General features: G+C 34.7%; 1 protein-coding gene, 2 long non-coding RNA genes and 1 pseudogene across 6 annotated transcripts; 1 reads left to right on the top strand and 3 right to left on the bottom strand.

The window, feature by feature from the left end:
- Positions 1-17,973: 17,973 nt before the first annotated feature.
- On the bottom strand, positions 17,974-24,858 carry LOC114316648 (disease resistance protein RUN1). Of its 4 annotated transcripts, none has more exons than XR_014338934.1 (6): positions 23,998-24,858; positions 22,509-23,601; positions 22,084-22,389; positions 20,130-21,984; positions 19,267-19,400; positions 17,974-18,600 (listed from the first exon to the last, which is right to left on the bottom strand). XR_014338934.1 is itself a non-coding variant. In XM_082884493.1 (5 exons), exons 1-4 carry the CDS (start codon positions 24,486-24,488, stop codon positions 20,149-20,151), a joined length of 3,726 nt encoding a protein of 1,241 aa, XP_082740619.1. In that variant the 5' UTR covers positions 24,489-24,858; the 3' UTR covers positions 17,974-18,600; positions 20,130-20,148. The 4 variants fall into 4 exon arrangements, 1 of the variants encoding a protein (XP_082740619.1); XR_014338933.1 differs by having other exon boundaries at positions 19,311-19,400; XR_014338935.1 differs by having other exon boundaries at positions 19,319-19,400.
- A 13,694-nt stretch (positions 24,859-38,552) lies between these two features.
- Positions 38,553-39,130, top strand: LOC145797411 (uncharacterized). The gene is made up of 2 exons (XR_014338941.1): positions 38,553-38,755; positions 38,863-39,130. It is a non-coding gene; the product is annotated as an uncharacterized LOC145797411 (long non-coding RNA).
- Positions 39,131-46,875: 7,745 nt separating this feature from the next.
- Positions 46,876-49,183, bottom strand: LOC145797410 (uncharacterized). Its single transcript, XR_014338940.1, has 2 exons — positions 48,700-49,183; positions 46,876-47,081 (listed from the first exon to the last, which is right to left on the bottom strand). It is a non-coding gene; the product is annotated as an uncharacterized LOC145797410 (long non-coding RNA).
- Positions 49,184-55,538: 6,355 nt separating this feature from the next.
- Positions 55,539-57,258, bottom strand: LOC114316654 (pectinesterase QRT1-like; annotated as a pseudogene).
- Between the last annotated feature and the right edge of the window lie 14,831 nt (positions 57,259-72,089).

The raw sequence follows: 72,089 nt of genomic DNA, 5'->3' as shown, positions 1-72,089 counted from the left end.
ATGAAAAATGAAAAAACCAACAAATGAAAAATGAAAAAACCAGATCATCTCAAGTATTTATAAGATACTCATAAAGCCTAATACACATGATTTTAATTCTGAACTTGTTTTCATTGTGACATGCATTGTGACCAGTCTTAGCAATTTTGACTATGACAAAGATTTCTGAAATTCTTGAGGATGGATACTTCTCGCACGATTATGAGGCGGATCTTGAGCAAAGTGCCGAGCGTGAGGAAGCATGTTAAGGCAAAGCGCTTGGACAATGTGTTCTATGAATCAGTAGAGCAAGCACTATAGAAATATAAGAATTTCAAGAGAAAGGTAACTGTCATTCAGGACTTGCGTGAAATGACAAGTAAGGTTCTCCATTTCTACAAAGGAGATTTTCTTGATGAATTGCCTATGCTTGTTGACTTTACTGTATTTCTTCACCTCAACCCTAGATAGAAGCGTGAAGTTGAAGAACTAAAGAACTTAGTTAGGAAGTTCAAAATCAGCTCGGATTGGATTGTGTGTTGGAAGTTTTGTTTTTCTTGTGAGCCTTGAGTGTTTTTTGAGCAAAATGGATAGGAAATAGTTCCCACATGAAGATAGATTTCTCCTTGAAGCATATTGTCTTCTCTTTCATTTTTAAATCTTATTATGTGAATGGTGAACCTTATAAATTTGAAACTAAGGTTTTTGCTCCTCTGAAATTAAGGCATCAAGAGGTTAAGTATTTGTAACATCCTAATAGAGGTTTATAGGAAGAAAAAAATTTCAGCATTTCAAGTATTTTGTTCTCAACAAAAACCAGAACAACACACACAGGAGTTACAGCGTGAGCTGATCAACAAATCAGGAAAAATACACTGGTTCATAAAATTAAAAAAATAAAAAATAAAAACAGCTGAAATTAAGGCATCAAGAGGTTAAGTATTTGTAACATCGGAATAGAGGTTTACAGGAAGAAAAAAATTTCAACATTTCAAGTATTTTGTTCTCAACAAAAACCACAACAACCCACACACAGGAGTTACAACGTGAGTTGATCAACAAATCAGGAAAAAGCCACAGAATCGAAGAGGGAAATGTAGACTCACTCAGGTTCTTATCGAATCCAAAGTCTGTTAAAAATCAGGTTCAGCTCAATCCATAATCATTCTTTGGTTTTGTTTTTTAGTCCCCCCCCTCCCCCCAAGAGGGTTGTGACCCAAGAACAGTAACTAAGGTATGTGCGCAAAGAAGAAAAAGAGAAGAAGAAGAAGAAGTAGAAGTAGAAGAAGAAGAGAGAGAAAGAGGTGCTTCATCCTCACAAGGGTTTAGGCAACACAATCTCAAATTCTCGTAATATCAACTATTTATTGAGTCATTGAGATTACACATTTGAAGGCTAAAGACTCTTCTATTTCTATAACGACTATGAGTCAAATTTAGAAACTAGAATATTTAGTAACTGCAAATATTATAGACTAATTATGATTATGACTTCCAATTCTATTTCAACTATGATAGAAAACTTTGATGACTTCTAATTCTACTTCAAGCATGACACAAAATCAAAATAGAAAACTTCGACATTTTTTTACCACCAAGACTATTTTAGACATAATAAAACCTATATATAACAACTCATTTAATAACTTACCACAAAATAAAAACCCATAGGCGAACCCTACAACTCATGTCCAACAAATATTGAAATTACCATAATATTATTAATACCCTTACTACTAAAACCTACTATAATTAGAACGAATTCAAATAAAGACTCAAAATTATTCCAAACTTCAATCCATAATCTCTTAAACGTGCTTCATGTGAAATTTCAGATTTGCCCTTTTTCTTCTTTCCATACTCGCCATCACATATTGACACTTATTTAGGAGGGCATATTAATCTAATGAAAACACAACTAAGTTGAAATGGCTGAAAATGAAGTTTAGTTATTTCACACATACTACAAAATTACTTGTTTTAGGTATGGCTACATTATCTCCACATCTTTACCAACTATGATAACTCATCTCCACATCTAATAGAACAAAGAATGTTATCAATATTTCAATAAACCAATAAAATAAAACATGTTATCAACATTACCAGAGCAGTTTCTTCTTCATCCACCCAAGAATCATTCACATCATTTTCATCTTCGTCATCCCATCTATTTTTCGGTTGCTCCTTTTTTAAAAGAGGTAGAATCGGCTTGTCCTCTATAACAATCACAAATAATTCCCAAAATCATCAGTTTTCTCATTCTTCCACAAGAACAATTAAGTAAGATAAAATAATAATAATAATAATAAAGGTCATAACATTTTTTTAGAACAATTAAAATCTTGAAGACAAGATGGCAAAAATCATGTTCCTGCATCAAGGTACCACAAAAAATCATCAACATCAACTAAATTTTTAAACCTTGCTTCTTTGTGAATGTTTAGGCTCTAAGTGCCCTATACGTGTAGGTTTATATCTAGTATCAACTAACATCCAATGCATAGCACATCAGCCATTTACATCACTGGCTGATTGTAAAACTGGGATAAACATATTTCAGAGGGCTCAAAACCATTTTTTTGCAAACCCAAAGGTCTGTTCACGCTTTCTACAAAAATAATTAAAACAAAGACTGCAACATATTTAAATTCATTTTACAAATTACAAAATCACTACCACCTATTCATTTCCCTCCATCTAAATCCTAAGGATCAGGTCTCTTCATTCACCCAGGAATCCACAAATGGAATTGTCAGTTCTTCTATTATATAGTAAGGTAAGTACATAAACTAGCTAAAGTTTTACTTTATTTAAAATTTTTAATTTTCTGTGGATATGAGGTGTTGTCCCATTTTTAATTTTGATGACTATGTAAGAAGAGTTACCTGAAATGTAAGAGACACTTATCAGTGTTTTAATAGATTAATGATTAAGGCTACCTAAAATGTAAGAGACACTTATCAGTGCTTTAATAGATTAATGTTATTTTTAGTCATCAAAATTTTACTCCCTCCATCCAATATTGATAGTCCCTTTTTGAAAATTCAAATTTTAAATAGTTAATTCCAAAAGTACCCTTCTATTTCCATTTGTATATATATTTATAATTACTTTACAAGGGATGATTTTGAAAATTTTTAAATTTAAAATTTTGACTTTTCAAAGTAGACATACATTTTGGGACAACAAAAAATATAATAATGGACCAATAAAATAAGACGGAGAGAGTATTATCGGAAGACTCAAAATTTGAATAAAAAAATTTCACCATATATACAAGTACACACATATACAATAAGATATGTAAGTTATATATACACGTACAAAAAAAAAATTAGCGTTAATTACAAAAAAAAACTTCAAAATTTCACGCTTTTTTCACTTTAAACCCCAAACCGATTCCGTTACCTTACACAGACGGAAATGGATACAAGGGACACATTGAAACACAAATGAAACTCTAATATTTAATTTGTCTAAATTGAAATACTAAAATTGAAAATAAAAAATACGTAAAATCTTGAATTTTTTTTTTTTTTGGTGTAATTAATCCATTTTTTTAAGGTGTTCAAGATTTAGGCCTAGTTTGGGTAAAACCTAACAAGTTTGGGCCAGACTGGGTTTCAAAGACAAAAAATTGTATGCCATTCTCTTTCTTCTTTCTCATAATTTTTAAAATTGAGCCTTTGATATTTATTTAATCCTCTTAAAAATAAAATTTATTTGAAAGAAGTGATTTCATGAAAGAGGATTGATTATATATATATATATATATCTTTTTGAATTTTTTTGAGAAAAATATTTGTATATGATTTTTTTTAGGTTAATCATATTGTTTTGGAAAATATATTTTGGCCTACTACTCATTTATTTGTATTAAAAAATAATTTCAAGTAAGAATATCAAATTTTGTTATAGCTACAATTGGGAGGAGGAAACTTGAATCTCTACATTATCAATGGGCATCTTTAACTAATTGATGTGTCATCAATGTATTGATTTAATAAATCTCTCGTTTCATGTCTTATAACAAATACATTAGTGACACATAAATAATCTAAAATTTAATCACCGCAACATAACTGAAATTGAAATTATCCAAACAAGCAATTATTAATACAGTTGACAAACAAAAAGGAATCCAAACGTGCAACAAGTGCCCGCTGATGAACATCTAATGCAATTAGCCAATCCATGAATCTACACATTTTCTCACAAAACCAGTTTCTCCATATGTAGCATCATATCATTTTGACCATTTGCATTATACAGCATGATCAAAACTAACAGCTAAGAAAGTACTCTAAGATTATGGAATGCAATGTGATTAATGAGACAAGAAAGTCCTTTTAGACAGTTTTACGAGGGCCTACCAAAATTTATCAAATTGGAATACAATTGACGAAAGAAAAAGAATAGTCGCCCCTTTTACGTAGAGGGCATTATCAGAACAAAAATGTCCATGTGACTGATCAACAAATGTGTCTGCTACTACCACTAATTCAGCTATATTTCTGTACAATTTATACCAAACGGTTCAAGTAAACCGCTGTACAGTTCTTTGTGATCTGTTTTTTAATATTATTATGTCAATTCTTATCTTTGGGTGATGGGTTATATTACCAGTGTTCCTTCAGTGATTTGATTATCATCTGAAGAATCAGAGGGTTGAGATTTGGGTTTACTCATGAACCGAGAGTATCCATAACCAAGAGAGCTTCCACTTGCTTCAGAGAGCTGCATGCTGTTAGGTTTTATTATTGGCAATCCCGTTTGACAAGGATTTCTTTAAGAAGTTGATTTTCTTCCAAAACTAGGATATCCAAAAGTGATTGGATTTCTTCCAAAACTAGGATTACTTTTGAATTTCTTATAAATAGTTGGTTTTCTCCCAAAACTATTTAATTCCTCCAGATCTTCTTTTTGGTTCTTAAGGTTTATATCTGGGGATATTTTGTTAGTTTTCTTTGATGTTTTATTGAGTATTCAACTCATGGTTTAAAGAGAGTACATCAAAGGTTTTGTTTGTTATACACAAGAGAGAGAGAGTTGTTATTCGGTGGATTCTGAAGAATTCGAGCCTAAAGCTTCGGTGGATTCTGGAGTGGCTCATCGTAAAGACAATTTTGAGGTGAAGACAGGGTTGGAAGAGGCACATAGAGGTTGGTTCAATTCGGCATAGATTCGTTAGGTAATTGAGAGTATACCTGTGTAATTCTTTTAAATCTTCTTAGTGGATTGTTTTGTGGCTGTTGCCCGTGGTTTTTTAATCACAGTTGGAGGTGTCCAATTGTGGTTTTTTCACGTTAAAATCGTTGTGTTGTTTTGTCTTGATTGTTTGATTGGGATTGTTGTTTACTACTTAAAATTGATACATAATCACAAATCAACATTTAGGAGATTTCTAGATTTTTCAATTGGTATCAGAGCAGGTTGCTCGTTTGTTTTTTTTTAAAAAAAAACTTTTGAGCGAGATCTTGTTTGATTTGTGATAATGGATTCAATTCGTAAGGGAAATTCTATGGTTCGACCACCCCTACTTGACGGATCCAATTATTCTTTTTGGAAAGCTCGGATGAGATCGTTTTTGAAATCTATAGATGAAAAAGTTTGGCAATCTGTCATGAATGGGTGGACCAAACCAACAATTACCGTTGATGGAGTAACTTTCCCCAAACCAATTGAAAAGTGGGACACAATTGATTACCAAAATAGTAGCTGGAATAGTAAAGCTATCAATTCTCTCTTTTGCGCTGTCATACCTGAAGAGTTTAGTCGTATTTGCAATTGTGAAGTTGCAAAAGAGGCTTGGGATATCTTACAAACTGTTCATGAGGGCACTCCTTCTGTGAAACGCTCAAAACTTCAAAGGCTCACATCTAGTTTCGAAAACCTTTCAATGAAAGATAGTGAGACCTTTGATGAATTTTATGCGAAGTTGAGTGACATTGTAAATTCCAGCTTCAATTTAGGTGAAAAAATACCAGAATCCAAAGTTGTGGGAAAAATTTTGAGATCCTTGCCCGATCGGTTCCAACCAAAAGTTACGGCTATTGAGGAGGCTCAAGACGTTGACAACCTCAAGCTAGATCAGTTGGTTGGAAATCTCCAAACTTATGAGGCAAATAGGAATTTCAAAAAGAAACAAAAAGATATTGCTTTTAGTAGTGCTCATAGAGTGGGAGAGGATTCTGATGAGGATTGTGAGATAGATTCCAAGATTACAGATGCTTTTGTTAAACAATTTAAAAAATCTTTTTTGAAAAAGAATCCTAATCTTTTGGAATCTACTCATACTCATAAATCTAAAGGCAAAGATAAACTCAAAATTAATTCTATAGTCAAGAAGGAGAAAGGAAAGATACAAGGGAACTCTGAAAGAGTCCAATGCTATGAATGCCAAGGATATGGCCACTTTGCTTCAGAATATCCCACTCATTTGAAAAAGAAGAAAGCCCTCGCTATCACTTGGGATGATGAATCAGAATCTTATGAAAGTGACAACGAAGATCAAGACGAAGAGGGACATAAACAATTCCTTGCTTTCATGGTGGTTTCCGAAACTGAAGGACGAGCAGAGTATCTGAAGAGGTCGGTTGAGAATGCCGCTGATGATGAATCCTCGGAGAGTGATGATGAAGAGCAAGCATATGAAAAGTTGTATAAGGAGTCTCTCAAGTTATCCAAATTGAATGACAAACTCACTATGAAACTCACAGCATGTGAAAGTGAGAATGTCAAACTAAAGGAGGAGATTTCCGAGGCTAGGATTGATGCCATCAAGATTTCTAATGATCGACAAGCTCTTTGTGCAAAACTCTTGACTTGTAAGACAGAGAGGAATGAGCTTCAGCAAATCTACGCAACATATGAAGAAAAAATTGAAACTCTCGAAATGTCTCAAGTTGCTTTGGAAGAACTAATGATCAAGAAAGAGGAAGAACTCAAGTGTGCTATGGCTACCATTGGTCTTTGGAACAGAGGATCAAAGACTTTGGACAATATCATTGGGTCTCAACAAATTTGTTCTGACAAGAGTGGCATTGGCTATGGTGATAACAAAGAGCAAAAACAGAGTGCATCTACATCTCATGATACAAGAACTCAAGGAAAGGGAGAACAAAAATTTCAACATAAGGATGGACTTCTCAAACTTCCTAGAGTTGGTAAGGTAAAAGAAAAGAAGGTACACCCTGTTTTTATTTGTCATCATTGTAGTATGCATGGTCATATTCCCTCTTATTGTTATAAGTTGCATGGGACAGTGTATTTGCCTAGACCTAGAAATAAGAAGTTGGAAACCATGTCTAGACGGGTTTCCATTGAAAGAAAAGGGAACCACAATGTCAAGACACCACCCAAGAACCGCAATTCTCATAACTTTGTTCGTACTAAAGCAGTTTGGGTGAGAAAACTTGACTTGTGTTAATTTGTTTTGTCGTTTTAGTTTTTGAGTTTTTTGTGTGTTTTTTTTTTTTTTTTTTTTTTGTCATTACATTGTGCTTGTTCATTTTTTTGTCTTGCTTTATTTTTGAAAAATAAAATAAAATGAAAAAAAAAATCCCAAAAAGATTTTTGTAGTATGGTTTTGCAAGCTTGAAATTTTTGAGTAGTCCTTGGTGCATATTGGAATTGATGAGAATATCCATTACATGTTAATATATGTGTGCTTTCTATGGTCATTACTCGTTTTGAAGTGTGTGTTTTTTGATTAGTATGTCTCATTTTGTACACACTCTTGGATTAGCAAATTTTGGAGTCTTCCGCCTTAGTGATTATTTTTTTATGGACTTCTGTCATTGATCTTTTGCGTTTCTAGAGAAATTGACCTATACTAGCATATCATGGGTGATGTTCAGTCTCTTAACCACCTACCATCTTTTTGCATCTCCATGGCTTTCCCCTCAATTCTTTGTAATCTAGCCATGAGGAAAAGGCTACCTCAGAGTCACCAACTAGGCCATCTTTATTATATCCATGCTTCTCTGGTTCGGTTTCCATACTCTTGAGCGTGTCAGCCGCCTATGATTGTGCAAAAGAAAAAAAAAAGAAAAAGAAACAGAAAAAATATGCAAAAGAAAGAAAAAATGTGCAAAAGAAAGAAAGAAAAAAAAAAGATTCATTGATTGAGGGGAAGCCTCCGCTTTTACTCACCAAATACCCCTTGATTCCTAGTAGTTTGGCTTTCCTGTGTTGTGCTTAGATTCTCTTGTCGGAGGTCCAACTTTCAGATCACTACTAGGATTGAATCTAGTGTTTTTCGAACTCCAAGAGTCACACACACACTTTTCTCATGGGATCTATACTTTTCACATAATGCATCACTTTCTTTCATGAGGAATCTTCTACAGACTGTGCACATTATGTTTACTAATAATTGTGCTTCTTGGATAGTCTTGTGTGTTTTAAGGTACTAATCTGAAATTCCTTGCTTGCTCCACCATATTATTTTTGTTGTTTTTTTTTTTCTTCTTGTTCACTGTTTTCAGTGTTTGTGGTTACTTTTAGTGAGGGGAGTTTGGTTCATCTTGACTTAGGTTGGTTTATGATCTTGCTTTTGTTGTTTGAGAGTTATTTTTCATAAGTCTTAGTTTTCATCTATTCATGTTTTCCATCTCATGTTTCAAGATAATCTAGCCATATATTTATTTCCTTTTCATATACTCTTGTGAGACTAATAGTTGTTTTGGAGATTGTGGCAATAATAGCTGTTTTACAGATCTTAATCTTGAGAAAGAAGTTTGTGTTTGTTGGTTGCAATGGATTGGGGTGATTAGGATTTTATTTGTTAAGTGTGTTTTGTCACGGCATTGCCAAAGGGGGAGATTGTTAGGTTTTATTATTAGCAATCCCGTTTGACAAGGATTTCTTTAAGAAGTTGATTTTCTTCCAAAACTAGGATAACCAAAAGTAATTGGATTTCTTCCAAAACTAGGACGAAAAAGTTGGTTTTCTCCCAAAACTATTTAATTCCTCCAGATCTTCTTTTTGGTTCTTAAGGTTTATATCTGGGGATATTTTATTAGTTTTCTTTGATGTTTTATTGAGTATTCAACTCATGGTTTAAAGAGAGTACATCGAAGGTTTTGTTTGTTATACACAAGAGAGAGAGAGAGAGAGAGAGAGAGAGAGAGAGAGAGAGAGTTATTATTCGGTGGATTCTGAAGAATTCGAGCCTGAAGCTTCGGTGGATTCTGGAGTGGCTCATCGTAAAGACAATTTTGAGGTGAAGACGGGGTTGGAAGAGGCACATAGAGGTTGGTTCAATTAGGCGTGGATTCGCTAGGTAATTGAGAGTATACCTGTGTAATTCTTTTAAATCTTCTTAGTGGATTGTTTTGTGGCTGTTGCCCGTGGTTTTTTAATCACAGTTGGAGGTGTCCAATTGTGGTTTTTTCACGTTAAAATCGTTGTGTTGTTTTGTCTTGATTGTTTGATTGGGATTGTTGTTTACTACTTAAAATTGATACATAATCACAAATCAACATTTAGGGGATTTCTAGATTTTTCACATGCAATATTTGATAGTGGTAACTCAGTCAAAATCCAAATGAAAAATATATATATATATATATATCTTTGGGCCTATACTAACGAGACTAACCGAATTGTGGTAAGCTCAGAAAGATGGCGAGACCTAAACTCGTTGATAGTAGCTGCTATTTCTGACATGGGCAGTTTAGCCTAACAAAGAAAAACAAGATAAAGAACATTCGAAAGATGCCAAACCAAAATAACCAAAGCTTCTATAATGTTTTTGACTTTCCATAACACATGCTAACGATTTCACAAGAAAGCATCAACCAAAAGCAGTAACAAGAGTTTGAGTTGCTGCATTGCATCTGGTGGATCCACAAGATCAGATCGAAATGCCTTCAGTTTTCAATGTGTTAACCGAGTCAAATGCGTTTGTGTGTGTGTGTGTGTGTCACGTGAAAGTGAAATTATATCGTATAAATCACAAAACACTTCGGAGAAGCAACAGCCACTTCTGCTTTTCAATAAGAGAACCAGCATGGACATAAAACAGGAGCTCAACAATGAAGACGGTGTACACAAATAGTTGAATTGAGACTTAAGGTAAGCATGTAGCAAGTCACTAATTCAAATTAAAATATCTAATAAGATACACTGTAATCATTAAGATTGTAGCAAAAAGAGATTAATCTTACAGTGATTTTATGGAATGTTAATCCAAAAATTGATCAATTACATTGCATACTAGCATAGCATGGTGAGTGACAAATTCAATGGAAATAATATTCAGCTTCCTTATGATTTGTTACAATCGGACTCCAGCCTACATGCATGCAACCAATTTCCGATGCTCAGCAGAAAAAAGAAAATAGTATTTGTCAATATAACTTATGCAGTATGTAAATACAAACAACATACAAAGCTCATGTAGTGAAAAATCTTATACAATTCAGTGTCATCGATACTATTTTTTACCTGTGCAAAAATAGTAGCAGCTAGTTGGAGACTAGGTTCGAAGGTCTCGGGGACAACCTGTAAGAGTTTCAACTAAAACTCAAGATATGATGTAATTTGAACAAATATTTGATCTTTATATAGATAATACAAGATATATTAGTGCTGATTAAAGATTTATACACAAGTCAAACAAGAATATTGAGCTCCTAAAACATAATCCTAAAATAAAATTATAAGATTAACCTATATAGGCAATTAGGAAGAGTGAAATAACTAATGAAAACAGCAACAGAAATGTACCACTGTTGCTCCCACCTTTTCCAAATTGAGGCCATGATCAACGTCATGAGCACAGACAAATGTCTTGACATTACGGAAATACTTGCTCAAAGCCTACACTATTCTATAGTTTGCACTGGGGGTATCTAAAGTTATTGTTGCTGCACATGCTCTTTCAGCACCAACTTTATGGAACACCTGGTGGCCACAAATACAAGCAACATGTCAGACAATGAACCTGCACAAAGCATATTTAAGTTTGAGCAGGATCATCTATACCTCTCGACTACCAGCATCACCAAAGTACACGGGAAAATCAAATGCACGACCAACTGCTACTCGGTCACTAAAATGATGGAAAATCTAAAATCGATTATCTGGATGTTGTTGTAAAATATTCTCATAACCATTTAACACATTCTCAGTAAGTCAAGTAATTAACAAATCTAATTCCCATATTAACATGTCAAACAAAAAAATGAGACGATCAATGAATGAAAATGATCACAGAAATGATTAATATAGCTAAATCTAAGCTCAATCTGTGTTAAAACAACAAAATTGAGATCCAAAAACCCGAGAATGAATCAAACCCAGATCTGAAACAATCGATCAATCACCACAATTCAGAATTGAAGCAAACCCAGATGGAGCCAAGAAGTTACCCTAGTCCAGATCTGTTGATGCTTTGGGTAGAAAGAGAGGAACGAAAATTGCGAAGAGCTCCTAAAATCGAATCAAACTGTATTTGTGTTGTTCAAATAATGGCGATGTGTGAGAGAAGAGGCATTTGGGAGGGCTTGGTGTTTTTCTCTCTAGAATTCCAGAGAGAGAAGAAGCGTTTGGAAGGGCTTAGAATAACCAGTTCAAGTCCAAATCCAACCAAGTAACTCAATGTAAAAGAGAATCTATTTTTAACACAAAGGAATGGAGAGAGAGAGAGAGAGAGAGGGAGAGAGAGAGATCGAGACCCAGATCGAGATCGACAGAGACAGAGAGACCGAGATAGACAGGGATCGATAGAAAGAGATCGGTAGAAAGAGAGAGACCGAGATCGACGGAGATCGACAGAGAGAGACAGAGATCGACAGAGAGAGAGAGAGAGAGACTGAGATCAATAGAGAAGAGACAGAGATCGACAGAGAGAGACCAAGATTGATAGAGAGAGAGAGAGAGAAAAAAAAAAAAACCTGCAGCAGTGGCGGTGGTGATTTGCGGCTGTGACAATGGCAATGTGCGACGGCGGTGAGCAACGGTGGCCAGCAACGGTTGGGTGGTGAGCAGGGGTGAGGTTTGGCGTAACTGTTTTGTGTGTGTGTGTGTGTGTGTGTGTGTGTGAGAGAGAGAGAGAGAGAGAGAGAGAGAGCAGAGCAGAGAAAGTGTTGGTGTGAAACAGAGAAGAGGGGCACCGGTGGTAATAAAATTTTTAACCTTTAGCGACTAAACTATTATTTGTCGATAAATATTAATCAATAATAACTAATCTTTTGTAGTTAAAAGTATAATTTGGCTATTAGTTTTTTTTGTTGTCGCAAAAATTGAACATACAACGACTAAATTTTTTTAGTCACCAAAAATTTATATTTGCCGAAAAAATTATTTGGCCAGCAAAGAGTAATTGAAAAATAAGCTTGTTATTTGGAAACTTAACTTCCTTTTGTTGACAAATAATTATATACGATGACTAAAATAAGAATTAGTAGCCTCAAATTTAGACTTAAGCTAACTATTTTTTTTTTAATCGCCTATTTACGTCATATGTAGCAACAAAATTCATTTTTTAGTCGCCAATAAATAATATATATCGAAAAAAATAATATAGTAGCAAAACATTGAACCAACGCCGACTAATAAAATTTTTAGTCCCCAAAAATATAACTTTTGGCGACTAAATTCCTTTTGGTCGCCAAAAGTGTAATTTGTGAAATTACTTACACCTTTTGTGAAATAATTTTTTTCATAAAATTTATACCTTTTGTTGAAACTTACACCTTTTGTGAAAACTTACATTTTTTCGTGGAAATACTTACAATTTTTGTGAAATAATTTATTTCATAAAATTTACACATTTTGTTGGAACTTACACCTTTTGTGAAAACAAAACTTACACCTTTTGTGAAAAAACTTACACATTTTCTGAAACGTTACACCATTTGTGAAAAAATTTCTTTCATAAAATTTACACCTTTTTGTGAGCATACTTACACCTTTTCTCAAAAGTTACTCCTTTTGTGAAATAATTTTTTTCATAAAGTTTATACATTTTACACCTTTTGTGAAAACAAGACTTACACCTTTTGTGAAAATACACATTTTCCGAAAAGTTACACATTTTGTGAAATAATTTCTTTCATAAAATTTACACATTTTATTGGAACTTACACCTTTTATGAAAACGAAACTTACACCTTTTGTGAAGCTACTTACACCTTTTGTGAAATAACTTACACTATTTCTGAAAAGTTACAACTTTTGTGAAATAATTTCTTTCATAAAATTTACACATTTTGCTAAAACTTACACTTTTTCTGAAAATTTACACATTTTCGTGGAAATACTCACACATTTTCTGAAAAGTTACTTCTTTTGTGAAATAATTGTTTTCATAAAATTTACACATTTTATTGGAACTTACACTTTTTGTGGAAACGAAACTTATACATTTTGTGAAGCTACTTATATCTTTTGTGAAATAACTTACACTATTTCTGAAAAGTTACACATTTTGTGAAATAATTTCTTTCCTAAAATTTACACCTTTTGCTAAGACTTACACATTTTCTGAAAATTTACACCTTTTCGTGGAAATACTTATACCTTTTCTGAAAAGTTACTCTTTTGTGAAATAATTTTTTTCATAAAATTTACACATTTTATTAGAACTTACACCTTTTGTAAAAACCAAACTTAAACCTCTTATGAAGTCACTTATATTTTTTGTGAAATAACTTACACTAATTCTGAAAAGTTACGCCTTTTGTGAAATAATTTCTTCATAAAATTTACACCTTTTGCCAAAACTTACACCTTTTCTTGGAAAAAAAAAAAAAAAAAAAAAAAGAGTAACTTTTCAAAAAAGGTGTGAGTTTTCAGAAAATGTGTAAGTTTTAGCAAAATATGTAAATTTTATGAAAGAAATTATTTCACAAAAGGCGTAACTTTTCAGAATTAGTGTAAGTTATTTCACAATAGATGTAAGTGACTTCACAAAAGGTTTAAGTTTTGTTTTCACAAAAGGTGTAAGTTCCAATAAAATGTGTTAATTTTATGAAAAAAATTATTTCACAAAAGGAGTAACATTTCAGAAAATGTGTAATTGTTTCCACAAAAAGGTATAAGTTTTAGCAAAATGTGCAAATTTTATGAAAGAAATTATTTCACAAAAGGTGTAACTTTTCAGAAATAGTGTAAGTTTTTTAACAAAAGATGTAAGTGACTTCACAAAAAGTGTAAGTTTCGTTTTCACAAAAGGTGTAAGTTCCAAGAAAATGTGTAAATTTTATGAAAAAAATTATTTCACAAAAAGAGTAACTTTTCAGAAAATGTGTAAGTATTTCCATGAAAAGGTGTAAGTTTTCAGAAAAAGGTATATGTTTTAACAAAAGGTGTAAATTTTATGAAAGAAATTAGTTCACAAAAGGTGTAAGTTTTGTTTTCACAAAAGGTGCAAGTTCCAAGAAAATGTGTAAATTTTATAAAAAAAATTATTTCACAAAAGGAGTAACTTTTCAGAAAATGTGTAAGTATTTCACGAAAAGGTGTAAGTTTTTAGAAAATGTGTAAGTTTTAACAAAAGGTAAAAAGTTTATGAAAGAGAATTTTTCACATATGATGTAACTTTTCAAAAAAAGTGCAACTTGTTTCATAAAAGATGTAAGTATTATATGTAAGTTGTCAAAAGTTACACATTTGGTAAGTAATTTTACAAAATGAGTAAGCGTTCACAAAAGGTGTAAGTAATTTCACAAAAGGCGTAAGCTCTCAGAAAATGAGTAAATAATTTCACAAAAAAGTGTAAGTTCTCAGAAAAGGTGTAAGTAATTTCACAAAAAAGTGTAAGTTTTTATAAAAAGTATAAGTTTTCACAAAAGGCGTAACTTTTCATAAAAAGCGTAAGTTTTCCCAAAGGGTGTAAGTTTTCAAAAATCACTTACGCTTTTTTCTGAAATTACATACGCCTTTTGTGAAAATTTACGCTTTTTGTGAAAACTTACGCCCTCTTGTGAAATTATTTACACCTTTTTGTGACAATTTACACTTTTAGTCATATAATATATTATTTAATTAATTTACCTAGAAAGTGACCTACTTAACAGGTCACCAATATGTAAATTTTCAAATATTTTGACATAACCCAATACATAAAAATGTATAAATACAAAATAAAAAGGGTGTAAGTGCCTTGCATACCATATGCAAGACACACCTAACAAAGGTCCTAAAAATATATACAAATAAGATCCTTTTTGTTAAGTCTGCATCTTCTTAGGCATCTTTTCGGAACATAGTTTTTAGACACTTTTTTTGGTTTGTAGCAAAAGCTAAAAGTTGGCTTTTTTATATTTTTATTCCTTTGGGAAGTTGATTTTTAGCCAGTGGTGAAATTATAATTCTACCCCTCATGAGTCAAAATGTGCTATATGGGTGAAGTTGTAAATATTTTAAATTAAATGGGAGTAGTTTGGTTATTTATTATGATTTAACATCATAAATAAATATTAAACAAAAAAGCCAAAAGCTTGGTTAAAAGTCAAAAAATCACTTTTGACCATCTTTCCAAAATAAGCCTTAATTACAAGTTTGATGAGTCTTAACCCCTATAAATATGTAGCTCAGCCTACACCGGTACCAGAGTCGATGAGCAGTCGATGTGACATATAGGGTGCGATAAGAATGGAACCAACATGGAGGTTGGTTGTTTTGACCATAGATTATATGCAGGGACGAAACCAGAATTTCATCACCGGAGGGGTCAAAAGATAAATAAAAAATTTTCACAATATACATATACACACATGTATGTATAATATGATATATAAATTATGTATATACACACAAAAATTCAAACACCATAAAAGTAATTTCTAATAGGATAAAGTTTTTTTGGTGCAAAATAAAAAGAGAGCGCAAGATAGGAGAAAAATGATATATATATTTTTTTATACCAGGGGCCATTTTATGTACAAAATGAGATATATTTTTAAAATGCTAGGACCAACCATATTTTTCACAGAAGCAGGGGGGCCATGGCCCCTTATAGTCTTCTCTTAGTTCCGTCCCTGATTATATGTAAACATAAAAAGAAAGGATATTTTTTTCAGTTGTGCTACATAGCTCGAATTTTTTGAGCTCGAATTTGGCCCGAAATCAAAACGGCGTCGTTTCGTCGTTTTGATTATTTTTTTTTTTTTTTGGCAGAAGAAGAAAAATCAAAAAAGAAGAAGAAGAAAGAAGAGAAAAGGAGGGTAGCACAGAGAGAGAGAAAATCATCATCATCAACCACCCAACACATCTTCATCAACACAGTAGAGAGAGGGACAAAAAAAATTCATCAACCACCCAACACATCTTCATCAACACAGCAGAGAGAAAAAAAAATGTAAAAATCTGAAAAAATAAACAAATCAAACCCAAATACATGAAACAAATCAAACCCAAGCCAAATCCATGAAACAAATCAAACCCACAATCAGAGACGGAGGTCAAAGATCAGGCAGAGACGGCGGGCTGCGACGATCGGAAGCGGAGGTGGAGGCGGCGGGCTGCAACGATCGGAAGCGGAGGCGGAGGCGGCAACGATTGAACCCTCTCTCTCTCCATTCCCTCTTCCCCTCTCTTCTCTTTCTCTCATTCTGTTTCTCTTTCTCTTCCTCTTCCTCTCTCCTCTTTGCTCTCTCTGTTTCAGACATAACGAGGAGAAAAAAAAAAAGAAATTGCCCAAAACGACATCGTTTTGGACAGTCGGGGGATTCGGGGGAAAAGGTTTTGAGCTACAAAACATTTTCCTATTTTTTTTATAATTTAAGAAAGCATAATCCATTTATATATACTAATGGTCGGGCACACACGATGTGCGTGTAAATTTAAAAAATATTATTTAAAAAAAAATAAATATACATCACAAATTTATTAAAAAAATAAATATAAACAAAATAAAATAATAATTCTTAAAAAAATAGTACTCTTTTTAAAAATTATAAATAGAAGATTCTTAGAATATTTATAGTCAAATAAATTTGATATACACAAAAAAATATATATAAACGATTACGTTGAATTTTTTTTTTTTTTTATATAAACGAAGTAAAATAATAATCAAATTTTTTCTCTTAGAACTTGATAATATAATAAAACTTTTCATCCTCTTTTATTTTTTTAATGAAGAAAATAAGAAGTATAATTAAATTAGTACACACAAAATACAAAAATACAAACCCATTAAAACACTTACAATCAAAGAGATTTAAAATAATAATAATTATTATTATTAAAATAACTTAGCCAAAACCCCCCCAAAAAAAAGTATTTAAAAAAAAATACCTTAAAACCAATGGACACCAAAGACAATAAATGGAATCAACACTATGAATTTGAATTCATACAGAATTTCAGAATGAAATGGCCATCTCTCAAAACCTATGTCACTATGAAAACCTCTAATAAATTGTTTGGTCGCTGAAAACTTGGGGTACGCACCTATAATCAATGGAGGTTGAGCCTTCGTGTTGGAGATTCAGAGGGCAAGAGCATAAGCTTCTAGAATGGGGTGAGAGAGGAGGACTGCAAGCACTGTTCGAAGCTTCCGAAAGGTCCGTAGAAGAATAGACATATGATCTTTGAATTGAGGAAGAAGGTACATGAGGTTTGAGAGCTCTCGAAAGCCTTCTCAATTGAAGCAACTTGTTCATCGTAGAAGAATAGACAGCTTCTGCTTCGGTCGCGGCAAGAGGGGGAGAGAGATCTCAGATCAATCGAGAAGGGTTTGCGGGCAGCGAGAAAAGAGGGTTGTTGTGGTGATTCTAGCAACGGCAGCAATAGCGGTAGTTTTTGACAATGCGGCAGCGAAGAGAGGAAGAGGACTCTGGAAGTGAGCTTTGGGGATGCGGTGGCCATGGGGGTGGTAGAGAGAAAACTCTGAGCCAAGAAATTTGAGGAGAGAGAGAGAGAAAGAGGAAATTGAGTATTGAATAGTTGATTGAGGGAGAAAGTAGAAAACGTGGGATGTGATTTTTTTTTTGTTTGTCAAATCACCTAAATTACACGTGGCAGTACATGATAGAGGCTTCAAGAGACTAAATTCTGAAGTATAGATAAAGCTGCAAGTACAACACAAAATTTACTGCATCGTCTAAGAGCAGCTTTTGCCTTTCTATGGGCTACACCAACAACGTTCCTAGGAATTGTAACACAAATATACTCAAACGTATTACGGGATCTTTTGGGAAGTGGATTTTCCCAGATTATAACCCATTTCATTCTCTCACAAAAAGTTGATTATAATCGGCTTTCAACCAAAAACTGATTATAACTATCTTCCCAAAATGACCCTACATAGCATCTTAATATCTTTTTTACCCAAAAAAGAAAAAAGAAAACAGAAGAGCATCTCAATATCCTTAACAATAGACAGCCGATCCAAAGCTTTAGCTGATCCACAAGATAATTCATTAATTAACACATGAGAGTCTTTGTATATGTTAACAGTCTTGACACTAGGAGCTACACACCATCAAACTGCATCAAGACACGCCTTGGCTTCTGCCATAGATGCCGATAAAGGGAAGAAGGCTGCAGTGTGTGCCCCAATCTGATTATCAAATTCATCCAAAGCTACCCAAGCTCCTCCCACGAGCAAAGTATCCTTCATCCATGAGCCATCAATTATGATCCTGTGTATGAGGCGATCTGCAATCCAAAGAGAATTGTTAATAACAGAAAAGGATTTAGGGCAATTAGCATTGTCTCCATAATGATCCAAATTGGGTAATTTTAGGTGTACAGCAATGAGGTTTGAAATCTTTGACGAGTTCAATTATTAACTGTTTTAGAAATAGACGACGAAGATCCATTCAATTAGAAGCTCACTAATGAGTTGGATCTTGTCCAGTTCTCAACTCTTTGTAACTAACTTTCTAGTGTCTATGCTTGTACCTTGTACCTGTACTGATAATATTAAATTTACTCATAATGCTAGAATTATTCCGTCAATCTTTGTTTTCTCTATTTTTCTGCTTAGCTTTATATTGTCCAGAAACTCTGAAATTATTAAATGGTGAAAATTATCTCATCACACCGCCAGACCACTTGGGCTCTATGATTAAGTTATTACATTATACTGTTCTGCACATTGGTACAAAAAATGTAAAGAATTAATATTTACCTTTGTTGTTCATTTTGAGGCCAATGACATTCACTCTTTCAATTGTCTATTTCTACACTCATTTATACTTCAAAAAGAAGAAAGTAGATAAATGCTTAAAATTTTAGTACCAGAAATGGACTATTTTTTGCTGTTAAAAAGCAATTCCCATATCATCCAAAAGAAATGAAACAAATGAAAATAGTCTCAACTATTGTTATCCTGCTAGGAATGTCACATTCAGAAAAGGTCTTACTCCCTCACAACTGAAAGATCTTGACCATGGCACTCTGTTCTTTCTGTCTGCTCGTTGGCCTCTGCACCAGTATTCCCAAATATTGCAGTCCTGTAAATGCAAACTTGGTTATCTGTTTTATTTTTTTTATTTTTTTGGAAACTAGAGACGAAAACTTGTTTGGTATATTGTTTGTGTTTTCATGAAAGTAGGATTGATTCCAAACCAAACACTTGAATAACATTGACATGTGATTTTTATTCATTGTAATGTGTTTTCTAGTAATGAGATTTCTATTCCTTTTTTCTTTGATTAAAGTCATCCAAACATAGTCTAAAGTCAAGCATTGAGGAAAAATTGTTGATTGAGACATCAGAAATTCTCAACAACATTGAGATAAATAAATAGGATAAAGATACATCTGTAGTCCTCAAAATATGTGCACTATACTACTTTTTAGTCCTTCAAATTCAAAATTTATCAATTTCATCTCTGAAGTTTTCAATTTAAGTCAAATTATTTTAATTTCAAGTGGCCATCTAAATCATTAACCTAATAATCATAAAATATAAGAAAAAAGTAGTACGAAATGCATACTTTAGGAACCATAACTATATTTTATTATCTTTCTTTAAAAGATTTGGATGGTACATTTTAAATTAGATCAATTTGACTCATTTGAAATTTATCCTAATAAATATAATAGTTATGTTTATTTTCTGGTGTCCCTTTTCATTGTTTTTATTATTATTTTCCTTGCTTGTAATTGGAGACATTTATAGTGGAGTGTGTGAGTTGAAGACACTTTTAGTTGGTGTTAACTGAGTTCAAGGTACATACCTGGTCAAAGCTGCCAATTTCACTCGCTCCTAAGCCTTTTGCTATTGAGGTGGTCCTCCTCCTCCTGATCATCAAATCCGCCACTTCCACTGGGTCCTGCTACTGCTGCATCGCAGTCATTGTTGTTATTGAGGTCATCGCATTTTCTCTTTGATGTAGTAGCACTAGCATTCACAACTTCTACTAATCTATCCAAGTCTCCATGGAACACACCCACACCCATGTTTTCTTCAGGTCTGTATGTAATCAATGCTTCTTCATCAGCTTTCTCGTATAATAAATGGACACCGAGCTTTTCCACTGCAACAACATGCCCGCATTCAAGTTCACATTCCATATATTTTGCTTTCCTTTTACTATAATATGCAAAATGCCTTGCAATGCCACAGAGATGATGGAGTTCAACAAAACAAACTTGAAATTCAATTCCACCCTCATTTAATTGCTCCATATAATCTTCCATTAGTCCCAGAAAATCAAAGTGTGGTAAATAAATAACTTGTACATTTCCAGAATTCGCAAATTGAAAATGTAGATTCACTGTACAGCAATTTCCGATGACCGTCTGAGTACTAAGGCGCTTAAACGTCATCTTAAAAGAATAGCACCCCTGGAACTTGGATTTATCCTTGATTACAATAGCAGCTAAAACAATTCCCAAGAACCTGCTATTATACCAATGTGGAGGCAACTCAAAAGATATTGAAGAACCCCTACTCTGATGACTGAACCACTTTGGAATCTCACTCCCGGGGAAAACAATAAAAGAAACAGATTGAATTAAATTTGAAATAAATCTTTCTGTCAAGATGTTGTTCTGCTTGCTCTCAACCAGTTTGAAGCAATTCATGAAGGAAAAGAAGTCAACATTGTTGAATGTGGATGGACTCAATATTGTTCTTAATGATGTGCAATCATCAGCTAGTATTTTATGTACTGATGATGAAAGCTCTGGCAGTTCTTTAAGCCTCTTGCAACCTTCCAAAAGCAATATTGACAGCTTCGAGAGTTGATTCATGCTTGCAGGTAAACTTTCAATGCTGTTTCCACTGAGATTTAATTGGTGCAACGAGTAGATGTGGCAAATGGATGTAGGGATAGATTTTAAATTACAGTAACTGAGATCTAGTTTTTGTAAAGACACTAACCTTGACAAAGCTGCTAGTTCCAAAGTCATGGAATTCTCTCTCCATCTAAGTAAAGTTGAAGGCAAGAAAAAACAACTCCATGAATTAGATGTTAGTACTTTACACCCCCGTAAGGATAATATTTCTAGTTTCTTCAGAAGTCCAATAGAGGAGGGGACTTGTCTAATTGCAGTGCAATCTGCGCGAAGCTCCTTTAAACAGTCTAGGAAACCCACGTCTTGCGGAAGTTTGTCAACTTTGGAGCACCCAGAGAGGTTTAGACTTGTAAGAGCTTTCAACTGGCAAATGCTGTCTGGAATACTTTTCAAATTTTTACAATTGCTTAGATTCAGTGAACCAAGACTGGTAAGATGTCCAACTGAAGGTGGAAGTTCACTTACACCAATCCCATCTAAATAAAGCTGTGATAAACATTTCATATATCCAAAGTTAACTGAAATGTTTTCAAGTTTTGAACACCCAGAGACATTAAGAACTTCAAGAGATTCCAATTGAATGTCACTTGGAAGACTCTTGAGATTTTTGCAGTCCTTCAAGTTGAGGCAAATAAGCCTTCTAAGAATTCCAATGGATGGATGAAGATTAACCATACTTGTACAGCCTTCAAGAATCAATATTTCAAGATTTGGGACCTTCGTGAAGTCTGGGCTCTTGGTTAGACATGTTGAGTGACTAAGATTCATGATCCTCAAAATGCCTAGATGTGGCTGAAGAAAAACAAAAAATAAAAAGACATTACGAAAAATATACTGTGTCAAGGACTTTGCATCTTATTTAGAATAATAAAACATAATGCACATTCATACCATTGTTCCCTCCCAAAGTTGTTCAATGCTGCTATAGGTTAAGCGAAGTTCAACAAGACGCCCCGGTTGAAATGTTGAAGGCATGCATTTCATAGGGTATCCGCACCAATCAAGATATCTTAACTTGTTAGAAAGATATTTGAGGTCTTCTGTGAGGTGAATACAACACATTTTGAGAATTCTCAAGTTTGACATCTTTGCAAAAGCTTTAGGCCTCAACTTCAATTCTTTCAGGCCAATGTCCTTGGGATCTTGATGTCCGAGGTCAAGATAATCCACAGCTATGCCTTCCACTTTTTTTGTTCCCTAATAAGCACAAGCAAATAACAGCAACACAATGTCAAAAGGCTGACAAAATTATGCAGAATTAGCTTTGTTAAATAAATAAGTTTAGAGTGGTCATGCTTTTCTATAAGATCTCTTACCGTATTCTCCATCAGCACACGTGTCAAATCTTCTTGAAGCCACAACCTACTACACTCCCCAGGCTCTTTAGGTGATTTCTGGCGAACAATATACCACCCTAGTTCTTGTATCAAATCATGCATCATCACCTTATTATCCGAGATAGTTACAAGAGACTTCTTAACAAGAACATCTATTCCAATAATTGGGTGGAAGCCACAACTATCTAGAATTTTTGTTACATCATTTTTGTTTTTCCCTCTGAAAAAAAAAGCAATATCTAAGAATATTTCCTTCTCTACCAATTGTAATGCATCGTAACTTATTTGGAGTACTTGTTGAACTTCATTCAAAGGGCTTTCTTTCAACCTGTTTAATGAACTTTCCCACTCATATTTGTTTCGACCACAAAGAAAAGAACCCAAAACTTTGAGAGCTAAAGGAACTCCTTTAGCATACTTTACTGCACGAGGTACAAGTTCTCCATAGTCTTCCACTTGCTGGTATTTCCCGAAGGCTTTCGATTTAAAGAGTTCTGTAGCTTCATATTCTCTTAATTCCTCAACCTCATAAATATGTGTTATGCCATATCTAGTTAATGCATGTTGATTTCGAGTTGTTATAATGATTCTACTTCCAAAACCGAACCAATGCTGTTCTCCTATCAATTTTTCAAGTTCTGTTGATTCATCCACATCATCGAGAACAATAAGAATCTTTTTACGGTATACCATGTTCCTTATCATACTTACTCCCATACCAACACTTCCTATTTTCAAATCTTTTTCCAACAAGATTTCGGAAATGAGTTGTTCTTGCAGAGTTTTCGGACCACTTTTTGCTGAAACTTCTCTAACATTTTCAATGAAGCTGCAACCTTCAAATTGGGAAGAGATACGGTCATAAATAGCTCTTGCAATAGTTGTCTTACCCATTCCACCCATTCCCCATATCCCCACAGCACGAGCATCATCCATCCCTAATCCTAACAATTCAATCACTTTCTCCATAGGAGAATCCATCCCAACTAAGTCTTCAGAGACGCTTGAATATGTATGGTTTAATTTTCTAAAAAGTATCCCAACAAGTTCTTGGATGAACATTGATTCAGACCTGTGGATTTAGGGGAATAGTAAAACAAATAAAAAGAGACAAACATAAATAATTCAACTAAAATTTTAAGAAACATGATTTCAAAACATAACTCTGTCTGTTTTTTTAGATTATCTTAATCAGGATACATTTAAAAGTACAAAAAATTGTCAATTTTTTATTATTTTTTTAAATTTACTAAATACAAAAAATATATAAAAATTAAATACATCTTCGCAACTTTTTTTGTATCTTACTTTTTAAATATATTTATATTATAAATTAAATGCATCTAAAAAAAAATTAACTAAAATATGAAGAAAAAAAAAACTGTTTTTGAAACCAAACAGGATTGAATCTTCAATCTAAATTATAGAAATAAAAAGAGAGCAAAAGGAGAATATTTTAGTTAAATACCTAACAATTGTATCGCTAGGGTAAGGCCATCCTGATAAATTGGCAACTTGCTCCAAAGCATTCCTCCACCTTTGGACCTTCTCCATCCCCAATACTTCCTGTTTGGACACCAATTCCTCAAATCCACCCCCAAAACTCCCTCTTTGGCGTCGCACATCCGATGGATTCACGTGATAGAAAATCGGATAAACAGTTGTGTTGCTGCATTCAAGTATCTCCACAAGCTCATCCAAACACCATCTGGAAGAAGCATAGTTCTTGGACAAAACCACAATTGAAAACCTTGATTCTTGAATCGCTTTCTGGAGTTCCGGAGAAATAGATTTTCCTCTTTCGAGCTTTTCATCGTCTTTGAAGGTGTGAATTCCCTTCTGAGCCAACGCTGCGTATAGATGGCTGACGAAGTTATCGCGAGTGTCTTTGCCTCTAAAGCTCAAGAACACATCGTATGTGCATCGAGATCGAGATAAAGATGGAACAGATGAAGCCATTGTAACTGTTTGGTTGGTGTATTACCAAATCTCTTACTCAAAAGATTGGGGATTTTGATTGATGAGAAAACAGAAATTACAAGTATCTCTCGTTTCTATACTCTGCACATTTGCGTTACTTGCACGCTACTTGGTCTTTGTACACTGAGTCAACGTCTTAGTCAAAGTCTGAAAGTTAATTTCCAAGAAATTTCTTCCTCCGAAGAAAGGAAGAATTGAAATAATAATAATTACATCAACCTTCTCTTCCTAGAAATTACAGTTGTGGTGGGTCTTGGCTTTGCTGGGTGCTTGACGAGCTCCATTCGTGTTTTAGTGTTGGATTTCTTTTTATGAATTGGATTAATTCATGCTGGTAATTGGCTATTTCGGAATTTAGACTCACGAATGCCATGATTATATATTAGAACATCTTTTTTTTCTTGTTAAAAAAAAAAAAAAAATTGTTTGTCCTATGGTATATATTAAAAAATATATACTTATCAATTGTTAAAAACATTGAGAAATTACACTTCAATTGATGGTTGAAAAATTATTTTTATATTTGTTAGAATAAATGTATAAAAATAAATAGAGAATTGTATTATTGAATAATGTATGCTTGTTGTATATCTGTTTTTACAAGAGAATTAGGTCTCTCTATTTATAGAGAGGAGAAAGATACAATGGAGTACGAAGGCATAAGGTAAGATATTACAATAATATAAAAGTGTAATCTAAAGCTTTGCTGGTAGTGGGTGTTGGCCTCCTTTACACCTTTGCTGGTTCCTAATGCACATGTACAGCTCCTAATGCACATGTACATTACAGCTCCTAATGCACATGTACAGCTATGAAAGTATAAGGTATATGTTAACAATATTAATGATAAATATTAAACACATGGCGAGTGTCTTTGCCTCTAAAGCTCAAGAACACATCGTATGTCCATCGAGATTGAACAGAAGAGGAGGAGGACTTGGCTCTTTGGACAACCATTGAAGCTAACGTAAAAACTGTTTGTTACTCAAAGAGAGATCAAATTGAGACTTTTTGTTTATTTTTTATTTTTTATTTTGAATTAGATCAAATTGAGACTTTGATAACATAAACAAAAACATTCGGAGATCGCTGTTTCTTATAATCTGGACAATTTGCAAACGAAGATTAATACAAGGTTCATTGTTTTGTTCCTATCGGAAAAATATTTGGACATTTATTTTGCTTCTCGAAATTTAGGCCTTGTTTGGCAACTTAGGATTGGTTTGGGAAGTGGGTTGGCTTTTTGGTTATTTTGGCTATTTTAGTCTGAGCTAAAAAACTTAGTTTGGGAAGAACTTTTTGACTTTTTTTGTGAGAGAAGAGTGTAATGATTATGGGTTGGATGTGATATTTTGTTTTTTGTGGCTAAAATAGCCTATTTTATTTTTTGTGGCTAAAATAGCCTATTTTATTTTTTGTGGCTAAAATAGACAAAAAAAAGCCAACTTTAGCTCTTCCCAAACGGTGCTTAAGTTAATATTTTAGTTTAAAAGTCAAAAAGTTATTAAAAAAACTAAAAAGTCAACAATCTATACCAAAAAATCAATGATTCCCTTTTTTTCTCTACTTTTTGCATATTTTTTTGTAAAAAATCAAAAAATCATTCCAAATATACAATTTTTTTTACCTCATATTTTAGTCAAAAAACCAAAATGCTACTAAAATAATCTGTTCACAAACGAGGCCTAAGGCTTTTTGGTTTTTTTAATAACTTTTTGATTTTTAGACTAAAACAAACATATGCCAAACGAAGCCTTAGTCTACCAAAAAACCAAAGGGTAAAGTACACTGACACCTGAGGTATCTGTTTAATATAGATTCCCTTACATTTAAAAAATTATATTTTCCTCCTTAAGGTTTGTAATCTTATTATAAATTGTCCTTGAATTGTTAATGTTATACCTTAAAATTTTTCTAAATGGCCATCTTGCCCTTTTTTCCTATCATTTCTTCTCACTATCATCATGACTACATTTTACAGCTTTCTACCAATAAATTTTATCTAAACATATTCTTATTGAGTCCTGATATATAAACATAAATTTTATATAAAATTTTTAAACACAATAATATAACTTGATGGTGACCTTTCACTTTAAAATAAAATATTCATAAACATGATTTATATTTACAACAATATAACTATCCCGATAATTTTATGATATTTTTTGTATAAATTTTGTATATGAATATAATTTTTCATTTTTATTATTGTCATTATATTTAGATTAAATTAATTTAATCTAGATATATTTAAAAAATATAAAATTTATACAAAAAAGCTTTAAAAAATTATTGAATACAACAAAATAAAATAATGTGTTTAATATATATATATATATATACATATTTTGTATTTGAGGAATTTAAAAAAATTCACAAAATATTATACTTCTTCAGTATATCTAGATTAAGTGTATCAAAAAAATAAAAAAAAAATTACTTAAAATATTAAAAAAAATTATTAAAAATAAAAAAATACGAAAAATAAAAAAATTTAATTTTTTGTGTGAGTTAAATTAAAGAAGACGATTCTTATTTTTTTTAAAATGACATTAACAAAATATATATATTATTTTATTATTTTATATACATGAAAACTAACGGATAAATATAATCATTTTACTATCTCTCGTTTCTATGCTCTGCACATATGCATTACTTGCAAGCTACTTGGTCTTTGTACACTGAGTCAGCGTCTAAGTCAAAGTCTGAAAGTTAATTGCCACGAAATTTCTTCCTTCGAAGAAAGGAAGTATTGAAATAATAATAATTATTACATCAACCTTCTCTTCCTAGAATTACAGTTGTTGTGGGTCTTGCCTTCGCTGGGTGCTTGATGAGCTCCATTCCTGTTTTAGTTGTTGATTTCTTTTTATGAATTGGATTAATTCATGCTAGTAACTGGCTAGTTTGGAACCTGGCCTTAGGAATGTCATGATGTTGTCTTAGAGCATATTTTTTTTCTTGTTAAAAAAAAAAAAAAAAAGGTTGTCCTGAGGTATATATTTTTTATATTAAAAAATATATACTTATTAATTGTTAAAAAAATTGGGAAATTATACTTCAATTGATGATTGAAAAATTATTTTTAAATTAATGATAAATATTACAAATATTAAACACATGGCGAGTGCCTTTGCCTCTAAAGCTCAAGAACATATCATATGTCCATGAGATCGAATAAAGGATGAATTGGCTCTTTAGACAACCATTGAAGCCATATTTGTTACTCAAAGAGAGATCGAGATGAAGATGGAACAGATGAAGCCATTGATAACTGTTTGGTTGGGGTACTACCAAATCCCTTACTCAAAAGATTGGGGGTTTTGATTGATGAGAGAACAGAATTACTAGTATCTCTTGTTTCTGTGATGTTTTAAAAAGTTAGTAAAAAATTAATTTTTTGACTTTTTTGAATTTTTTGGTAAAAACTAGATTGTTTTGAACAAAAAAACTGATTTTTTTGACTAAAAAATCTAAAAAGTCAAAAAACTGAGTTTTTACCAATCTTCCCAAAGTGGTTATACTCAGTACATTTGCGTTACTTGCAAGCTACTTGGTCTTTGTACACAAACGTCTGAGGGCTGGTTTGGCATAGACTATATAATCCATCTTTTTATTTTTTTTCTATCATATCCTCTCTCTACTTTTCTGCACATCTTTTCATAAAAAAATAAAAAATACACTTTTCTAAGATATTCCAAACCAACCCTAAGTCAGAAAGCTAATTTCCACTAAATTTCTTCCTTCGAAGAAAGGAAGTATTGAAATAATAATAATAATACTCCCTCCGTCCCAAAATATTAGTCCATTATTCCATTTTTCATTGTCCCAAAATATTAGTCCCTCTTCAAAAATCAAGTACAAAAATAATATAAATTTCCTATTTTGCCCTTCTTTTAAATTAATAAACAATATAAAAAGTACAATTTTGACATTGATATTCCCAAAAAATGTACTATCAAAAGGATAATTTTGGAAAATTAACTTTTTTCAAATGTAATAATTGTACTACCAAAAAAAATTAGATTCCCCAAAAGGGACCATTATTTTGGGACGGAGGGAGTAATAAATACATCAACCTTCTCTTCCTAGAAATTACAGTTGTGGTGGGTCTTGACTTGACTTTGCTGGGTGATTGATTAGCTTCATTGGTGTTTAGAATTGAAAAATGCTTGGGAGCATTAGTTAGTGTTCCCACTAATTAGGTGGTGGTGGGTTCCGTCATTAATGATGTGATGTTTTAATCTTGGAGTTGTATTTTTTTTTTTTTTTTTTACTTTTTTAATGCATTAGTGCTATTAGTGGTGATGTTTTTAATGGGATGAATCATTGCTGTTTAGAATTTATATGGAATGCGGGTTTGTTGTTTTGACTTTTTAATGTTTAGTTATTTTAGTTTAAGGTTAAGAAGTCTTATTTAGAATAGATTTTTTTAGTTTTTTTAATTTTTATGAGAGAAAAAATGAAATGATTATAATTTGTATATGATATTTTATCTTATTATTTTTTTGTCTATTTTATTTTTTTGTGATTAAAATAATCAAAAAATTGGACTTTTTGACGTGCCAAACGAAGGCTTAGTAGTGGATTTCTTTTTATGAATTGGATTAATTCATGCGGGTAACTGGCTACTTGAGAATCTGGGTTCACGAATGCCATGATGATATGTTAGAATATCTTTTTTTTCTTGTTAAAAAAATTAAAAATAAAAATAAAAAAAACTGTTTGTCCTATGGTATATATTAAAAAATATATACTTATCAATCGTTAAAAAAATTGGGAAATTACACTTCAATTGATGGTTGAAAAATTATTTTTAAATTAATGATAAATATTAAACACATGGCGAGTGTCTTTGCCTCTAAAGCTCAAGAACACATCGTATGTCCATCAAGATCGAATAAAGGAGGAGGAATTGGCTCTTTGGACAACCATTGCAGCCATGGTAAAAACTCTATTTGTTACTCAAAGAGAGATCAAATTGAGATTTATTATTTATTTATTATTTATTATTTTGAATTAGATCAAATTGAGACTTTGATAACATAAACAAAAACACTCGGAGATCTCTGTTTTTTACAATCTGGACAATTTGCGAACGAAGATTAATACAAGGTTCATTGTTCCTATTGGAAAAATATTTGGACATGTATTTTGCTTCTCGAATTTAAGCCTCATTTGGCAATTTAATATTTTAGTTTAAAAGTCAAAAAATTATTAAAAAAATTAAAAAGTCAACACAAAAAAGTTAATGATTCCATTTTCTCTCTATTTTTTGCACATCTTTTCGTAAAAAATTAAAAAATTATTTTAAATATACTAATTTTTTTACCTCATATTTTAGTCAAAAAATTTAAAAGTTACTAAAATAATATATTCATAAACGAGGCCTTAGGTTAAAAAAAAAAAAAAAAACTAGTATGTTTAGAATGACTTTTTAGTTTTTTAGGAAAATATGTACAAAAAATAGAAAGAAAATAGAATCTTTGACTTTTTAGTATAGGTTATAGGCATTTTGATTTTTTAATAACTTTTTTACTTTTAAACTAAAACAAACACATGCCAAACGAGGCCTTAGTCTGCAAAAAAACCAAAGGGTAAATTACAGTGACACTTGAGGTATCTATTTAATACAGATTCCCTCACATTTAAAAAATTATATTTTTCTCCTTAAGAATCTTATTATAAATTGTCCTCCTGAATTATTAATGTTATACCTTAAAATTTTTTAAATGGCCATCTTACCCTTTTTCCTATCATTTCTTTTCACTATCATCATGACTAAATTTTATAACTTTCTATTATTAAATTTTATCTGAACATATTCTTATTGAGTCATGATATGCAAATATAAATTTTATATAAAATTTTTGAACACAATGATATAACTTAATTGTGACCTTTTACTTTAAAACAAAACACTCATAAACATGATTTATATTTACAACAATATCACTATCACAACATTTTTGTATAAATTTTTATATATGGATATAATTTTTCATTTTTATTATTGCCATTATATTTAGATTAGATCAATTTAATCTAGATATATTTAAAAAATATAAAATTTATACAAAAAAAAATTTTAAAAAAAAATCATTGAACACAACAAAATAAAATTATGTATTAAATTTTTATATATATATATATTTTTTTTGTATTTGGTGAATTTAATAAAATTCACAAAATATTATACTTCTTAAGTATATCTAGATTAGGTGTATTTAAAAAATAAAAAAATTACTTAAAATATTAAAAAAAATTATTAAAAATAAAAAATATGAAAAATAAAAAAACTTAATTTTTTGTGTGAGTTAAACCAAAGAAGATGATTGTTATTTTTCTTGAAATGACATTAACAAAAAATTTGTATTATTTTATTATTTTATTATTTTATATGCATAAAGGCTAAAAGAGAAATATGTCATTTTAATCTGACAAGAAGTAAGTGTAATTTTTCAAATGTATAAAGAGATCTATATTAAATAAAAACTTTAGGGGTGTCAGTGTAATTTATCCAAAACCAAAATAGCAGTAAGGAGATGGATCGATAAAACCTCCCGTTAATTCTGTTAGCCCTTATATATAATTTTTTTTAAAAAAATTATATTTATCTTTAATATATATATATATATGTATGTATTTATCATTTATTTATTTTTTTTAAAAAAAATATTATGAAATTACATGATTTGAATTATTGTATCAATTCAATTTTTTGTAATTGATTTATAATTAAAAAAAATTCATAATAGACCTATCATATATCGGTAGAAGGACTTATCTTTAATACATCCTCGTTTGAGAACAGACTTTTTTTAGTAACTTTTTGAATTTTTAGCTAAAATATGATGTAAAAAAACTAGTATATTTGGGATGACTTTTTAGATAAAAAGTAGAGAGAAAATAGAATTTTTGACTTTTTGGTATAAGTTGTTAATTTTTTGACTTTTTAAATAATTTTTTGACTTTTTAACTAAAAAAGTCACTTGTCAAACGAGGCCTGTCTAAATGAATTTGGCTGAGAGGTTGGGGTTCGATGAAAACTATTTATTATTATAATTTGAAATATCTTTTTTTCAATAAATTTTTTGTTTTTTTGCCAAAATTGTGAATGCCAAGGGATTCTGCTCTAATGTGAGTTAAGTGCAAACTTTGACATATGTGTTGTCTTTTGATCTTTGCGTCAAATTACTTATGGGGTGTTTTGGGAAGTTGACTTTTAATCAAATTTTTGGTTTTTTCAAAAACTCATTTGGAAAGTTGGTAAAAAATTATTTTTTGACTTTTTGTTTAATATTTATTTATACTGTCACATTATAATCAAATGGCCAAAATATCTCTATCTAATTTAAAAATTTTATATTTTGACCTGTGGAGGGTAGCTTTTAGCTACCTTCCCAACTAGTTTTGATACCAAAATAACCAGCTTTTGATTTTTTACCCAAGCTGCAAAACGCAGCTTTTTTGCTTGTTCCCAAATGACACCTTAGGCACTTAGTTAAGTCTTTTGAAAAATCTAAACTACAATATCTATAATCTATTTTACATCAATTATGCAAGATAAATTAGCTATTCTTGTGAGACTTGATAACTAGCCAACATTTCCATCAATTCAATTTTGTTATATGTTATTTATATTTTTGTCTTGTAGCAAAAGTCATTTTATCATATAAAATATATTAAAAATATAAATAAATAAGATCCTTTTTACAAGTCTGATGAGTCTCAACCCCCAAGTATCCAACTCACCCCACACCTGTACCAGAGTGTCGTTGTTACATAGATGTGACATAGGGTGCAATAAGAATGGAACCAACATGGAGGTTGTTTTCTTTTCTTTTTTTTGATTCAAATGAAAAGAGAACAGAGTTGAGAGTTTAGTACAAACAAATAAACAAAAAGGGGGTAATCAGACCCTCCTTGAACTAGCAGAAGCCATGTCTGCAACTGAAGAGGAAACGATAGAACTAGATGGGTCATTTAAGAAAACAAGGTGCTCTGTTTAGTTGACTCCAATGTTGGCAAGTGCTGTTGGATTTATTTTCTAGTGTGGCACAATAGTCTACATATTTTTACATGTTTTATTTTATGTGGACTCCACAATTAGATAAAGCCAATATTTGAGATCAAGTTCAGTAAATAGAATTTTAATATAATCACTCTTCTAAGATAAGAAGGAAACCTTGATGGATTAGGAATTCTTCTGATAGAGTTTATCTGACCCTCTTCTCTCCTCTATATATGGATGGGTGACTCCCCTTTCATATCATGAGTATTTTTCCATCACTTTAAGTTTTATAATCATCCTAATTAAGAGAGACAGAGAGAAGAAGGTGAGCCAAAATTAAAGGTTCAACTCTAAGGGATATTTTCTCAACTTCTCTAATTCAATGGCTGACAAAGGTATGTTCGTTTTATTCTTGAGTTGTATTGAATTCAAGATCCTGTAAAGTTTAATTCCGCATTATTATTATGGTTACATGTATTATTAATACTTACATGTGGTATCAGAGCTTTAGTTTGTGAATTAATACACATTGGAATAATAATATATTTATGAATATTGTTATTATAGTTATAATTATTCATAACAACATATTTTTTGTTCATAAGGTTTGAACTCTCGGCATGTGTTGGTTATCTTGAATATACGCTGTATGTTCAACCTTGTAAGCTGCATGCCATATTTATTAGGCAGTGTCTGAATGGTACTGTAGACCCGCCCCGCGAGGGGGCCCTCGCTACAGTTAGGACTCGATTTTGTGTCACGGTTCTTAATCTTGAACCAAAGAGTCCAAATCCGGCAAATCGTTTTGAGAAACAGATTTTGAAAAGAAGTGCCAAACATGGACTGCTTTGCCAGATACAGAGTCGTCACCTAAATATTTTTTAATGGGGAAATTTAGGAAACCCTGACTCGGTGCCGAAGGCCACATGTCCGTCATCACCGGAGTTGTCTCGGCTCGGGAGCTTGGGTACGATCGGGGAAGGTCAGCTATGAGCACCCCCTTTCGCCCGGTCCGAAGACCGGCCTCTACTAACCATGATATCCGATTTTGAAAACGTTATGTGTTCTCATTCCATTTATTAGCCTAGAATTACTATGTTATGCGCGCAGCAAACAAGTATAGACTAGATTGCCTAATTTGGAAATAAGCATTGCATATCCGTTTGTTTTAGAAAACACTTTGGAATTTGCTACTCGCAAATAGGCTAAAATACGGATTTCAACGAGTTTCTCCAACTCAAACAATCTAACCTTCACCCACAGGCATTCAAACAATTTATCACATAAGCATTTAGCCGCATGGCAAGCATACTGTCATGGCAACACTCACACGCATGCGGGATGCTAAAACATAAATACTTACATCGTACTCCGTGCCAAAATAATAAACTAGTTAGCAAACATGCATGTCCTAATTCATGTTAAAAATGGCTAATGCATCGCATGCAAAAATGCAATCTAGACAGGCTCGGCTAACCTAAACATGGCATGTGAAAATGCACAACCAACATGTATTCAGTTTGGAATTTGAAACACAGATGCAGTTAGCATGATGCGCCAAGCCCGGTGCATGTAAAACAAATGGATGAATGCACGCATGCATTACATGAGGTATGCTAATTTAAACGTGCCCTAATCTACCATCATAAGCAGGTAAATAAAAGGGAAGAAAGACGTGAGGTTGGAAGACATACACACACTCACGCACACTTATTACAGATTTGCCCTCGCTCGGAGGGACCAAATAAATAATACAAATTAATTAACTACGCAAGCTAATTAAATATTACAAATTTCTTAATCAGCTAACAAACTAATTAAGCTAGGAAAACAGATAAACCGCCCCGGAGGAAGAGCTCGATGCAATGCATGCTCGATCCTGCTCGGAAATACACCGCCATGCATAGGCTGCCTCTGTTTTCCTTCCTTTACTCCTCTGGAGGCTGTCAAAACCTCAGGACTGCTTCCTTGGACATTGGGGAACACCACCGGCTGAATGGGATTGCCACCGGCAGTAGCCTGTGGCCACCGGCACAAAATGAATCCATCGGCAGGGAAATGATTGTCGGTCGGCACTAGAAATTGCTGGTCGGCAGAGTGTTCCTGCAGAATCTGCAATTGACAGCAACAGTGGGCAAGGCAAAGCATGGCAGCACAATTCAAGGCATATATGCACCAATCATGTCCCCTATCATGTTTGTGACTCAAAAGGACATGTATCTCGATTCTCGGACCACCAATCACGCATTTCCATGCATGATGGCCCAAGGAGTCAAATGTGCAACTTTCATGTCAAATGAAATGCAAACCATACAAACAAACCAAGGCCCAATTCCCATCACCAATTCAAGGAACAAGGCATGTATGCAAGATGCAATGCAACCTAGACATACAAGCTAAGGATGCAACATGGCATGGCAAGACACTTATGCAAGCATACAAGCAAACATGAGGCAATGCCAACCAATGAAAAAGTGGACTTAAACATGATTTAGGCAACTCTAAATAGGCCTAAAACAGTGGCCAAATTGCTATAATAAGGGACCAAATACACATGCACACATACACATGATTAAAGGCCAACACTTAGGCACAAGTTGGACAACTCTCAAGCACACTTGAAAATGGATATCATGGGCGATTAGCATGCAACATAAGCTCTGAAAATCATGTTAAAACATGGTGTCAAACCAAACAAGTCAAGCTAAACATGCAACAAATGGCCTAAGTGCTCAAAGTAAACCAATGAAGTATTGAACTACACTTAGCAAGACCAAACATGGCATGAACTAAATGACTAAAAATAGAATTTTAGCACATAAAATAAAGCCCAAAAGACCACTTAGATGGCATCTAAATGGCTCAAATTCAAAGCAAGTGCAATGGCCAAAACATGGAGCATACTACACAAGCTTCCAAAGCATTAAAGATGCGTCCAAGGTAAACATATAGGCATGCAAATGGGACTGAAATGACATGGTAGATGGTTCCAAATCACCAAATCAATACAAAAATGTCATGCTATACATTCACAAGCTTAAGGCCAACAAGCCGGAAGCAAAAGGGCTATACTAAGCATGCCAAATCCGACCCAAACAACTATGGACAGACCTAAAACATGGCAAAATATGCACAAAAGCTTCACAAGACTAAGCCTAAAACATGCTAGAACTAAGGCTAACAACCTAAGGCATATTAAGGCAACAACAAGGCATTACATGGTAGGTATGCTAAGCATGCATGGTGTACCAAAACCAAGTTAAAACAGAGGTATAATATGACATAATAAGCACAAAAAACAACTAAGGCATGGTCAACATGAAGCTTAGCTAGGTGCTCCCTCAAGAGGCCAAAAATGGTCCTTTTCAAGGACAACAAGGAGAGGGGGTGGCCCTCTCCTTTTGGAGACTTCAAGGCACCATCTCCACCACTGAAATCCCTCAAGATTTCAGTGGTGAAGAGGCCCAAACACCAAAGTCTCGAAACATGCTCAAAATGGCTCAAAATGGGTCCTTTCAAGGCCTAAGAGGGGTCAAACACCCTCAAACCAAAAAACACTCTTAATAAACAATCAAGAGGACTAAAAAACAGAACTTTTTTATGTTATACACTAAGCACAAAAACAGTTCAAAGATAGGTCAAAATACAATGCAAAAATGGGGTAAAAAGGGGTAAGATTCTTACCCTTGAAGACCTCTTCAACAATGGTGCTCCAATAGCCCTCCTTGGCTTGAATCCAGCTCCAAAACACTAAAACCAGTCCCTTAGAACCTCAGTAACCAAAGGAAGGTGAAACACTAGGTGTTTGTGTGCAATAGTATGGACTAAAACACCTAGAACACTAAAGAGAAGAAAAGAGAGATAGGATATGTATCAAACCCTAACCCTAAAACCAGAGCTCTCCTCTGTATTTTTATCTCTAAAAATGTCTAAAGTCTCTCCCCCTCAAGCCAAGAGACAAGGCTCTCTCTTATAGAGCTTATTGTCTTGTAAAGCTTACAAGACAAGCTTCTAAAGAGGGAGATCCCTCCATACACGTGTATGGAGGGGAGGCAAAAGCAAGACAACTGTCTTAAAATATCTGCAAAAGCAGATGCACAGTAGTCGGCCGGCCAAAAATGTCATTTTGACAAAATTTAGTGCCGGCCGGCAACAAATAGTGCCGACTGGCAAAATACATTGCCGATGGCAGCAAAAACCAGCCAGTGGCCTCTAGCCACTGCCGATGGTGTGTGGGGATGCCTCACAAAGCATTCCCTGCCCCTCCAAGGCAAAACACAAGTGTTTGGTGCAAAACTAGACACTAAACAGTCGAGTTCGGAGATCCTGAGGCAGGGCGCGTGTCCGAGACCTCCGGAAACTCCAAACGAACACAAACATGGATAATCACCGAGTGTTCCAAGCGGTGACGCCCAAGTCTTGAGGACAGTCAAAAATGGGGTGTCTACAGGTACATCTAATCTCTTTCATATTCATTATGCATCAAAGAAACTCTTTTTGTGTTGTTAAAAGTCAAAGGTTGTGTGAAAGAATATTTCATTCCTGATTTCTAAATCGTAACTAAGTATGCACATCATGGACTCCCTCACTCACTTTGTTTTGTGATATGTTAGGTGCAAACTTTTATGTAATTCTATATGCTGTTCATATGCATGTTTTGATTTATTATCAATTTTAGTGATAATAATTTTTATAATCATCATAATATGTTATTGAATTGAGTGTATTGCTTGCCGTTATGATAAAGTGCATAGATTAAAAGCAATTTTAGAATTTTGCTGAATCGTTCGGACTATTAAATAAATATATTTATTTGATTGTATCACATTAGAGGATTATGTTTTTGCTTTGTTTAATTATGCACACTTATTGTCTATTATTGTTAAATATTTATATATTTTCATGATTTAAAATTGATATCGTGATATAATTTTATGACATTGAATATTAAATATTAAAGTGGTTAATTCATATTAGGTGTAATTCTTATTAACCATTATTTGAGATATTCATGATTGTTATATTACATGATTTTGATATATAATATTCATGTTTGTCAAGAGTTATTATTATTATTATATTGGTAATTGCAATCACATAAAAGAAATTTTAGAAATCATAAAATAGTGATTTCATTAAAATTGTGATTGAATTAATGATAATTAAATAATTCAAAATTAATGAATAGAGAATATTGTTGGTTAGTTCCGTATTCATAGGGTTTACTAATTTAGTAGCTGCCAAAGTGGCCTAGATTTGTAAAACTTATGAATATAGAACTACATAAAAGAATTGTTAAAAAGGGTAACATTAAGGTCGATAATATTTTCAATTGCAGTTATAATTAGGAGATTGAGACTAGCCCAAAGGAGAGTCACTTTCAAATAATTATAAACTAGGTAGGATAATATAACTTATGTAATTTGACAGATTAGAATTGAATACCCAAAGGTAACATGACTAGCTAAAAAATTGCATAAATTACTTTAAACCTACATAAGTGATTCTTGACGAGTGGACAATAGATATACCTAAGTTTTGCCTTTCATGTTACTTATGAGATCTTGTGTTAATACCTTTTAAGATCTGTCAAAAAGATAGCTTGCTATCGAAGGTGGTTGGACTTAGAAGGGAGGCTATATTGACTCCTCCGACCTTACTGGGATCTTACTTGGTTATTGACCAAAGGACTCTTTAGTGACGTTACCCTAACACTTAAAGTAAAATTTGGTTAAAGGCTGTTGAAGATCAACAAACCACTTGCTGGCACTATTATGGCTGAATTAACAACAATGAAATATAATGGCCACCGAGGAGTTTAGGATCACATCCTCAATATGGCGACAAAGTTACAAAACTTAAAACTTTAGGGATGCAGGTTGATAAAAATTTCCTCGTGTAGTTTATTCTCAACTCACTTCCATCACAGTTCGGTACACCAATAAAGATAAGTGGAGTTTAAATGTGCTGACTAATATGTGTGTTTAGGAGGAAGTGAGGTTGAGGGAGGAAGGATGTCAAACTGCATTGGTTGTAACTCATGGAGCTATAAAGAAAAAGATGGGTAAGTTTGTAAAATCAAAGAAAAATCCACCAAAGAAAAAGAATGAACCTGGGGAAGAAAATCAGGCTTAGAATGGTTTCATAGTCAAGTGCTACTTTTGTGGCAAGAAGGGACATGTGAAGAAAAACTGCAGCAAGCGAAAGGCTTGGTTCGAAAAGAAAGGTAAGAAATTTTCTTTTGTTTGTTATGAATCAAATCTTGCTGAAGTACCTTCTAATACGTGGTGGATTGACTCTAGGGCCACGACCCACATTACAAATGACATGCAGGGATACCTCTCAACCAGGAAACCGAAGGAAAGTGAAAGATTTGTCTATATGGGGAACCGTCTCAAAGCTGAAGTCGTAGCTGTAGGAACCTATCGACTGATCTTAGAGACGGGTCATCAGATGGATCTAGAAGACACTTTTTATGTTCCTTCAATTTCTAGGAATTTAGTTTCGTTATCCAAATTGGATCGTGTTGGATATTCAGTTTTATTTAATTGTGGAAAACTCAATTTAATGTTTAATTCAAAAGTGATTGGTTCTGGTAATTTATGTGATGGTTTATATAAAATTACCTTAAATCATGAGTTTGCACAATCATTAGTAACTCTGCATTCGAATATTGGTTTAAAATGTGGTCTAATTAATGAAAAATCATCGATCTTGTGGCATAGACGGTTGGGGCATATCTCGAAAAATAGAATTGAAAAATTGGTGAAGAATGGGATTTTGGAAAACCTAGACTTCACTGATTTTCAGATATGTGTGGATTGCATTAAAGGAAAGCAAACCAAACACACCAAGAAAGGTGCCACAAGAAGTAACGAGCTTCTTGAGATAATTCATACAGATATTTGCGGGCCACTCAACATCCCATGTCTTAGTGGTGAAAAATATTTTATCACATTTATAGATGACTTCTCACGTTATGGATATGTGTATCTAATTCATGAAAAGTCTCAGGCTGTTGACATCCTTGAGGTGTACATAACTGAAGTCGAGAGACAATTAGATAGAAAGGTTAAAATAGTGAGATCAGATAGGGGTGGTGAATATTATGGTAAATATGATGAGTCAGGCCAAAATCCTGGCCCATTTGCCAAATTCTTAGAAAAGAAAGGCATTTGTGCTCAATATACAATGCCTGATACGCCACAGCAAAATGGAGTTGCTGAAAGGCGTAATCGTACACTTAAAGATATGGTTAGGAGTATGTTAAGTTACTCAATTGTACCTATTTCGCTATGGGGTGAAGCTTTAAAGACTGCAATGTATATCTTAAATAGGGTTTCTAGTAAGGCGGTCCCAACAACTCCTTTTGAGTTGTGGACTTGTAGGAAACCTAATTTGAGACACTTACATATTTGGGGTTGTCCAGCAGAGGCAAGAATCTTCAACCCACAAGAGAAAAAGTTGGACTCAAGAACAATATCTGGATATTTCATTGGTTATCCAGACAAGTCAAAAAGGGTACAAATTTTATTGTCCTAATCACAGTACGAGGATAGTGGAGACTGGTAATGCTAGATTCCTAGAAAATGGTGAAATCAGTGGGAGTGAGAAAACACGAGTGGTGAATTTCGAGGAAATTAGGGTAGATGTGCCAACATTTGACCCTTATCGAAAAGTTGTTGTTCCTCAGACTATTCCACAGGCTGAGGAAAACGAACAACATGATGAAAATCCTTCACCACCTCATGTTTCACCACTTCATGAAGATACCACCATTGAAAATATTGTAGAACCACCACAACCGGCAGTTCTGAGAAGATCTTAGAGGGAAAGAAAGCCTGCCATTCCAGATGATTACACGGTGTATCTACAGGAATCTGATTTTGATATTGGGATTAACAAAGATCCAGTCTCATTTTCACAAGCCATGAATAGTGATGATTCTTCTAAATGGGTCAATGCTATAAATGAAGAGTTAAAATCTATGGAACATAATAGTGTTTGGGATCTCATCGAATTGCCTAATAAGTGCAAAAAGGTCGAGTGCAAACGGGTCTTCAAGACCAAGCATGACGCAAAAGGCAATATCGAACGATTTAAAGCCAAACTTGTTGCCAAAGGTTTTACTCAAAAAGAAGGCATAGACTATACAGAGACCTTCTCTCCAGTATCTAAGAAGGACTCGCTTAGAATCATCCTAGCATTGGTAGCTCATTATGACTTAGAGTTGCATCAAATGGATGTGAAAACTGTTTTTTTAAATGAGAATTTGGATGAATAAATTTATATGTAACAGCCAGAAGAATTTGCAAAGAAAGGTAAAGAACATTTAGCTTGCAAATTAAAAAAATCCATATATGACCTTAAACAAGCTTCTAGGCAATGGTATTTAAGGTTTAATGATACCATTACCTCTTTCGGATTTAAGGAAAATGCAGTTGATCAGTGCATATATCTAAAGGATAGTGGGAGCAAGTTCAGTATGTTGGTGCTATATGTGGATGACATTTTGTTAGCTAGTAATGACCTTGGCTTATTGCATGAAACCAAGGAATATCTCTCCAAGAACTTTAAAATGGTCGATATAGGTGAGGCAAACTATGTTATTGGCATAGATCTTTAGGGATGAATCTCGAGGATTGCTAGGACTATCTCAAAAAGGATATATTGATTGTGTTTTGGAGAGATTCAATATGCAGTTTTGTTCAGTCGGTGATGCACCCATCATGAAGGGTGATAAATTAAGTGAAAAACAGTGTCCAAGGAATGACTTGAAAAGAAAACAAATGAAGGACATTCCATATGCTTTGAGGCTACAAATCATACTTTATGGTTGCGAAATTTCATCTCAGGACTTGGTGTTGTTGACTCAATTGCCAGGCCGCTGAAGATATATTGTGACAATACCGCAACAGTTTTCTTCTCTAAGAATGGAAAGTACTCCAGTGGTTCCAAACACATGGAAGTAAAGTACTTGGTTGTTAGAGAAAGAGTCCAGAAACAACAAGTGTTAATTGAAAACTTAAGCACTTCTCTTATGATTGTTGATCCATTCACAAAGGGATTGCCACCAAAGACATACAAAGAGCATGTTATCAGGATGGGTCTTTTAAGCAACCCTTGATGTGTATGGTTAATCATGAGTGCTTGTTTTTTGACACTATTTGCGCAATAATAATTTTGTTTCTGTTTTTCCTGTTTCTAAAAGTGTGTGTACACATTAATTTGAATATTGATAAACAGGGAATGTCTTAACAAGACAAATTACAGGGGCCTTTCAGAAAAATAATTATATATCCCAATAAAGGACTGGGTTGGTAAAGGTTATCAATGGTGTAGTGCATAGAAGGAAATATGACATAAATGTTATATAACCGCTATGACTCAAATTGGTGATCTGAAGTAATCACAGTATTATAGTTTCTAATATATCTGAACTTATTGGCTATTTTTTAAAATTCGTGATCACATGTCAAAGTTTTTAGTGTGGAATCCAATGAGTCAAAATTTTTGAAGTTGCATATTTTTGAAAAAACTCATAATTGCATCATAATCGGCTTAATGGGCCAAGTGGGAGAATGTTGGATTTATTTTCTAGTGTGGCCCAATAGCCTACATATTTTTACATGTTTTATTTTATTTGGATTCCACAATTAGATAAAGCCAATATTTGAGATCAAGTTCAGTAAATAGAATTTTAATATAATCACTCTTCTAAGATAAGAAGGAAACCTTGATGGATTAGGAATTCTTCTGATAGAGTTTATCTGGCCCTCTTCTCTCCTCTATATAAGGATGGGTGACTCCCCTTTCATATCATGAGTATTTTTCCATCACTTTAAGTTTTATAGTCATCCTAATTAAGAGAGACAGAGAGAAGAAGGTGAGCCAAAATTAAAGGTTCAACTCTAAGGGGTATTTTCTCAACTTCTCTAATTCAATGGCTGACAAAGGTATGTTCGTTTTATTCTTGAGTTGTATTGAATTCAAGATCCTGTAAAGTTTAATTCCGCATTATTATTATGGTTACATGTATTATTAATACTTACAAGTGCATCTACACATTGGTTAGCTTCTCGTGGAATATATTGAATGCTGTAGTTGCATCTTCTCAGCATGAAGTTTGCATCTTCAATCAGTGTTCTATATGGGGAAGAGCTTTCAGCTCCATCCTTGATAAGCTTCATTGTTAGCTGGGAATTTGTCTCAATTTCTATGTTGGCCATTCCTTTCTGTATGATGATTATTAGACCTCTATATAGCCCCCAAAGTTCAGTTTCCAAGCTCGTACAGTTACCTAGATAGCCATGGTATCCCCACAGCCAGGTGTCTACTTCATCTCTCAGTAGACCACTATACCTAGATTGGCATGGATCTCCTTTAGAACTCCCATCAGTGTGCAGTTTCAATTTCCTTGCAATAGGAGCAAATCAGTTAGTTAGTCTTGGTGCTAAATAATTTGGGTGAAGGGGGTTTAGAGAAGCTTCCTGGATTTCTTGAGCTTGCTGGAGTATTCTGGCTATGCTGATGTATACAGGCTGAGTTTGATTTTTAAACACTTCTTTATTCCTATCTTTCCATATATTCCAGATGCAATCAAAAAGATTGTTGCCCATTGGATTTCAGCCATCATGCTTTTATTTTTCATGTTGGATTTCAACCATTCAGGTAATGGTTTCTTATCTTCTTCTTGCCACCAATTGAGATATTTCAGTTTGAGCCTAATGTTTTTAGCTTTGGGGCAACTTCTTACTAGATGACTTATGTCTTCTTTTTCAGTTTGGCATTTGTGACAAATGTCTGAATCTGCAAGATTCCTTGTGAGTCTCATCTGGTTTGTAAGGAGTCTTCCATGCATGGTCAACTAGATGAAACTTTTTAGTTTTAGCTTCTATGGGGCTTTGACTTTCCATACCCATTGCCTATCCAATCTATTCTTTTCCTGTTTGGTGATGGTATTGTAAGCTGCTAAAGTAGAAAAGTTCCCATTGGTAGTCCCTTTCCAGGTAGGAGTGTCCATGAAAGTCACAAACCTAGTTTTGTAGATGCTGAGAATGTTTTCTTTGTCCTGTTGGGAGATCAGATGCTGAATTGGGGTCAAGTCCCATTTGCCTTCACCATCCAATGGGGTGTTTGGGAACCCACTTTTGAGGTTAAAATAACGTCAAACACATTTTAAGCCAAAAAGCCTCAAAAATTCTCATCCAATGATTTATATTTAAAAAAAAAAAAAAAGCAAAGCCAGAGCAGTGGTAGTGGCAGCCCTACACTGTCATGACAGTGTGTAGGCTGAAAATTGTGGCAGCCTAGTCTTTTAGGCTAAAATGACTATTTTGCCCTTTTAAATTAATTTTGAAAAATGTGAGATTGGGGACAAAGTTGTCATCTAAACTTTAAACTTTAAACATCATTTCAACACATTTTTCAATACAACAACTCAAATAAAAATCCAACCCAACTTCCCAAACACAAAAACTAAAATAGCCTATTAAAATAGCTAAAAAGCCAAAAAGCTTCTAAAATAGTCACTTCCCAAACACCCACAATATAGAACTAAGGGGTCATTTGGCATTGGCTAATATAATCAATTTTTTTAGCCTCAGACTTTTTTAGCCTCGTTTAGTTTTGTTTTGGGACTTTTTTGACTTTTGTGACAAAAAAAGTATAATGATTATGGGTAAAAAAGTAATATTTTATCTTATTGACTTATATAACATATTTTGTCTTTTTGTATTTTTTTAATCTCAAAATCTTAGCCAAACGAGCACCACCTGCTGTTGTACAATCAATGTGAGAACCCTTATTGTTGTTGTATAATGATTCTATGCCACACCACCAATCATTCTAGAGTGATATGGAGGTTGTTTTCACCATAGGATATATGTAAATACAAAAAGCAATCCGCTTGTTTGGTTTGAATTTTTAGAATTCATATTTTAAAAATTAATTTTTTTTATTTTTGTGTATTTTTATTTTTATTTTTATTTTTATTGAATTTTTTTAATATTCTAAGTAATTTTTTTAATTTTTAGATACACCTAATATAAATATACTTAAAATGTATAATATTTGTGAATTTTTTTAAAAAAAATTCACTAAATACCAAAAATATAAAATAAAAAAAAGAGAGAGAAGAGAATTCAAAATATTTTTCGTATTCTTATGTATTTATTAATTTTTTAAAATATTTTTTTACAAATATTTTACTTTTTAGATACAGCTAAGTAAGGTGTATCTAAAAAAGTTAAAAAAAAAATTGCCTAAAATTTAAAAAATATTCATTAAAAACAAAAAAATATGAAAAAATAAAAAACTCAATTTCTAAAAAATTGAATCAAGAAAATTGAAATCAAACATACTGAATGGAGTTTTGAAAATAGGGCAAGATTTGGTATATGCACCGTATAACTAAAGAAGAAAATAGTATAATTTCATACTTTTTGAGTCATAATTTAAATAAAAAAAAAAATCATAACGAGGTATAACTAAAGATCTCATGAGTTATAACTAAAATAATGTTATAACTAAAGAACAAAATTGATCATAAGTAATAAAGAAAATGACATAATTAGATATGTATATAGTATACCGGCGTATATAGTAAAATTTCCCATGAAAATAAATAAAAGGCATAATCCATTCATATATATATATACACACACAGGAACAAAAAACTTGATGTATCATCTAAGAGCAGCTTTTGCCTTTCTATGGGCATTGGGCTCACACCAACATTCCTAGGGACTTCCATGTAATACAAATAAACTCAACTGTATTGCAGAACATCTTAATATCCTCAACAATAGATCGCCGATACAAGCCTCAGCTGATGTGTATATGTTAACAGTCTTGACATTGTGATCTACAGACCATCAAGCTGCATCAAGACACGCCTTGGCTTCTGCCGTAGATGCCGATAATGCAAAGAAGGCTGCAGTGTGCGCCGTAGTCTGTCTATCAAATTCATCCAAAGCTGCCCAAGCTCCTCTTGCAAGCAAAGTATCCTTATTCCACGAGCCATTAATAATGATCCTGTGTATGAGGCTATCTGCAATCCAAAGAGAAATGTTAATAACAGAAAAGGATTTACGGCAACTAGCATTGTCTCCATAATGATCCAAATTGGGTAGTTTTAGGTGTACAGTAATGAGGTTAGAAATCTTTGACGAGTTCAATTCTTGACTTAGGACTCTATCCTTGACAAAGCTGCTAGTTCCAAAGTCATGGAGTTCTCTCTATGTCTAAGTAAAGTTGAAGGCAAGAAAAAAGAACTCCATTTCTTCAGAAGTCCAATGGAGGATGGGACTTTTCTAATTGCAGTCCAATCTTCATGAAGCTCCTTCAAACAGTCCAGGAAACCCACGTCTTGCAGCAGTTCGTCAAGTTTGGAGCAGCCAGTGAGGTTTAGACTTGTAAGAGCTTTCAACTGACAAATGTTGTCTGGAATACTTTTATGCTGTGTTTGGTTGATAGATTTGAGGAAGGATTTGGAAAGGGAAATGAAAAAGATAGGTGAAATGTAAATAAAATATACCTACATTTCACCTAATTTCACATACCTTTTCTCTTGCCCTTTCCAAATTCCTTTCCAAATCTTCCAACCAAATACAACATTAAAGTTTTTACAATTGCTTAGATTCATTGAACCAAGATTGGTAAGATGTCCAACCAAAATTTTGAATAGTTTAAATGTTTTCCTTTTTCCTTCTCTCTTTAATAAGAAAAGATTCATACTTTTCCTTGGATGGTTGATTCCAGTGGCTCCACCCACTACAAGAAATTTCACTTTTGGTGACTAAATTTTTAGTCGCCAAAAATTTTGCCAACTAAATATTTTGGTCGCCGAATGGGTCGCAGAAAGCTTGTCGGTAAAGGTATTGGTGACTAAATATTTTTTAGTCGCCAAAAGTTTTATAAATGGCGACTAATATTTTTAGTCGCCAAAAATCTTAGTTTCCACTATTAAAACTTTGGTCGCCAAAACTTAAAGTATCTATGGCGAGACCAAAGTTTTAGTTGCCAAAGAGTTTTTTTATCATTTAGTTTATTTATTTTAGCTACTAAATTCTTAGTCGCCTAAAGTCTGCTTTTATTTTAGTTACTAAATATTTAGTAGCCAAAAGTTTTTCTTCATTTTATTTTTATTTTTAGCTACTAAATATTTAATAGCCAAAAGTTTTTTTCCCATTTTATAAATAAAATTATCCATATACTGATAAAATTAGCAACTATTCCACAACATGCACACATTTCACTTTCAACCATTAAAAAAAAAAAAAAAAAAAAAAATCATATTTAACATCAAATTAATATTTCCAAAAAAAATTCCATACAAATCAGGTATAATCCAATCTCAAAAATATAATTCCGTACATAACGGAGGATTAAACAAAATTAATATCCAATTGTTAATTTGGCAACAAACCAACTAACAAAAACACAAAAAACATAAAAACGTAAAGGCCATAAAATAAAATAAAATTAAAAAACTAGTGATGAAGCCAGTTGCAGTCCAACCCTCAAAGCAATTACTGAAGCAAAGCTGAAAGCTGCATACATAAATTAATATAGATCAGTAACACATATCACAAACAATTGCTAACGAAAGATAGCACAAACAGATACATAGTTTTTGGACAACATCAGTTGCTAAGTAACAAGTGTTACATCCAAGCACTTCTCAATGTCCGGGGTTTTTGGACAACATCAGTTGCTAAGTAACAAGTGTTACATCCAAGCACTTCTCAATGTCCGGGATCTTCCCCTGATAACCACAACAAACAAGAAGCAGGAGCCAGCAAGATTCAAATTTCTTATGAACATGACAGAAAAGCAAGCAATTCCTAGTTTACGTGAATCAAATTTGACATATATAGAGTACCTACAGTTTGGTAATGACTTTAAGACAGAAAAATGCAAACATATGTTTAGGCTACAACCTCATCGTAAGATTTTCAAAAACTCGTAATTTTAAAATATTTAGCCAGAGACCGGATCAAAATAACCATGTCAAGTTAATTTCTACAACTTCACAAAAGCATAATTTAACTCCACTTAACAAAGCATAGTTTCAACATTTAGAAATTGACTGTATCTGTATGTATCCGATAGCCCAAACTTGCATTGAGACTAACATGCCGCAATGCAAATATGCAACCAATCATTTGTGTAAATTGGCCCACCAATTTATTCCAGCACAAGAACCAGCACCAAGCACCCCACCACCACAGCCAGAGACAGAAAAAGATTCCACACCACATTAATAAGTTATTTGAGTAAAAGAAACTGCTGTCCTTGCAAACAGCTTTTACAAAACAACTTTTTTATCCATATATTAGACAGAGAAGCTACTGTATTTAAAAGAAAAGAAAGCTGAGTGCAGACAAAAAATAAATTCATTGCACAATATTATTTAAACATTAAAAAGCACGATTTGCTGTCAATTTACTCTATTCTAATGTGATACTAATTTGTTTAGGTAGGTTCAAACTACTTTATTGTGGAATAATCAGTGTCTCATGGGTGTCTCCTTTAAACATGGGGTGGCCCGTAGTTTCCTTGGAGAACACAAGAAAACAAATATCTCTTTAACATGCTACTTTAATCAACTATTGAGTTAATTTCAGCATAAACTGACCAAAATTGAATTATTTTTTGCATTGTTATATTAACTTCTATATACAGATGTAAAGCAACCCAAGAATGAAGTGAATTCCAACATCAGTCACTATGTTTGGTTTCACTTTTCAAAAAACACTTTTTAGAAAATTCTACTTTCTTATTTTCCGTATTTTTTTGTTTTTACTGATTTTTTTTAATATTTTAAGCATTTTTTTAAATTTTTAGACATATCTAACTTAGATGTATCTAAAAAATAAAAAATTTGTGAAGCAAACCTTTTAAAAATTCACTAAATACCCAAAATATAAAAAAAAAATATGAGAATTCAGTACATTTTTTGTATTTTTATGTATTTATTAATTTTTTAAAAATATTTTTTCAAAATTTTCTACCTTTTAGATATATCTAAGTAAGGTGCATCTAAAAAGTTAAAAAAAATGTTTAAAATTTAAAAAATATTCACTAAAAACAAAAAAACACGAAAACCAAAAAACTTAATTTTCAAAAAACTTAACTCAAAAAACTCAAACCAAACACACTGAGTACCTTTTGGAATAAGTCATGGGTTTGGAGCCCAATATGTGAACACAAAGCCCTTTTAGAACGCTTAACACAAAGGAGCTGCAATCCATTTTGGGCCCTCCATGAAATCCACCAAGGGGGTGCCTTCATCCAACTCTGCAAAACACAAGTGAAGAAGATTTTCCCTGAATTGTCCAACTATGTTATTAGAATGACCTTTCCCTTTATTAAGTTTATACATCATACCCTGAAAAAGAAAAAATAGGAAAAAAAGAAAAAGAAAAAGAAAAAAAGAGTAGAAGAAGGAAAGTGATGTAGTGCTAATCGAAACAATAATAACAATCTTAAAATCCGTTGATTCACACAAAAATACCGGAAATAAGACTCCTCTTTAGACCCGTTGATTCCCCAAGAATACTGAGTTTAAAGGCTCAACCAAAGTTGGAACAAAGAGTAATAAAACTCAAAATATATTAATCAAAAAAACTTTAGAGCCCTAAGGCTTTACACCCACTATTTATAAGAAAAACAGAGGCTAACTCCACGAAGCAACACACAGGTTTGGAAATAGACTAAGGCAACGAATAAAATATAATAAACTATGGCAACAAGGAAAAGCTAACATAAGACAAATAATAAGGCAATTGCCAAAAGTGAACATAATAATAAAATAATGGCAACTAAAGCCATTGCTTGCTGTGCTGGTAACGAATTGCTTGCTGCTTGCTGTGCTGGCGATGTGCTGGCTGCATCATTCCTTCCCTGGATGGAGAGAATTTGCCATCGAATTCGTAGCCTCGTTGGTGGTGTTGTCACCGTGATAAGGAATGAGGTATCGAACGTTGAACACATCGGAAGTACGAATATGACTAGGCAACTGCAAACGGCAGGCATTTGAATTGATTTTCTCCAAAATTGCAAGGGGCCCAATTTTTCGTGCTGCCAACTTGTTATATTCACCAGCTGAAAACCTGTCTTTTGTAAGAACAACCCACACTAAGTCGCCAACTTCAAATTCGACCAATCGACGTTTCTTGTCGACTGTTAATTTATACTTGGCGACTGATTGTTGTAAGTTGGACTGGGTTAATTTGTGCACCTCCTGAAGGTTGCGAATCAACTCTTCTGCCTTCCCATTTATGCGCTTTAATTCTGGCACAGGTACTAAATCCAGCAGGGCCCGAGGTTGGTAGCCATAATTGACATAGAAGGGACTAAAACCCGAACTTCGATTTACAGAGCGATTGTAAGCAAACTCTGTTTGGTGCAATTTGTGATCCCATGATTTCAAATGATCCGTTACTAAACATCGTAACATGTTGCCCAAAGAACGATTGACAACTTCGGTCTGTCTATCTGTTTGAGGGTGATAGGCGCTACTGAAATCAAGCTTTGTGTTAGCCAAGCGCCACAGACATCTCCAAAAATGACTAAAAAATCGGGTGCCCCTGTCAGATACAATGGACTGAGGGAGCCCATGCAAATGATAGATTTCTCGAAAATATAGTTGGGCCACATTTACAGCATCCGTCGTCTTTTTGCACGCAATGAAACGGGCCATTTTTGAGAACTTGTCCACGACTACGTAGATGGAGTCACAACCTCGCTGAGTGCGCGGGAGTCCCAAAACAAAGTCCATACTAACGTCAGTCCATGGCTGGTTGGGCACAGGTAACGGCATGTATAAGCCTGCATTGGTCGCGGATCCTTTGGATACTTGGCAGATGCGACACCCGTCCACAAGCTTGAAAATTTATTTCCTCATAGAAGGCCAAAAGTAAGAACTAGCCACAAGCTGCAAAGTTTTGTCACGCCCAACATGGCCTTCTTCATGCAACTCCTTGATAATTCTCAATCGAAGACTTGATGCAGGCACACACAATTGGTTGCCTTTGAAGAAGAATCCGTCATGGAGAAGAAAGTCCGACCTCTGACTTGATTTAACTTCCGCCACAATACAAGAGAAATAGGGATCAACAGACAATAGTTCTTGAAAGGAATCGAATCCAAGTACCATATTTCTCATAGTAGTAAGTAGAAAAGAACGGCGGCTAAGTGCATCAGCCACTTTGTTCAAGGCCCCTGATTTATGTTTAATCACAAAGGTGAATTGTTGTAGATATGCTGCCCAATTGGCATGCCTTGAAGAAAGTTTGTCTTAGCTGTTGATGTGCTTCAACGCATCATGGTCAGAAAATAAAATGAATTCACTTTGGGACAGATAAGGATACCAATGTTTCAGGGATTGGACAATGGAATAAAATTCCACATCATAAGTGTTGTAGTTGCCTTTGGAACCGCTAAGATTCTCACTGAAATATGCAATTGGACGACCCCCTTGGCTCAAAACAGCCCCAATGCCCACTTTAGATGCATCACAGTATAGCTCAAAGGTTTTAGCAAAATCTGGTAATATGAGGACTGGTGCTGAAGTCAATTTTTGTTTGAGTTGTTGGAATGCTTCTGTCGCTGCCTCTGTCCAACAAAATTGGCCAGCTTTCATGCAGTCCGTAATTGGTGCCATAATGCTACTAAAATAGGGAATGAACCGCCGATAGAACGAAGCCAACCCATGAAAGCTTCGTACGTCGTGAATGTTTTTTGGTACTGGCCAGTCACGAACTGCATTTACCTTGCTTTCATCCACAGAGAGGCCATCTTTAGATACGACATAACCGAGGAACACAACAGTATCGGTTAAGAAGGAACACTTGTTGGTGCCAACATAAAATTTTGCTTCCTGCAGTACTGATAGAACCTGGCGCAAGTGCTGAAGGTGCAATTTATTATTAGCGCTATAAACCAAAATATCATCAAAATAAACAACAACAAACTTCCTGATAAAAGGCCGAAATAGTTGGTTCATCACACACATAAAAGTACTGGGAGCGTTTCATAAACCAAATGGCATGACTAGCCACTCGTAAAGCCCCTCTCGAGTTTTGAAGGCTGTCTTCCATTCATCACCTTCCCAAATCCAAATATGGTGGTAACCACTTTTCAGATCCAATTTGCTAAACACAGTTGCTCCACTTAACTGATCTAATAAGTCATCCAACCGAGGTATGGGGAACTTATAACGGATGGTGATCTTATTAATTGCTCGACTATCGACGCACATGCGCCACGAGCCATCTTTCTTGGGGGTCAATAGTGCAGGTACGACACATGGACTGAGGCTTTCTCGGATGTGTCCTTTGGCTAACAATTCCTCCACTTGTCGGCGAAGTTCCTCATGCTCTTTTGGACTCATGCGGTAGTGGGGTCTATTTGGAAAATTTGATCCTGGAAGCAAATCAATTTGATGTTGTATGTCTCGCATGGGTGGTAACATTGGGGGTAACTCCTTGTAAAATACATCATGGAACTCTGCAATTAGAGCCTTCACAGGCTCAGGGATCTTACTCTCTATAGCACTGTCTTTTCCTACTAGTATGAACACCATTCCCGTTTCAGCCACCTCCTCCAAGAACCGGTGCATAGACAATAAGCTAGAACTCTTCTCAGTGGCTAGCTTTGGTGCTTCTTCTCTATGAGGTTCAAGAACAATGCGGATCTTGTTAAATACAAAGGAGTAAGTGTTCTTTCGTCCATCGTGCAATACGTCGCGGTCAAATTGCCAAGGCCTTCCTAATAAAATATGGCAAGCATCCATCTGAACCACATCACACCATACCTTGCCCCTGTAATTAGAACCAATAGATAAGGGGACTAAACAACGCTTGGAAACTGTTACCTCCTTGCCTTTCTGAAGCCATGACAGTTTGTAGGGGTTGGGTTGTTGGCTTGTACTTATTCCCAATTTTGCTACAGCGTCCTCCGCAATGACATTCTCACAACTTCTGGAATCAATTACGAACTTGCACACCTTCCCACTAATGGTACACGTGGATTGGAAGATGTTGTTTCGTAACCACCCATTCCCTTCAACCTCTCGAGGTGTATAGCAAGCCCTGCGCACAACCAATAGAGGACCCTCATCGCCGGCAACTCGTTCTTCCTTGTCATAAATACTAACTTCGGAATCATTGGTAGTATCTTGCAGAACTTCATTAGTCCCATCTTCGACAATCTCTTCGCTGTCTGTGAATAGGCCCTTGCCAATCCGATCACTTTTTTTGCAATCTGCAGCGCGATGACCAACTTCCCCGCACTTGAAGCAACGCATCCCACCATTAGTACCAGGGTTCCTGTTTGACTGTCCTCCTAGTGGTTTGCCAGCCGTATCAACTTGGGGTGGTGCCCACCTTGCCCCTGGTAGATTCGTACTCGTATTTCGGTTTGTTGGGGGCAGATTACGGTTGCCACTAGTGTTTCCACTTGGCCACCCCGTAACTCCTGAGCAACGCTTTGACCTTTTTTTCTAATTTTATAGATCTCTGGTGTGCTTCAGAAATAGAATAGGGATCAAATAAATTCAAGGTATCTTGATATTGTTCTTGCAATCCCCCGATGTACCTAGAAATAAGTTGGTCTTCGTTTTCAGCAAGGTCATTACGTGACACCAATTGATAGAATTCAGTGGTATATTCATTGATCGTCTTCGTCCCTTGCCGTAAATTCTGCAATTGTTGGTACATCATGTGTGTATAGTTATGAGGAAGGAACGCCATACGCATATGTTTCTTCATTTTCTCCTAAGAAGCAATCTTACTCTTCCCCTGTCTGGTTCGAGTTAACTTTATTTGTTGCCACCAAGCCGCTGCTCTTCCCCTGAAGCGTGTGGCCACCAAGGAAACTCGTTTGTTCTCCGGAACCTCCTTGAAATCAAGAACCTCTTCAACAGCAAAAAGCCAATCCAAGAATTCTTCGGGTTGAACACTGCCGTGAAATTCAGGAATGTCAATTTTCAGGCCTGCTTCCCACCGTCGTGAATTTGATTCCGTACCTTGTCGAACTCTTTCCCTTTGGAAATTTCCAGCAAAAGGGTTGTCATCTATCTCCTCCATACTTTCTTCATCCTCCATAGATCGTGGGTTTGGATGTGGCTGGCGTTGCTGCTGTTGTTGCAACGCTGCAAGTTGCTTGGTCAGGGCATCAATTTGTTGTTGCATTCTCGCTACGTCAGCTTCATAAATGTCATCCATGGGCCGCCTCCTCGGTGCCATCGTCGCCTATGCTCTGATACCAACTGATGCAGTGCTAATCGAAACAATAGTAACAAAGTTAAGATCTGTTGATTCACACAAGAATACCGGAAATAAGACTCCTCTTTAGACCCGTTGATTCTCCAAGAATACTGAGTTTAAAGGTTCAACCAAAGTTGGAACAAAGAGTAATAAAACTCAAAATATATTAATCAAAAAAAACTCTAGAGCCCTAAGGCTTTACACCCACTATTTATAAGAAAAACAGAGGCTAACTCCATGAAGCAACACACAGGTTTGGAAATAGACTAAGGCAACGAATAAAATATAATAAACTAAGGCAACAAGGAAAAGCTAACATAAGACAAATAATAAGGCAATTGCCAAAAGTGAACATAATAATAAAATAATGGAAACTAAAGCCATGCTTGTTGTGCTGGTCACGAATTGCTTGCTGCTTGCTGTGCTGGCAATGTGCTGGCTGCATCAAAAAGTCCATGCATCATGCACTTGCTACTAACTGAGAAAAGTGTCATTTAGCATGAAATATATCAATTCTAAATAGTATTATGTGAAGTGGAACTGTGGAACCCCCATAACACCAATGCATGAATTTATTTTTAAGAAACGCCTAAACCAAAAAACTTCATCCATACTAGTCCACTTTTTAACTAATACCTTTGTCAGTCTATTAAATTGCAAAATAACAATTCTGATATGTTTTAATCAATACCACCATAGTCTGAGGCATTTTGTCAAATACCCGATAGACACGAATATCAGATATGCTTTATTCCTTCTTTTCTATACATAGATAGGGATAAACACCAAAGAAAAGAACAACAAAACATAATTACATACCAAACTAATGAGAATAAAAACACAAAAAGATCTAGCACCACTTTTTTAAGAATTGAACTAAACCTGAACAAGTAGTTGTGGCATTCCACAGAGAACAACGTGTGGATTCTCCATGGACCTTCTTGGGCCGTTTCTCGGCAATACCCACCATTGATCAGACCCAAAATCACCACCACCAGAACCACGAGATTCGCCATTGAAGCTCAGTTCAATAGAAGGTTTGAAATGGGTAGTGTCGTGTAGATCTGAATTTCATGATTGGCTATGGAGTTTAGAGAGAGAAAATAAGGCAAATCTAGGTGAATCGGTGCTCCGGTTGCCCACGACGGCGAGGAAGAGCGGCGGAGGCGTGGCTGGTGGAGCGGCGGTGAGAGAGGTGGAGAGGAGCAGCGGAGAGGGAAAGGGAGAGGCAGAGGGAGAGAGAAACATGAAGAGAGAGGCAGAGGTGCTGTTTGTGGTATAGAAACCATATATATATATATTACACCATTAGCGACTAAATTAGTTTTATAAAATCCCTCCAAAATTTGAAATAAATCCCTCCAAATATTTTAGTTTTTGGCGACCAAACTTTTAGTCGCCAAAGATAAAAAATAATTTTTTAATTTTACATTTGGGGACTAAATGATTTTAGTAGCCAAAACGCAACATACGGCGACTAAACTAATTTTTTGTCACTGAAAATATGTGTTTTGGTGACCAAACTTTTAGAAGCCAAAGATAAAAAATAATTTTTTATTTTACATTCGGCAACTAAATGATTTTGATAGCCAAAACTCAGTATACGGCGACTGAATTTTTAGCGACATAATCAATATATCCCGACTAAAAAAATTAGTAGCTAAATATTGTACTTTTAGCGACTAAAAAAAATTTTAGTCGACAATTTCACAACTTTTGGCGACTAAATTTTTTTTAGTCGCCAATTTTGATCGCCAAAGGTACATTTTGTTGTAGTGACCCTGATGGAGTTATTATATTGTCGATATCACAGTAAAAGTATGAGTATATTACTCGCGACTAATTTCCTCAAGCTCTTCCCAAGTAACAGTTCCTTATCCATTGATTGTGCAATTTACAAAAGAGAACCCTGTATTATCATATTGGCATCTCTATGATGAGTTGCAATTGCTCCAAATCTTTCAGCTGTTGAGTGAACATAGTCCTTGATCAAAAAACCCAATTCCACATTCATTATCAAGAAACATATTGGACATATGATTATCATACACGGGTAGTGAGGATTTGAATGATACCTGACAGAGCGATCTAGATCTGCCAAATATGAAATCAACAAAACCTTGAATGTAATACTGATAAAGATAGTGTGATCCGTAGTCATCTAGAAGTGTGTCCTGTGTCTCCAAGACCCTAACTTTGTACAACATTGCTTTATCGGCAGCTAATCTTAATGCTACATCTTGCATTCCATAGGCTCTAGGTATTGCAACCCCTGAGTTCTGGCATACCACGCTATTGATAAGAATTGTTGGTAGGGTTTAGTAACGTTTACGGTTTTGGTTTATGTTTACAAAATTTTTATAAACTGGTTTTTGTTTATTTTTAGAAAAACATAAATTACAAACACGTTTGATTTGAACAAAATGTTTAAAAAAATTTAAAAACATAAACTAAAAACATGTTTGTCCAGGCCTAAAATGTTTATATTTATTTTTTATTATTTATGACAATGGGATCATATACATCATAATTGAAAAAAAAAATTAATTAAAAAAATTATTTGAAAAAAAAAATTTTAGTCAAAATTTTAAGTTTCTGTTTAAAAATCAACGTAAGCTCATTTTTTGAGTTTACAATTTTTCCTCAAATTTACAAACTGAGACAACCATTTATAAACCAAAAACGTTATCAAACAAATTTTTATGACAGTTTTTAAAATTTTTGTAAATATAAACTAAAAACGAAATGGTTACTAAACGGACCCATTGTGTTTTGGGTTTTTGTTTTCAAAAATACGAATAACAAAAACATATATGGGTTTGTACCTCAAAGGTGATTATAGTTGTGCAGAAGAAATCTGATTCTATGGTGACTGAAGCTGATCTAGAAGTCCCTAGTTGACACTCATTCTTGTCTTTATCAGAAGCTTTATCATTCCAAGTGGCAATTCTTTCAGGAGTTCGATTTTCATCTCCAATGAATGAAATGTAAGGCTTGGAGTTTGGAACAAACATCTTTTCTCTACATCGGAATTTCATTAAAGTATTCTTAGTTCTTTAAATGTATGTAGGAACACGAGAATCTATGATGATGGACTGCAAAGTATGGACACTTCAAAATTGGTGTCGTGGTGGTGTCCGACATGCGGACCCGCCGGGGACACGGGGACATGTACGAGACACGCCAGATGGCGTGTCCCTTTAATTAAATGATTTTTTTTTTGTAGGGGACACAACGGGGACACATGTGTCCATATCGGGACATGGCATGAGACATAGTCGGGCTTATTTTTAATTTTGTTATATTTATTTGGGGTCAAAGTGTAATATTTAAAAGGTCAAAAAAAAAAAAAAACAACAGTGTATAAAATTGTGTACTCCATCTACTTGTCTATATAGTCGATCCAATTGGCAGTGACAGTCGATCGAAGACCCCCATCCATTGAACCAGTCATCTATCGCTGACAGTCGATCCAATATATCGAAGACCCCTGTTCATCCAGTCGATCGAAGACTTCAAAGGTAAGCCCCTCTCTCTCTTTTTTTTTTTCTCCTCTCTCTCTCTCTCTCTCTCTCTCTCACGCTCGGTTGTAATTATAGGGTAAATCTAGTCTAGAGTTTGCTGAGAATGTAACATAAGCATCAGTATGTAAAACTATATATATGTATATATATCTCTAAAACTGTATATATGTTTATATATCATGTATAATAAAATATCTAATTGTTGTTTCTGAAAATATCATATATAATAATAATTTTTGTAAATTATTATTTCTTAACTTTTTAATATATAATAAATAAAATAAATCATCCAATTATTTAAAAGAAATCTAATTAAGTCATATATAATAAAAAATTATAAAATAAAATATCCAATTTTTATTTTTATTTATTTTAACGTATTTTATTATTCCTTATTTGTTATATTTTTATTTATTTATAATATATATATATATATACAGATATCAATTTAAAATAAAAAATAAATTAACAATAACACATTATTTAAAAAATATAATAAATAAATATAATAAGTAATGTGTATTAAAATAAAAATATTTATAAAAAATTAAAAAAATTGCCGTGTCCCCTGCTGTGTTTGTGTCCCCATTTTTTAGAAATTACCTTGTCCCGTGTCCATGTTCGTATCCGTATGCATATCCGTGTCCATACTTCATAGATGACGGAAAATTGTGTAACAACTGAAAATTTACGTTGTCCATTAAATTTTATATTAGTATTATTTAATTATAAATGAGAAAAATATAATTTTATGTACGATTAATTAAGCTCAAACAAAAAAAAAAAAAGAGAAAAGAAAAAAAAGAAAAAAGAAAAAAGAAAACTAGTGATGCAATTCCTTTAGTAATTGGGTCCAAGTGTAATTAAGCAACTAATCTAAACTTATATTTGAGGGATGAAATTCAAATCTATAGCATGATGATGGCAGCACAATAAAGAGGCTACGTGTCACCCAAACCTTGCTGAGCAAGTATTACATAAGTATAAAATAAGGAGTGGTGCTGCGAACAAGAATAAGAAAACAAATAAAGAAAGGGGAAGAAAATACTGAAAGTCAAGAAAGTCTTTGATAGTAGAAAGAAAGAGTGAGGTATTAATTTTAAAGTGAGTTATATTATACTTTGGGTTACCATAAAATGTTTTATGTATATCTTGAGTTATCATGGTTTATTTTATGCAACTCATATTTATAATGTTTCAATTACGTAAATTATTTCATGAACCCCTTTTGTTTAAATTAAAACTCATGGCTATAATTTGACAATGATTATTTAAATATTTATTTTGTAAGTACCACGATGGGAGTCCCATGCCTTGGGAGACTTAAATATCCGTTGACTTTTGATTAATCACTTTAGTGACCCTCTATTGTCATGGATTTATTGACTTCTGTTCTGCATAGAACAAAGTGCTTGTAGACACAAATTTTGAAACATGAAGTGTTTCAACATAATTCAAAATTTTATATTACAAATGTCCACTGTTTAGTTTTTAGACTAAGCAGTGTTAATTATTTGAATAGTATATTCCTATTTTCGATCTGTATTCTAGATCGTTAATTACACATTTTATATAAATAAAACCTTTGATTAATGAAGAACAAAATAAATAACAGAAGACAATTTAAGAAAAATAAATATTTTATTGAAATTGTTATGGGTTTTGAACCCTTGAATACAAAGTACAATTCTTAGGTTTGGAACCCTTTACCTATTCATTGCCATTCTGCGTTTGTAGCGTAGTTTGAGTTCTCTAGGCTTCTTTTCTTTTAGCTCTTGATTTCTCTCTCTCTCTCTCTCTCTCTCTCTCTCTCTGATATTCTCACTTTTTATTTTCTGATCCTTGATCTTGTGTGATGGTCCTTGTATTTATAGAGGGACATCAAGGTGATCAGAATGCCTCGTCCTCATTTTAAATTTCAAATTGAACGATAGAACCATTTGAATTTTAAATAATAGTGCTATATGATTAATCGTTTATTTGATTAACCGGATTGATCTTTGGGGTTTCATCCCGTGTGGTGTCCTTGTTGTAGGCTCTACAGGTGTCATCTTTCGTAGGCTCCACGTGTCATTTGAGCATCTTGAATAACGACGTTGTTTTATTTATGCACTTCAACGGATCATATTGATCCTTTTTAGGAAGTGATTACCTACAACATTCTTATCATAGGCTCTATGTGTGTCATTGACTGTATTTGAAATTTAAACATAAATTTGGTTGAAATTTATGTGCTAACAAATGCCCCCTCGTGACTTGCACAAGTGAATTTTCTTAATTGCGCGAGTCACGACAAATTGGCACTTTTATGTAGATCCTCTTTAGGACTTGGATGGGATTATTTCTTGGCCTTGGTCCCTTTCTGCCACTTTTTAGGCTTTGTATTTTTTAAAAATGGGTTGATTGCTCTTTATAGTCTATGGGCCTTTTATTATTTTTGTTGCATGGGCCCCTTTTTATGGACTTCGGCCTTTTCATGGGCCTCTTTTTTTTTGCATGGCCCTTTTTTCTTCTTGCATAGGTCTCTTTTCAGGGACTTTTTTTTTTTTTTTTTTTTCATAAGGGTCATGGGTAAGGTGCAAAAATTTAATTGGACCTTTCCTTTTGTAGGCCTCTAACTTGCCACCATCTTTTTTTACAACAGATTTTTTTCTAGGCCATCATAGATTTTTCTAGACCATCATGGACCTTTCCATTTCTACGCCACCATTTTTTAATTGGGCATTTTCTTTTGTAGGCCTCCAACTTGCCACCATTTTTTATAGCAAATTTTTTTCCAAGGTCATCATGGATTTTTCTAGGCTATCATGAACCTTTCCTTTTCTAGGCCACCATTTTTTTAATTGGGCCTTTTCTTTTGTGGGCCTCTAACTTGTCACTTTTTTTATTTTTTATTTTTTAGGATTAGATTTTTTTTTCCAGCAAATATATATATATATATATATATTAGGAGTTTGTCTAAATGGAATAAGATGGATTGACATTGGTAGGATTTCTAATCCTACACAAACTCTTGCTTCTTTGGAGTGTTTCAAATCCTACCTAAACTCTTGCTTCTTTGAAGTATTTAGGAGACCACTACCTTCTTTCTTAAGCAAGAATTTTTTGCTTTATATGACACCTATCCATGCATGTGGGCAATAGATATTTTTCCTCCTGCAACTTTGTTCTCCTAGCAAAATTTTTTTGTTTCCAGCAATTTTCCAGCTGCCTCTTTTTTCCTTCTACAAATTTTGTAGTGCATATCAAGTCTTCATCCTTTCAATTTATTTCCATCAAAAGTTGTCTGGCCATTGTCTTTCTTCTTTTCCCAGTAGAAGTTGTTCTTCTTACACTTGAAAAAAGGCACAAAAGAATTCCTTCAAATTCCTTTTAATCAGGTATGTTTCCCTTATACTTTCATCATAATATGAACCTATCTGTTACTTTCTTTTCACTTTTTTTTTTTTTTTTGTTGCTACCAGTCATGAGACTAGACATACCTTTTTTTATATGATGGCAAAAAACTGTCACCCTCTTTGTTTAAAACAAAGACAACCCATTTTGCTAGACCATAAACCCAAATAGTCTAACAAACAAAGACCCTTCTTGAAATCGAGACAACCATGTAAAAAAAAAACTGCAACCCCTTTTTAGCTGCTGATCTATTTTTTTTTTTTTAGTCTGTCTGTCACAATAAAGATTTGTTTGCTGCCCTATTTGTTTAAAACAAAGATAGCCCATTTTGCTAGACCATAAATCCAAATAGTCTAGCAACCATGTAAAAAAAAACTGCAGCCCCTTTTTAGATGTTGCCCCATTTTTTTTTAAGTTTGTCTATCACAATAAATATTTGTTTGCTGCCTTATATATATATATATATATTTTAAGTCCTGCAAGCATTTTTGTTGCCAGATCATAAGCCCAAGTAACGTCCTTGCTGATACAAACAAAGAGCCCTTTTCTTTTTCTTTTTCTTCTTCTTCTTCTTTTATTTATTTATTTTCCTTTGCACAAGAATTGTTGACATGGCTGCCTTCCAGTAGATTTTTTTTTAACCCCTAAGTCCTTGCTTGTAAACATGAACAAAGACCTTTTTCTTTTTTTTTTTCTCTTTTTCCAACACCCATACCAACTTCATGGATTCAAAAATTCTACATGCAGTAGCATTCCTTGGCCTAACAAGACTTTTATCTCTGCATTTTTTTTTAAGGCATAAAATCTCTTTTCTTCAAGAAAGAACAAGTTCCTTTATTGGTAATCAAGTATGCAATATGCCATGACACCTATTTTTCAACACTGCTGCTACCATTTTTTTTTAAACCTTTTTTTTTTTTTGTAGACCAGGAATCTAAATAGGCCAAACAAAGTTCTTGTCACAGAGGCTTCTTTTATTCATAACAAAGTTCTACTCTTCCCTTATACTTTGTTGCTTTCTTTTTACCCTTTTTTTTTTAGAGATGGGTAGAATGAAGATGATACTCGTACCTGGCACACCATTTTTTCCAAACGCAACAAAGTATGCAAGTATGCAATATGCCTTTTATCCATAGCACCTTTTTTTTTCAACACTAATGCTACCATAAAATTTCTTTTCTTCAAGAAAGAACAAGTTCCTTTATTGGCAATTAAGTATGCAATATGCCTTTTATCAATAGCACCTTTTTTTCAACACTACTGTGTAGACACCCCATTTTTGACCGTCCTCAAAACTTGGTTGTGCTTGCAGGTACATCTAGCCACAAGTTCGATTGCTCGTCGAGTACTCAACTTTCGCGGTAGAACGTCACAGGTTTGAGCTTTCCAAACCCTGTATCCTTTCTGCCTCATTTTTGGACCATGTGTTGGTCCTTTCAGCATGCTCCTCATGGTGCACTGTCGGCCACTCTCTGCCACTGCTAGCCATGCATTTGTCCCTGCCTGCTATTGATGAAGCCTACCGGCCATCAATGAGGCACTGGCGGCCACTACTGATGGCCAGCAGAACACCTTGTCTCAACAGTTTTCACGCCAGATCTTTTGAGCCAGCTGGTTTTCACTCATCCCTCCTCTAACTGTTTAACAAGCTTTGCTTTGCCTCTCTTCTATATAAAGAGAGGCTCCTCCTCTATTTCAGAGGTTCAGAAATTTGAGGTTTGAGTTATACATATAGTTTTGTATCTATACCTCTCTTTTGTTCTTGTTTTGTGCATTAAAAGTGTCATTTTGTCTCACTTTTACACACAAACACACACTCAAACACCATCCTTTGGCTACTGAGGTGCTCAAGAGCTGGTTTTGGTGTTCTTGGGTTGGTTTGAGCTTGAAAAACTTGCTGGAGTTGCAGTTGTAAAGGTGGTCTTCAAGGGTGAGTTTCTAACCCTTAAATCCCCCATTTTTGCTTAAGCTTTTAGCCCTTCTTGCATACTGTTTTAAGCTTAACTATTAACTGGAAAAAGTTCTTTTTTTGCATGCTTAAAAAGTTTGTTTAAGGTCATTTTTTTGTTTGGGGTTGTTTACCCCATCTTAGGCCTTGTTTGGCCTTGCTTTTGTGCCTTCTTTGTGAGCCTTTGGGACCACCTTGTTTTGGCCTTCTCACCACTGAAACTCAAAGGAATTTCAGTGGTGGGAAGGGTGTTTTGAGGTCCCAAAAAAGAGAGGGTCATTCCCTCTCCTTGTGTCTTCAACACTTGCTTTGAATGCCTCCTGTGTGAGCATGTTTGTTAAGTTTATGTTGGCCATATCTTAACTTGTATTTGGGGTTTTTTTGCTGTGGCATACCTCTGTTTTTACTTAGTTTTGTCACTCCATGCATGCATCATACACTTGTAGTGTAAATCACACAAACTAGTCTTGTATGCTTCATGAAGTAGCATGTCATTCTAGCTTGTTTTGTCTCCATTTCAGTAGGTTTTTGGTGTTGTTTTAGCATGCCATGACTCTGTTTTGTGTGGGTTTGATGGCCCCTTGCATGCTGCATACACTTGTAGTGTAATTCCATGAATTAGCCTAGTATGTCTCATGCTTTAACATATCATTCTAGCATGCTCTTGGCTTAACTTCAAGAAGCTTTTGTCCATGTTTTAGCATGCTCTAGCTTTAATTTGTGTGGTTTTGGTCATCCATGACTTGCTTTGTATAGCTATAGTGTACTCTAGCTTGTTAGCTTTGTGCATCAAGTCCACTAGCATGCATAGCTTGGACTATTGGAATGATTTGGCATCATTTATTATGTGATTTCAGTCCATGTTTCATGGTCATGCACTTGCATTTATCACTCATTCAATGCGTTGGAGGGTTTGCCCCTTTATGCCTTAACTTGGACCATTGCGTATGCCTTCATGCCTTAGCTTGCGAGCTATCATTTCAACGTGTTTTTGGGGTTATTATGCCATGATATAATTCTGATTTTTATTGGTTAAGTAATCCCATGCTTGGTCCTAATAGGTGTAGTGTAATCCACCATATTTGCCTTGTATGCATTGTGCCTTATACCCTTCATATTAGCTTGTTTTGGCTTCCTTCCCTACATGTTTTAGTATCACTTTAACATGTTCTAGGACTATTTTGGGTTGCCTTTGCCATACGCTTCATGCTTTGTATAGCTGCAGTGCAATTGGCCTTGCTAGCTTTGTGTTTTGATTACTTATGCATGCTATCTTTGAGCTATTTAGATGATTTGGCATCATTTAATACTTCCTTTTAGAGCTTATAGCATGACTATATTCCCACTTCTTTCATGATTTAAATGCCTTTGAGTATTGTGCATTGTTGCCTTGTTTATGGCTTAGCTTGTATGCTTGCATGCCTTGGTCTTTGAGCCTCCATCTTAGCATGTTTTGGTCCATGTTTTGACCCGCTTGAGCTCTATTTGTGGTTGGTTCACGCATATTTGCCATGTATTGCATGCCTCCTTTGTAGTCCTCTTTCCTAGCTTCATGCTTTAAGGACCTTTGCATGCTATGATTGTGTTGTTTGAATGATTTGGCATCATTTCATACCTTATTTCAGTGCATTTAGTGTTATTACACTTGCACATTTGTCACTCTTTGAGCCTTCTTGAGAGTTGTGCTCTTAGGCCTAGTTGATTGGCCAATGCATTGTGCATGCATGCCTTGTCTTTTGGTGCCTTTATTTTGGTGTTTGGCCACTGATTTGGGCATGATTGAGGTCTGTCCATTTTGGTTTAAGTCCATCTTTGCATGTTGTTATATGCTTGTCTTGTATGTTGTTGCATGCTTGTTCCATTTTGTCACTTTTGCATGCTTGTTGCATTGCATTGCATTTGGCATGCTTTTGTTGCATTGCATGACATCTTCATGTTGTATGCATTGCATTGTTTTGGCTTGGGTGTTAAGCCAAACACGAGAAACGAGGGACGTTTCATACTTGAAGTGATGAAACGTGCCTCAATTCTCGGTCGCCGATGCTCTTGATGATGCATGATAGAGTTCTAGGCATTTATGTGTTTTTATGCATTCATTTTATATTGAAATTTGCACATGTTGGATCTTTGGCCATCATGCATCGAGATGCGTGATTGATGATCTTGGATCCAATTATGCCTCTCCCTTGATGTTTTGAGGTGATATGAGGTGGCATAGTGTGTACATATCCTTGGGAGACCCTCCATTTTCTCTATTTTGTGCTCTGTTGCAGCTTGGTGTCACAGCACACCAGTGGCCGTCACCCTCTTATGTCTGGCCGGTAGCCCTTCATTCTTGGCCGGAAGTGCCTATTCTTGGCCGGCAGAGGGGTCGACAGTAGCTTCTCATGGCCGGCAGGCCACTGGTGCACTCCTCAGCACTGTTTTGGTAAGATCCAACAGCAAGTTCTCAAGGACACCCTGCAGACAGAGCCTTAAGAGAGCAACTGGAGAGCTTTTCGGGACGGCAACCAAGCATGCATCCTCTTCTCCTTCAACCAGAGCTGGAACAGCTTAGTTTAACGCTTACTTGTTAGTTAGCTTTAGTTTTATAATAATTAATTAATTTGCTAATTAGTTAATTGTTGTAATAATTAGTTGTAACTAGTTATTCAATTTGGTTGTGTAATAATTAGTCTAATTAGATTATTAGATTAGTTAGCCAGCTTAGCTTAGCGTATTCATTTGGACCCTCCGTCGAGAGGGCGAATCTTGTAATAAGTGTGCGGGAGTGTGTGAATGTCTTCCAACCCTACGTCTTTCTCCCTTTTACTTATCTACTTTCAGTGGTTAGTTTTAGGGCATATTTCAATTAGCATACTTATGCTCGCATATTTGCATACATTCATCTGTCTTGCATGCACCGGGCTCGGCGCATCATACAAACTGCATTGTATTTCAATATCAATTTGAATACATGATTACTAAGTTGCATCTCATATGCCATCTTAGAAAAGCCAAGCCTATTTCTAATTGGATTTTGCATGTGTTGCATTAGCCATCTTAACATAGCTAGGATCATGCACTGATTACTAACTAGCCATTATTTTGGCTCGGAGTACTAGGTAAGCTTTTTACGCTTTAGCATACTACATGTGTGTTATTGATTGCCATGTATAGCATGCTTGCCATGAGGCGAACTGCTTAGTTGATAAAAACTACCTGAATGCTTGTGGGTGAAGGTTGGATTACTTGAATTGGAACAATTCAATGAAATCCTCGATTTAGCCTACTTGCGAGTAGCAAACTTCGAACCATTTTCAAACAAACGGATATGCAATGTTTTGTTCCAACTTAGGCGATCTAGTCTATACTTGTATACTATGCGCATCACGTAGTAAGATTAGCTAAATTAACCGGAATAAGAACGATGTGTTTTCAAAAACAAGATATCATGTTAGTAAAGGCCGATCTTTGATCGGGCAAGCGGGGGTGCTCATTGCATGACCTTCCCCTCCTGTACCCAAGTTCCCGAGCTGAGGCAACTTTGGTGATGACGGACACATGGCCTTAGGCACGAGTCAGGATTTCCTAAATTTTCCCCAAAACAAAATATTTAGGTGGCGACTCTGTATCTGGCAAAGCAGTCCATGTTTGGCTCTTCTTTATAAAAATCAGTTTTTCAAAACGATATACCGGATTTGGACTCTTTGGTGATTTATCGGTCTTGCATTGCACTTTGCGAGATTAGATTCAGAACCATGACATTGAGTCCGAACTGTAGTAGTAAGCCCAATGAACAAAACGGATTTCGCGCCCATTTCGCGAGCGAATCCCGGGACGTTCGGGTGCGTCTACATACTGCTGCTACCATCTTTTTTTTTTTTTTTTTGCCAACCATGAGCCCAAACAAAGACTTTTCTTGTTTAAAGAAAAACCTGCTACACTTTCTTTTCTTTTTTTTGTAACAACATATATTTGTTTATTTAGCAGATTTTGCTAAACCCAAATATGAACAATTTTTTTGTTTTTTTTTTTTTTTTTTTTTTTTTAAAGCCTGCTGCCTTTTATTTTATTTTGTATTAGTAGTAGCCCCTTGTACAATTGGCCCAATTGAACAAATTTTTTTTTTTTTGAAAATCGAATCAGCCTTGCCCCTTCGTGATTTGTGCAAGTGAATTTTAATTGTATGAATCACGATGACTAATTTCCTTTTTTTTTTTTGTTAACAATTATTTCATGTCTTTTTATCTCTTTTGCAGGCAACACGCAACGCGTCAGAGTTTGTTTGCAGGTATCATTGCCCCTTCCAGCCTAATGGCAATGAGTGGCTTGAATCCTTGGCAGTGATTGTGTCCTTCACCCCAATGGCTTGGCAGTGATTGTGTCCTTCACCCCAATGACTTGAATCCTTGGCAGTGATTGTGTACCTTTACCCAAACGGCTTGATTCCTTGGCAGTGATTGTGTACCTTCACCCCCAACGACTTGAATCCATGGCAGTGAATGTGTCCATCACCCCAATGGCTTGATTCCTTGGCAGTGATTGTGTACCGTCAACCCAATAGCTTGATTCCTTGGCAGTGATTGTGTACCTTCAACCCAACGGTTTGAATCCTTGGTAGTGATTATGTCCGTCACCCTAATGGCTTGATTCCTTGGCAGTGAATGTGTCCGTCACCCCAACAGCTTGATTCCTTGGCAGTGATTGTGTCCGTTACCTCAACGGCTTGCTTCCTTGGCACTGATTGTGCCTTTCACCCCAACGGCTTGATTCCTTGACAGTGATTATGTCCTTCACCCCAACGGCTTGATTCTTTGGCAGTGAATGTATCCTTCACCCCAATAGCTTGAATCCTTGGCAGTGATTGTGTACCTTTAGCCCAACGGCTTGATTCCTTAGCAGTGATTGTGTCCGTCACCCCAACGGCTTAATTCCTTGGCAGTGATTGTGACCATCACCCTAATGGCTTGAATCCTTGGCAGTGATTGTGTCCGTCACCCCAGTGGCTTGATTCCTTGGCAGTGATTGTGTCCGTCACCCCAACGGCTTGATTCCTTGGCAGTGATTGTGCCCTTCACCCAACGGCTTGATTCCTTGGCAGTGATTGTGTCCGTCACCCCAATGGCTTGATTCCTTGGCAGTGAATGTGTCCTTCACCCCAATAGCTTGATTCCTTGGCAAGGGGTCAATTTCTTTATCCTATGACATTATTATCGTATATTTGCCTTCACTGATTCTTTTATTATTATTTTTTTTTTTAAAATTTTTATTTTATTTTTTTAGGCAGCATGGAAAAGACACTTGAATATATATGCGACGTGATGAGAGGGACGTATTGGATAAATCTGGTCTGAAAATAATTTGGCACAAACCCATCACTGCTTTATTGTCACCCACCGAGTTGGACCCCTACATCCCTTTACATACGACTTCCGAAGACTTGGTCTATACAGGAATTCGAAACTGCTGTGAGATTTTCGAGAAACGGCACTCCAAATCAATCGGTTCATTCCTTGTCTCAATCCTTCGTTCATTTTCTGAAGACCTTGACTGCTCTGAATTTAATACTCTTCTTAAGAGAATGAAACATGAAAAATTGAAGTGGGATAATTCTTTTAATGTCCGTGGCATCTTTACCCATTTGCAATCCCCTATGCGGATTTTTTGGTTGAATGACGTTCTTTCTACATTTGCCCCTATTTTGAAGAAGTGTGGGATTTATGCCGCAATCTATGTATCCCAATTTGCTTATGCTAGGAATGTCGCCTTGCTCAAAGGATTCTTAGAGCGATGGTCACCCGACACCAACATGTCCACACCATTTACGGCGAACTTGGGATCCCTTTATGGGACCTTTATCGCATTAGCAGGCTCCCCGTCCGTGGTGAGTTTTATGAAGAGTTCACCCCCTCCAATGATGTTTTATATTCGTCCCAGACATCCAAGGCGTGTCGTGGGCTTTTCAATATTTATGCCAGCTCTTTTCAATCCAAGAAGTTTAACCACTGGACTTTCAAATTTGTTGACGAATCCCCAATTTCGATTAGTGGTTTTCGACGAAAAGATAGAATCCCTGATAATGTGTATCTTTCTGGTTTTTTGCCGAGTTGGCTTAACAGATTTGTCGTCCCTTACTCTTTCGGGGAAATTCGTCCGACTACCTTTCATGCAGCCACCAAAATGGCCGGTGGAACCTTATTTAGCCTGGCCATCCCCATCCTTGCATACCTCTATCATTCTCTTAGTAAAATGGCATCATCACCTTCACCTGGGAAGAAAAATATTCAGGGTCTTTTGCATTACCATTTTGGATGGATTTCACTATATTTTGTTAAGACTTACTCTCATGGGGATCCTCGGTCGATTTGTCCGATTCCTGATATTAATTTCATGCCATATCTTGGGTTTATTGGAAACCAATCGGCTACCTAGTTTTTTACTGATAAATTTCCATTTGTGGACTCTCTCGTAACCTATCGTACGGAGTGTCAATTTAGGGCTCTTACTGATGAAGGTGAACCTTCTTGCATTTTGGTCGACTTTGAAAGGATATCACCTTTCCACCTTGGCTATCTTATATCTTTGAGGCAAGGGATTTTAACTTTTAAAATGGGATTTAATTTCATTTCTGAACCGTACTCCCCTAACCGATATGGTCGTCAATTTGGGTTTGCTCAAGCGTGCCTTACACCGCTTAATGTATCTTGTCAGCAGCCCTCTGAGTGGTATATATTTTATTACAGTTGGCGCCACATGCTACGCTGTGGTACAAAAGTCTCATTGGAGTTACCAGGCTCCCGATCTACTTCTCATGTAACCATGCCTTATGCCAATTGGTGGTTGGGAATTTCCTTTACCGTGCTCCAATATGTTACTCATACCTAGCCGAAATCTTCACGCAAGAGAAAACTAGATATGTCAATTAAAGACCGAAAGATGAAGAAGCCTTCTTACTGTAGAGCTAGGTCATCATCTTCACCTATTGCTCTGGAAGCATCGTCACCTTAGAGAATGGATAATATTCGACCCACCTATTGCTCCTTCCCGATCTAGTTACTCGGTTTCAGATCTCCTTCATATTTTTGAGGATATGTTTAATTTTCAATTTAAAATGAGATTTAGCTTTGAGCAAGTAGATTCTGGCCCTCAATTTTCTGGTCTAGCAAAGCTTTTTCCAGAGACTATGTCTATTAGTGATTGTACAGGAACTTCCCAACCCACAGTATCGACCAAAACCCCAATGGACCAATTCCGCACATACCTATACTCTTTTCTTGAAGATAAAGATGAGAATATGATTCAAGAACTCTTTAAGGGAGATAGGTATGAATTAACTACCTTGGGTCGTATTTGCATTAAGAGTGTTGAAATTCTTTCTCCCACCAAATCTTTTGATCGTTCTCTCAATGGGAGTAGCGAGAGTGAAGATGAGTTTTATTACTACACCCCTCTTTTAGATGGCACACCGACTAAGATGAGTAAACTGCCCCCAACAAATGTAGGTTTTTTTTCGCCTTCTTCGAATAAGCCATCCAAGCTGTTAAAGAAAGGTATAATTCCTTCTTCTTCTTCTTCTTTTTTTATTTTTATTTATTTTATTTTATTTTATTTTATTTTTATTTTTTAAGAAAAATACCTTTCATTTTCTTAGGCACTACGCCTCGGACTTCCCTAGCTGCCTCACATATGCCATTGGCTACCTTTTAGGGTATTCTTATTCATTCCTTGTACCTCATTTTATTTCATCATGTATACATACTCAAGGAACTCTTTTCTCTTTAGATCATACCATATTGCAGAATCTGTGGTTCACTTGTGGGAATCACAACTTGTCACCTCCCACACCTAAGCCTTTTCAAGCCGTACACCAAGGTATACTTCATTCATCCATATATATTGTTTTTACCTTATATGTTTTCATTGAGTGTCTCCTTCTATTTTCACTGAAATTACTTCTGACACATTGGAAGAGACAGGCAAAATTACTTCTGATACCTCGGAAGAGGCCCAAATTCTTGCAGACTTACTTGAAGCAAATGAGGTTAACAAATTATTTGACCAACATGAAGCAACCCTTGCTCCATCTAGCCTTTTTTTGGGAACTTCCTCTAACGAAGTAGCCACCTATATTCAGAAAGGTCTTATTATTTCTCTCCAATCAATGACAGATGTTAATGTCATGATTGCTGTAGCAAACAACGTTTTCATGATTTTGAAGAGTTTTGGTGTAGACTTCACCTCCTTTTACGAGAAAGTGAAGATATTCCTTGGGTGCTTTGCTTTGAAAACCCAACTTGCAGAATCTTCAGACTTGTCTACCTCAGAATTTGAGGCCCAATATTATGAGAATAAGCTTCATTTCGTCAAAGTTTCTAGCGAACATGAACAATTGTCTGCTTCAATTATCAAGTCGGATGAGCACATTGCGGGTCTTAATCAAAGGATTATTCAAACCAAAGAATTATTCAAACAACTTGAAAAGGAATTGTCATCCACCCAAGCGGAACATGCATCTTTTATGTGTGATTTTGCACAAGCTTCCGAGAGTGTTTCTAAATCAGAAGAATACGTGCAAACTGCTCTGAATGTTTTGAGCTAGCACAAGAAGAAGAATGGACAACACAGTGTTGTGGAATGTGCTTTTGAAAGGGCTAAGGCTTCTTTTAATGAATGAATGCACTTTTATTTTGTTATTCACCTGAACATAATGTATTTATGAAATTTCGCTCAGTGATAAATTTATTTGTTATATGAAATTTCTCAATACAATACATTAATTTGTCTTATTTTAGCCGTTCACAGTTTATACTTTTGCGAGCCAGGAGTATCCAATGTTTTATCACCTTCGATTTCGGTGAGGTATTTTAGCAATTTAACCACATACAATACCATTGGTGGTCTTTGACTTATGTTTGGCCGTACACAGTTTATACTCTTGCGGGTCAGGAGTATCCAATGTTTTACCACCTTAGATTTTGGTGGGGTATTTTAGCAGTTTAACCACATACAATACCGTTGGTGGTGGTTTTTTTTTTTTTTTTGTCGCCCTAACTTTTGCCTAGGCCGCCATTTCGGGTTTTCAACCTAGCAGGCTTTCTTAAGGGTAATATCTCTTCAAGAACCTTGCATTGGTTGGGGGACTGATTCTGTCACCATCCATCGTTATCAACAAATAGGCCCCATTAGAATAAACATTTTCAATCACATAAGGTCCTTCCCATTTGGGCTCAAGCTTTCCTTGGGTTCTTCGTGAGACTATTATGGGTGTTCTAACCATTAGTACCAAGTCTCCTTTTTTAAAGGAGTGAAGCCTCACTCTTTTATTGAATGCATTTGCCATCCTTTATTGGTAGATCTCCAAGTTTTGTTGAGCATACAACCTTCTTTCATCTAGGGTCTCGAGCTCAGCCAACCTCACTCTTGCACTTTCATCTT

Source organism: Camellia sinensis, chromosome 8, assembly GCF_055761805.1.
Source record: "Camellia sinensis isolate YWXY chromosome 8, ASM5576180v1, whole genome shotgun sequence".
Lineage (NCBI taxonomy): Eukaryota > Viridiplantae > Streptophyta > Magnoliopsida > Ericales > Theaceae > Camellia > Camellia sinensis.
This window is presented reverse-complemented; position numbering and strand designations above follow the sequence as displayed.

Bases quoted from the DNA above. Each gene is read 5' to 3' on its own strand.
- LOC114316648 (XM_082884493.1), bottom strand. From the start codon at position 24,488: ATGGCTTCATCTGTTCCATCTTTATCTCGATCTCGATGCACATACGAT. The intron at 23,602-23,997 runs GTATTTAACTAA...CTAAATCCACAG, and splicing joins CCTAGCGATACAATTGTTAG to GTCTGAATCAATGTTCATCC. The intron at 22,390-22,508 runs GTAAGAGATCTT...TGTGCTTATTAG, and splicing joins GTGTGCTGATGGAGAATACG to GGAACAAAAAAAGTGGAAGG.